We start from the raw sequence: 72089 nt of genomic DNA, 5'->3' as shown, positions 1-72089 counted from the left end.
AGATGAGTGAACTAATATTTCGCTCGCTCACTCGTTTCACCCACTCGTAGTATCGACATAAACAAGTGTATATTGTGTAATGGACGTACGTGGAGCGACGGGAAAATAAGATTATCCAAATAAGCTGCTCGAAGAGCTAAAGACCGGGGGGGGGTAGACATAATCATACATTATTTACTATTTAGCATTATTTTACAAACAAGATAAAGTATTTCATTTAGTCTTAATAAATTAAACGAATGCGAAGCGCTCAGTGATACTGAAAATAGGGCATTTTAATTACCGCTGGAAGTCATTAACAAAATTACGTAGCCTATATTTCACTAAACAACTAATCTGCTGATGAGAGTGTGAAGCACAAACTGATTTTCTATCATAAAACGTTAAACTGACCGGAAAAGAGGTAAGTTTTAGCATTTATTTTTATGGTAACCATGGGTGCGCTACGAAACTTACTAAACAACAATGAAAGCGCGAAGCGCGAGCAGAAATTTCAGACTAATCATAATCATAGTGTTTTGAAAATGAAATATTCTAAGGACTAATCGTAGGAATGCACAAACACGATTGCGTATCTCACTTAAAAAGTGAAAGAGCGAAGCGTGAGCCATTAGGATATAGACTTGGAAATGGTGATTTTAATTATTTTGTACTGTTGGCATGAGTACGATACAAATTTAATAATACAATGCAGTAATGAAGGCGCGAATCGCGGGCTGAAATTGAAGTTGATATACGGACTTCAAAACGGAGTATCTAAGGCACCTTTTTGAAATCGTGAATATACCACCGACCTGACAAAAGGGGGATATTCCCGTAGAAATTTATGAACGCCAATAATTGGGGCAACCCCCCCCCCCCCAATCCGGCTTTCAAGTTGTTGTAAGGCATGTTTTCGTAACATTTTCTTAATTGAATAACAGGCATAGAGAGTTATAAAACCAAACCATTAAGAACTCTTTTCTTCCTCTTAATTTCGTTTTCTACCCTACTATTTGCAGAATCATAGGCTGGAAGGGATTGGGGCTGCCCCTTGGACCCCCCCCCCCCCCACTTGTAATGGTTCAGGCCTACCATGGGCCTAAGCAGCTGTTCCGGATGAATACAGTTAGAAAATGTTATGAGACTTAGGGGGTGTTGCAAGAAAATATTTGCAATCAATTGCAAATATTCTGTTGCAATTTTACAATTGATTGATCACATTTAACTATATCAGATAACACTCCTTGTTTCATGGAGCAGATTAGCAATCAATCGTAAATTTGCAATTAATTGCACGGCATATGCTTGATTTCGGGAACGAAAATTGACTTGCAATTGATTGCAAGTTTCTTGCAACGCCCCAATTTTCTTTTCTCCTTACGTTTTCGTCTTTATCGGGGAGTGATGAAATAATTATGATTATATTCTAAACGAATACATTGCAATCAAGCACCCTTTCATGGATGCTGTTCGTTCCATTACATTTTGAATAATATCAATAAATAACTAAATTCCCAGTTAGTATTCTGCTAATCAATGATATACATTGTAGTTTAATTACACGAGCGGCATTGGGTTAACGGCAATTTCTTTTCGGCAATTTAAAAGGCTGTGAAATTGAAAAGACTCTGAAAAATAGCAATTTATCTAATTGAATATTTAACTTGTAAATCTTCTGGATATAAAAAGTTATAAAAATGATAATTTTAGATCTACTGCGACCCCCCCCCCAAAAAAAAAAATAGTTCAGCGGATCGCTTGGATACGGAAGCTACCGACGATGGAATGTCGAAACAATATTACCAGATGATACTAGGTATGCTAAGTGTGTAAACGTTGAATCACATCTAGGGTAACATATTTACTTGTAAAATTATGGAGCTTTGACCAGGGGAACGGAGGACTTGATTGAAAGTCACACTATACTAAACGCACCATACATTTGAATTGAATTGAATTTATTTTCATACTTCACAAGATTGCAAAATAATCACATAATACAAAAAATACATTTGATTGCATACAAAATACAAAAGATAATGGCAGTAAATAAAGTGAAATATGAAGGAACCTGCATAAAAAGCAGAGCTTGTAATGTCTGCAGGCTCCTTAAAATAATTATGAAATTAGTAATCAAGGAGATCGGACACTAACAAAAATATCAGACTACAACGGAAAAGCCAAAGATTAACGTATAATCGCGGGGTAAAGAATGAGAGGGAAAGTGGACAAATGTGAAATAGAGGGGGGGGGGGATGAGCGAAGAATGAAAAATTCAAAACTATACCGCAATATACCTTAAAAAAGGAAAAAAGCAAATACATTATATATATTCATTTCACGAACTATTAAAAAAGAATGCCAACACAGACAACAAAAATTTTGCGGTACATCGAGAAGTTTTGACGGAGTAAGTATGATTTGCTTTTCAACATGCCAATTGAACCATACGGTGTTATTACCTGACACCTTTTTAGAATTTCCATTGTTCGCCTTTGACCATGATTACGGTCAGTGGGTTAAATTTGGACCTCTTCGAACTAAAATTGTTCTTAAAAGGTGCTTTTCCCCCCAATGTAACCATTATTTTAATACAAATGTAATATATTGAATATACCATAATTGCAAAATAATGGTCCAAAGCATCGTTACAGATCTGAAACATGAAAATGATCGAATCCGGATATTACCGAGGGCTTACTTCAAATAATAAAGCAAATAAACTAGATTTAAAGAAAGTACGTGGATAAGTAATTATTTAGGTAAGTTAGTCCGTAGGTTTCAACAATAATTTATGTAAGAAAAGTCATAATTAAGCATTAGTACTGAGGCCTTAGTATAAGTATCATATCTTCGTCGACCGGTAAATCAAAATCATCTTCATCAACACCTCAGTCACTGAAATCTCCGTCAGCATTGAAATCATTGACATCATGTTTTCATCAACAGAATATCATTGACGATCGTTGATCAATAGAAAAGTAAAAAATACATTTGTAAATGAAATAAGTTAGCATCACTGGCGTACAGATCGGGGGGGGGGGGGGGCGTGGGGACATGGACCCCCCCCCCCCCCAATTTTCATGATCAAGAGAAAAAAAATGGAAGAAAAAATGGGGAAACATTATTATTTTCTGAAAATGATGTCAAAATCTATCAGAAAATTAGATTTCCGTATAAAAAATGTAGCTCGTTTCGCTTGCATAAAAAAAGTTCTACCTGGCCCCTCAATTTCTTCGGGATAATTACGCCACTAGTTACCGTCTCATGCCAACATACATCCACGTTTAAACTAGTACACATTACACAGTCGCTTGGAACAGCACCACCACAATGCACAAACTACCATCACATGCAGGGTCTCTTGACCTTTATCTTTACCCAGGGTGCAACATTTAGATATATAATTGATATATAGCATTATTTACAAGTATATGTACCCCCAAAATATCATTTTCCGGTACTATGTGCAACGCCCATTTCACAGGTTTGCCAAACAGACAAATTATTATCAGCATGATTCGAAGCCTGCCTTATCGAAAGGGTATCATGAATTTGAAACAAATATTCACGATATATTTCTGACTATTTGGGGACATGATATATGTTTTAACTATATATCCTTTATGTATATCTGCATTTCGTTTACACACTTCATCAATATGTAAATCACCGTAAATATTAAACCTTTGGTAATAAAGGGTTAGTAATGTTAATTATTTTTGACATTCGAAACTAACAAAAGCGTTCTGTTTTTGAGCAGTTGATTCGAAAATGCATATTTTATTGTTCGAAACAGAAATCCTCCGAAAATTTGTTTTGTGCAGCGCCAGATCGACGACAGCGGCGTAACAGGGGTCGGTGGCCAGGGGGGGCAAGAGCCAAAAATTTCCCGGTCATACCATGGTATGAACAGGCGTAATGGTGTAATGAGGCGACTATTTTAAGAAGGCCAGATATTGCGTATCGGGCAGAATTTATCTTTAAAAAAGTTGCGAGCGAGCGAAGCGAGCGAGCAAAAATTTTGACCTTTTTAATACAAAAATCCAATTTTGTGATAGATTTTGACATGATATCCAGAATGATATATTTCACTCTAATATAGATTCCTTTATTTTGTGGTCTGTACGCCACTGTGAACAGGATTCTTTGCGGCAGTAGCGTGAAGAGTAAAAAAAAATATAAAAAAACCGATGGCGGAGTATAGCACATGTGCTAAAAAGCTGCTTTATAAGTTCCGAGCGAGCGAAGCGAGCGAGAAAAAATCACCTTTTCATGAGAATCTAACCTTGAGCTATTTTTTTACATTATATTCAGTAAATAAAATCATATCCTACACTTTTCCTTTGCTTTTCTTTCCTCCTTTTTTTTGTTCTTGTTTGTAAAACTTTTGGGGCCAAGGCCCATCCCTTCCATACGCAGTGCTATACGGTTGGGGTCCGGGATGGAGCCCCCGGAACTTCTTGATATCAAAGCCATTTAAACCTCGCAGATTGCCGCTATTTTAATCAAATCGCGGGCATATACAGAATATAGCTTTTACACAACACATTTATTCAACCCAGTTGCGTAATGAAACAAATATTTTGAGGGGGCAAAACATAGCAATGTGGGAAAAATTTGTAAATAGTCGCCAGCGTGCAAAGCGAGCTGGAAAAAAATTGCCTATTGAAATTAAATTCTAATTATGTGATAGATTTTCCCATTATATTCAGCAAATAACACATTTCATTGTTTCCATTCATTTCATTATACGTTGTCTCCTATAATTTCTTTTATTTCCTCTAGGGTGTGAAACCAAGATCCCACCCCCCCCCCCGCGCCTGTATGCCAGTGATTGAACGTGATTTAACGGGGGGGTGGCGTTATAGAGCCATTTGAAGGTTATAAATGAAGAGCCCCTACTGCGTGGGGTCTGCATGGGGCAAAGGTAGCTTATTTGCATAAAATTTTGCAAGCTTATAGCAGAATGTTGTATGCAGTCCATCTTTCTTCCCGCTCTTTAATTTCAATTATCGGCAGCCCGGTTGTGTTCCAGGGGCCGCGGAAGCGCGGGGGGGGGGGGGCTTCAGCCCCCCACTTTTTTCCAAAACCATGTACAAACACCTAAAAATTACCATACGATTGTGATTTTCTGCATGGTCAGCCCCCCCCCCCCCACTTTGATAACCGTTACGCAGCCCCTGTGTTTGACTAATTCCTTTCTACCTTCGTTTCCCGCTATTGTTTGTCAATTTGTCATCTTTTGATTTATTTCCCATCATGCTATTGCATACATAAGCCTATTTCAAAATGATTTGCTCTTTCTCAAATGTTCTTTTTTCTTACATTTTCCCGCTTTCCTTCCTTTTCCATTTAAAAAAAGTTTTCTTCGTTTTCTTTTCGCTTTTTAACTTTCCTTTTCCTCCTTTCCTTTTCCCCTTTTCTTCCCCTTTCCCTTCCTTTCTCCCTCCTTTTTTTTCTTTTTCCCGTTTTTCTTTTATTTTCCCGGTGAAATCCGCCAGGGGGGGCAGCTTGCCCCCCCTGCCCCCCCCCCCCGCCTGTTACGCCACTGGCTCTATCCCTATAACATGTTTAATCGTTGAACGCCAAACAGGGTAGCAGCAACTCCCATCTTTTTACGTCTTTTGGTCTGACGCGGCCGGGGTTTGAACCCCGACCTCCCGGGTGTGAGATGGACGCTCTACCAACTGAGCCATCTCATTCTTTGTCATTATCTAAATGTAACATTTGTAATCTGATCAATTATTTTGTAAGTTTGCTTTGATTGTCAAATTTGTATTTAGATTTCAAAAGAGATGCAGAAACTCCTAAAAAAAACATTATCCTCATCATTGCAGTTAAGGGAATACGCGTTCATAAATGCGAGAATGAATGGGAATAGTGGCAGTGATTTTAACATGTTTACGGGATTTACCAAGATTTATACCCTAAATTCCTCATCAGCATCTAGTCTAATAGTTGTTGAAATGATGGTCAAAATTTGAATTGAAGGCAGATAGTCGATTTGACACACATCTCGGTCATTTTAGTGCATTCGTCAAATCCACCAACACACCAACGCATCTCTTAGACAGTGTCAGAAAGGAATATTCGCAATCACTACGTAGATGTTGTCTGTAACGCAGGTAATGTTTTGTCAAAAGCCCTTCCATGACAAAACAGCATTTGTCGAAAATCAGTGAATCAAAACATCAGTGTCGTCGACAATTTTTCGTCCGGTTCGAATCTTCGGACGATCCTGCTGCCCCGGTCCACCAACTTTCGACAAAAACCTATCAGCTCTCCATTGTGATTTGACTTGTATAATTTTCAAAGGAATTGGTGCGTTGTAGAAAGCGCCGGCGTAGTGACTGCGAAAATGCGCTAGTAATATACCTTGGTCACATTTGCTCCACGGTGGCCGTACGGCGAGTCGAAAACAGCCGTTTTAAATTTTTTGTACCAACTATTATATAGGTGGTTTGAATTTAAATTGATAAAACGGCTGTTTTCGACTCGCCGTACGGCCGCCGTAGAGCAAATGTGACCAAGGTATAACTATTCACCAACACCTAAATCATCAAAATATTCGCCAGCATATCGGTTTTTAAGCATAAAACATAATGATGTTAACCAGCAACCCCGGCCAGCAACGTATTCGTTAAAAAAAAATTAGCACACCGTCAACATTTATATCATGAGCACGTTCATTAACACCTTATTCAGTTATTTGTGAACTTTTAGGTGACTTCGTTAAAAAAAAGTCGTTACATGCATCTAAATAATAATCACAGGAGCGGAACCTGGGTGCTGATAGAGAGAGATTGAGAGGGGGGGGCTAAATATGCGTGACGTTATATTTTTGATAAATTTGGTAATATTGAGAAACACGACCCGTAAAAGTAATTTTTATTCTTTTCCTCCATCTTTCTTTTCTTCTTTCCCCCTACTTTTTATTCTTGTCTTTCCCCAGCTCTTTCACTATTTGAAAAATCATAGTGGCTCCGCCACTGAATAATCACCATATTTCGTCATAATTCAGTTGGTTGACTTCTAGAAAATAAATGCTTCCGATCTTTTTTTTAAGCATAACTCCACAGACAGCTAAATTATCTTTACACCCAACATCCACATTTCCTTTAAAATATATATTCAAACTGTCATCATCATAAACAAAATATTTCCAAATATTTCTATACAAAATTATCATATCAAAGTCTTAAATATGCCTACATCTTCTTCATCAATCATTATTTTTTTCGGTATAATCCTCAGCAATTAAAAAAAATATTTGATTTCAAACATAGTATCAAGTCATATATAAAAGAGAGACAGCAGTTGTAACAACATGATCAACTAAAGTAATAGTATCAGTAGTAGAACATTTATTATCATAGTATAGTATTTGTATTAAAGGGAAAGTTCACCCTGACAATAAGTTGGTTGTAATAAAAGCAGAAAAAATGAAAAAGAAATTGGCGAGAGTTTGATTTAAAAACATCTGTCAAAAAATAACGGCGTTACGAATTTACAAATTGTTAGTTTTTGACGTCACAGACGGGCAGTTCATCCATGATAGTTATGTCATGTGATATAAATACCCCAAAATATCTTTTTTTTTAAAGCTGAAGTGAATTTATTTGTGAAGTAAATTTATCATCAGATAGTAACATACATTGTTTCATATCCTTTTCATTAAACCTTCACCCATACTCATTTCTCTATAAGTTTTCTATTTTCATGAAAGCCCATTTGAACTATACTCAGGGGCGGATCCAGGATTTTCCAAGCGGGCATTCTTGTACAGAAAAAAATAACAAGTCCTCCCCCCCCCCCCCATAAACGTCTTCACTCCCAATTAATGGTGATTTATGCTAGGAAAAATTTGAAAGCCCCCCCCCAAAAAAAAAAAAAAAATTATTCCCCTAACAAATATTTGTAATGGCTCTCAAAGGTCAAGGGGGAGGGGGCACAGGCCGGATGTGCCCCTGCCTCGATCCGCCACTAACTATTCTCATGATACTCGAGTATCATCGAACATTAAAATAATTTGATAGTCATCATCATAACCACCACCACAGTCATCGTCATCATCGCGCTCATCCCCATCATCATCATCGCCACATCAGCTCCATCACCACTGTCACCTTTACCATGTTGATGATGATTTCATCATCATATCTAATTTCATGCAAAAACGACTATATTGACCATGCATCATCATCCTTATTATCTTCATTAGGGTCCATCCCCTCTCCCACTTTAATTTCTAAATCGTCCTTCGGCCTCTGATTATAGCTGCACTATCGCACCCCGCTAGCGTCACCGTTTTCATGGTTATTGTTTGTTACTTATCATTTGTGTTACCGCCATAACATTATTTGTAGTACAGTCCTATATCATTTTCATGGGAACAGTACATGGCAAGCAAACCTCATCGTGGACTATTTCCTGTCGTGCTTATGCGTTGTCAACCCCATCCACCAATTTCAAGGGGCAGTGACAGAGCTCTCTCGTTGAGGGGGCCTAGATAAACTGAAAAAGATTTTTAAAACTTTGATTTATTCCAGGTGATTGTCTATTCTTAAACTATAACCTCTTTCCCCTTTCTTACCCTCTTATCCCCTTTTCATAACTGACAAAACTGGGGAGGGGGGCTGTCGCCCCATACGGTACCTTTTATTCTTCTACTACCAGCCAGTCTACAAATTAATGCCCTCCCCTAAATGTTCAATTTGTCCTGATTTTCAGACGAAGTCAAGGGAAATGTCAGTCATACCGATGAAACTCACTCCAGTCCGATCAAAATTACTGCATTATATTTGTTGACACACCCCGGTTGAATTGAGTTACTGCAAACATTATATCACTTCATCGGTGGAAAACACTCACCCGTTAGTGTTCTCATATTTGGTATTGGCTTTTTTCGTAAGCTCGGTGTGTCCCTCTTATCAATAACAAATTATAATCAAAATAAAATGTAGAACAGAAAAAAAAACAGCCAAAAACTGTCAGGTAATAATCAAATTCATTCAAATTCTAGGACTTTATAGTTTTATAAAGGTTTTTAATTACTTATGTTATTTGGTTATATTTCATTTAATGGTATTTGAGTGGATTTTCCCGAAACATACATCAGCATTAGACCATTATAATTGTCTGCTAAATTTCGTTACTCCAGAATCATACGTTGAAATAATATCCATTAAATCTTCAAGACAACAGAAGGATTGAGAAGAAGATGAAGATGACAAAAAAGAAGAAGGAGAAGAAAAAGGAAGGAGAGGAGGAGAAGATATATCCATTTCAAACAATCACGGAGGATATTGATAAAACTATCCTTAAACATATTAAAAGCTTAACCGATGACAAATGTTTTATTGACGACATGACGCCTGCCTTAAACCTCATCGTAGTCAGGAGCATTTTCAGGGGTCCCATTTCATAAGATTTGTTATAATAACAAATGTTCAGTGACAGTTTAAAGCTACGGAAATCCTTCGATTTGATTGGCTGGATATCATTGTGTATTTGTTGTTATAACAAATCTATACACTGCTATATGAAACGAGATCCAGTTATGTTTGTAAGCCCTGCACATTGTCGTCATCATCATCGTCAACATCAAGAACATCGTTTCCATTGGCATCTTCTTTTTCATCGTTTTTATCATCATCACCATTGCCATTCTTATACCACCACCACCACGCTCATCTCCTGGTTCATCACCATCCTATAGGTTTAAGGAAGTCCCACACCCCCATCCCGGAATTGTGAGAAAACAAAAATCTTTAGAACTTTTACAAAATGCGCCTAGAATGTGCATCAAATTCTGTATTTTCAATCCTATCTGCAAACAAAAGATAACACGATAAAAGCGAACAACCACTTTAAAATAAGCTCGGCTGCTTTGCTCACTCGCTTAGAGTGTTTTTTTTAATGGGGTTGGGGTCTTTTAATATCATTTTACGTATTGCCACCGGAAAGATATTTTGCTTATTGCCTTGTCACAATCAACATTGCCATCGTCATCATCATCACCATCATCATCATCACCATCATCACCATCATCATTACCATCATCACCACCACCATCATCATCATCAACATCATCATCATCAACATCATCATCATCAACATCATCATTATCATCATCATCATCACCATCATCATCATCATCACCACCCTCAACCATCATCATTGTGCGCTATAAACACCTAGCTTAGCCGGGTAATATAGGAGCGCCTTGAGCACCTAACAAGGTGGATATGTGCGCAATATAAATACCCTATATTATTATTATTATCATTCGTACTTTGCATCCTCGCCATCACCTTGTTAATCATCTCCACCATCATTGTCGTCCTCGCTATCATCATCGTCCTGTCATAATTATCTCCATGATCATATACCCATGGCCATCTTTCTAAACAGACATTCTCATAATCGTATACTTAATGTTATAAACACATTACCGAACCGAGTCTCAACAATAAAAATTTAAAAACTTGAATGAAAAAAGGGAAGACGTTAGGAAGATCTTTATGGAAAAAAAAAACATCTCCCATCAAGCCATTTTGTCGTGTTCGTAATTTTGATACGAATAAATAAACAAAATCATTCATTATTGAAATATTAAATAAAATGTTGGAGAACTAAAAAAAAAGAAAAATAAGACATACAGTATATAGGATGTGATAAGATGATTCCACCTTTTATTTTATTGAGTGATACTGTCTCATGTGCACTGACAGCACATCAACATGTTACGGTATATATGTGCACTGCACAAGATCATGTCAAATATTCACTTGAAAGAAAAGAACAAGATATCATTTTCCGTAGTACAAAAAAATAACTCGTGTTTAAAACATTGGCACTTTTAAAGTCAATCAAATATATACAAATCAAGCCTTTAAATTCAATGAAACTTTGGCAAATATAAAAATATGTTTACCTTGAAAACAAATCAAGAAAAATCATTTTCCTCAACTATAGTTCTAAAATTGCACAATTTTAAAAGTAAGAGATCAAAATCGTTGACATATCCAATGTGGTAACTTCATTGACCAGCGCCATTTTGACTATCAAAATGTACTCGTCTGACTAATGTAAATTGTATTAACGAACAAAAAATATTTGATAGAATTCATAGAAATACAAAAAAATTTGAGTTTTCGTCCTTAAACGGTAAATAAATTGTTGGCAATATCACATTCAAGTACTGAGCCAGGGGTTCAATCGATGGATGAATATTATACTTTGTTTACAGTAATCATAAAGAACGCTTCACCGAATGTGAGGTCACATGCACAAAAGGAGATGAGACGGTAATTTAGCCCTAAAATGCCATTGTCAATTTGGAGAGGTAAACGTGTTTTTGATTTTCCCCCCTCGTTAGGCTCCTGGCCAATAGGTTGCTCTAACAGTGGCAATACCTCACCATTGTAGATTGTAAAACAACCCTTCCCATTCCTTGGTTTCTTTTATATTTCGAATAATTTAGTTGATTTATATTTTCAATGAAAACAAATACAGCAAATACAAATGTCTGAGGGCCCAGCTCATACGCATATTATATAAGGCCTATTTTCCGAAGAAGATTGGGATTATCCAACTGTTTAGAGACAACTTACGATTACAACATCGCCAGTATATTATGAAAGCAAATATCTACTGTAAGCAATTTTAAGGGAATGTAACAAAACATTACCAGTACAGGTACTGGCGGTAGAAGTGACTTTTGCCAACATACATATGCAGTGAGATTAATAACAAAATGTTAAACTTTTGCTCACAACCAGACAAAGAAAACTCGAAGAGTTAGCTGCAGCCTTCCTCGGAATTTTGTTATTTTCAACCAACAGAGATGAACTTTCATGATTATAGTATACAGTGAGATTATTGAATGCCACTTTCATAATAGGTGTAATTGTATTTCATTAAAAGTATATTTTCAAATTCTCAACAATTTCATCTTGTATTAAGGAAAAAAAACACAGGTCGATTCACACATGAACAGATACACTATTAAAAATATTGGGTAAAAATGCTCCATGGTGGTAATTATTTTTCCAACCAACATTGGGCATTTCTTTCAAGTCTTTTGAGCATTTTCATTTATCCAGTGTAATGAAAATTTTGCCCATTCTAAAGTAATTGCTGCTTATGTTTTTTAACCTTACTGGATAATATGCTTCTCGCATTTGGTTAAAATACTGCCCCAAATTGGTTGGACACATAATTACCCTCGTGGTGGTAAACATTGTGCCCATATATATTTTTACAGTGTATTTTACAGCTGATTGGTGTGAAATGAAGATGATTAAACTGAGCCAACATATGGAAAAGAAATGAACATTGTCGCCGCATGGAGCTTACTGATATACATGTAACAAAATTGAAGTAAATGATATTGCATGCGTCGATCCTCTCACCAGAAATATGCGATGACGAAATTTGAACGTTTGCTGGCGTGATACAATGTAACAAAATACATTTACGACTGTAATTTGGCAAATTTTTATGGATGGCATCATACATATCAAGAAATTTGAGTTGTATAATCTCGAACTATGACAAATATGAATATTTTATCAACTTGGTGGTCATGACCGACATCAGAATATGAATGAATGTTACCATTTCGTTCGCAAGTGAGGTGACACGTGTGATACACTGGGAGAATCATATACAAATGAAAATCTCCGGAATGTCCTCTATTATATCAAACAAGTTATCTGAATTATTACATAGAGTTATGTGATGATATACACGCCCAATGCATGATCAATCAACTAACAATATACATTGTGTGGGAACAAAATATTATTATCTATACGTGCCATTCACTGTGACGGTGTGTGTATTCAACGATAAAAGCACGTTGTAATTGGATAGGTGTAGACAATTGTGTAAATCCGAGCCGCCTTTCAACATCTGAATAACGCCACAATGAGCAGACAATGAATTCAAATCTCATGATAAATGACTGCAAAGAACGATCCCAGTGTATATATCGATATTCTAACATACCAAAATGTTTTTGCCAAAATAATTAACGACCTCATGTCCTGATATCGTGTTACCCTGTTTGCATACACGTGCTAAATCATGTTTAATAATACTTCACAGAAACAACTTTTACCTTTTTTACAAAATCAGATATCAAACATTATTTCAACACTTATTTTCAGCTGGTAATCAATAATCATCGAAGTGCATTCAGAATGCAATCAATAACGAAATGTGATCTTATCCATGTAATTCTTCGTTGTCAACAAAGATTAAATCTAAAACTGAATGTTTTCTTGGCGGTGGTTGGCAGTCATCATGAAAAAAAGTTAAATACATTGATCATGTAGATTGTTCCCATAACATAAGCTTAGTTTAATCAAATATGAGGCATATCAGTTTAAACTATATTGTGCTTTTTTTCTTGAGTGATTAAATTTGAACTGGAATATGGTAAATGGGTAAAATGACCATGGTAAAAAGGGAATAATCTTCATTCATGTTAAAGCTTAGTTTTAACTTAACTTTTTTTTTAATTATGGCATTATTGTAAGGTGCATTCAATTTGTAAAAAGCTGGCATTTTTAATTATATATATATATATATATATATAATGTGCCGGTCTCAAGTAGAATATAATAAGTTATTCTGAAGTAACATCAACAATTTCATCTTCACTGTCACTCTCGGTGTCGTTTTCGTGTTGGTCTTCTTGGTTTATCGTTGTTTCTTTTCGAGCAGCATGGGTTTTCGAATGCTTGCTAAGGTGGTCGCTTCTCATAAATCGCTTGCCGCATTCGGGACATACGAATCTCTTCTCGCCCGTGTGTGTGCGAAGATGCCGCTGGAGCTCGTCTGATCTCGTGAACGATTTCCCGCAGAAGAGCCAATTACACACGAATGGGCGTTCGCCTGTGTGCCAACGAAGATGAGCTTTGAGATGCGAGGTCTTCCCGTACACTTTACCACAACCTGGAATATGACAAATATGTTGTCGCTTTTTGGCGGGCTCGTTCGAACTGGACGGGTTGAGACAGTTCGGGCATCGGCATCGTCTGCAACGGCGTGCGGCGAGCTTGGTGATGGAGCTAACGGGCCGGGCATCGAGATGGTGAGGATAGAGCCCAAGGGTTTGGGCGGGATGCGTGCCGAGTGATGGTGTGTAATGTTGTTGGTTTGAGCGTGGTGTCAGGCTCCACCACTGGGTGTCTTCACCGGGAGGGGTTAAACGAACGGGACTCGGGACGCTGAAGGAAGGACTTGGGATGGTGATAGTTGGTGGAGAGACGGGGGATAGTCCATGATGATGATGGTGATGAAATGACGGCGTGGTCGGTGGGCTTGGTGCTGCGTTGCACGGTGAGTATGGATGCGGGACGGGGTGGTGAATGCCTGGTATCGTGTGACACGAGTGGTGGTGGACATGATGATGAAAAGCTGGATGGTGGTGGTGTCCGGGATAAAACGGCGACGATATCGCTGCAATGTCTGACGTTTGAGGAACGGCGGCTGGCCAGAGATGTTTCAAGCACGGTGGATGAGTTGGAAGAGGCAAGTGGTGCATGACACCACCGCTACAATCACAGCGGACAGGCACTGTAGCTTCGGCGGGAGGTGTCGGGGGAAGCTCGTATCTTCTTCCCGCGTGCGAGGTCGGGTGCACCGCTGCGGTTGCTGGCATTGGCGATTTGAGCAATTTATGATCTTGCTTCGTGGGATGTGGTGTAAGTATCGTTGGTTGTCTGGTTGGTTCGTGTACTGCCAAAGGTCCACCTATTTTTCGACAAGTTGCAGCTAACATCGCAAGGGGGCTTGGTTGACCAGCCTTGCCAGCTTTGATTTCTGAGTGCTGTCGAATCAAACAAATGAAACAAAAAGAAATATTTAATATATTTCCAATCAGTAATTCATGAAATCATTTCGAGTTGGATTTGTAGAACATTTGCTTGTTAAAACATAATTCATCCTCGAAAGTATTTGATGGGAAATGGCTTAATCAATATAGGATGTGAAAGTGTGTTTGGGACAGGCCAATTAACGAAGGACGTGCGAATCAAGTTAATTCTACGCACTATAAATGCATATTCAAAATTTTCCTACCAAAAAGATCAAACATAAATTAAATTCATTACTTGTATGGAGCTAATAAATCGAATCCTTTGAATGTGATCCGAGTAAAATTCCTCTACGTATTTCCATACATTCCAAATTGGTAAGAGGGGAACATACAGGTCCCCATAAACGTATATATATAAAAAATCAAATGCATGTTTCGTGGGAAAAGTCTTTAAAAGTATTACGGCCTACACTGCATTGGTGTTTTTTTTTTTTACAAACAGTGAGTGCATAATGTGTAGTAGGCCCAATGTCATACATGAAATACATTTTTTTACCCCACTCAATATAATTCTAAGCCTAATTGTACATAGAAAATAGGCCTGTGTATATGTTAGATATTCGTGTTTTGCAATAACCAAAAGATCAGAATTGTTATATAACTTTAGATTTGATAAAAAAAAATGAAACTGTAATCCAAGGAATGGTTAAAGTTGGCAATCAGAATATCCATCAGGCATGCAAGAGCAACTGGTAAAGATTTTTATTGAAATCTTGAAGAGTTAAATCATGTATTTCTACTACCATGCACGGTGTTAACTTGCCCCTCCTACTTAAAATACAATTTGTATTGCATTCTCCATATAAACTGAAACATCAACTCAATTGAATACTAAACTCATATTCAATTGCAATATACATGTAGCATTTGAAGCCACTACACTCTAAAAAAAAAGGTTTACCCAATATTGGGTAAAATGGCGAACATGCATGTTGGTTGAGTAAAAAGATGATTTGGTTTAACAAGCAGGCGTATTTTAGAGCAACATGAAAATAATTGATTTTGTTTTATCGTCTTCGAGATATCGAGATAAAGTGATTCATGCACCGATCTGATTTCATGTTTTGTGATAAAAACACAACCCAAACTAATGTGTTTTTTTTACAAATCAATTTTACAACCATTATACTTTTATGATGCGATATACCTACATGTAACCAAATGTGTTTAGTGTTGTCAAGATTGAATACAGACCGTTTTACGATCAATGTTTGACACAAAATTTCATACACATACCGTTGTCATGGTTATACTGAAAAGGCACAAAATTTTTAAGCCTATTTCCTTACAGTAGCATATCATTTGAAACTTTTTCAAAATACAAATTTGAATAGAACAATATACAGGTATGAGGCCAATATTTCAATACCTTTATAATGGAAGGAGTGTCCATTATTTACAACTTTGCAATCATATAGTTTTACTAAGCCTGTACTTTTATAATAGGCCTAACTATACTTCAGTAAGTTCTGTAGCATGTTGTGAGCTATTTCATTTTTTGGTCCGTTTGTTGATGGACCATTTGATTTCGAAGTCGCGGGAAATAGTTTGTTATACCAAAGGGCCGTTTCATAACGATGTTCTTAAGTTAAGAGCGACTTTATGAACGACAGGTGATCCTTTCTTACGTACTAAATAATCACCAATGAACATTTCATGGTGAATATCATTTACCAGAAGAAAGGATTACCAGTCGATCTTAAAGTCGCTCTTAACTTACGAGCAGCTTTATGAAACACCCACCAGTCAGAAGATGCATGCAATGGCAAATTATATCACACCAAACCTAAAGGCGTGCAACGTGTCTATGTTCTCCAATATCGTAAGTAAACATTCAATAAAAACAATATCTTTGCAAGAATGTCACGAGTCAAACAAATATTGATAATAACACTTGAGCCTAATATAGGGGGCCTCGAGGGTCATACTACTTGGGAAGTTCGGATAGGGGCGAGACAAGACGAGTGCAGAGTTCTCATTGCAAAATACACAAAAGAAACATGCTTTTCATTCATGATCGTATCAATCCCGATATATTGAATTTGAAATATACATGGATTTGGAACGATGACATTTGACAAGTTTAAACGTGCGTTCTATATATGTAGCCGTCGAACAAAAAATTGTAAAAAAATGTAATCTCGGCAATTTTTTTTAACAAATTTGATTATTGGTCCTATTTTAATGATAAGCAAAAGAAAAGAAAAAGCAGCATACCTGTAAGAATCTTGTTGGTAGTTCACCTTTCGGCATGCTTTATCGTCCACTCGCCTACACGGAGTTGGTTTAGGAGTATCAATGTACTAATGTCCAGATACACGTGTGGTATGGTTTATATTCCACGTTTTCTTCAACAGTCATGTGAAGTGCAAAAAACCGACAAAATGTTGGACGCGAGGATTTTCAAAACTTGAACGTCTGGTGGAGTAAGTGCGGAATGACGATGGTGTTGCTCTCGAATCAGACAATGTGGTGAGTCGAAAAAAGAAATAGGAGTGAGAGAAAGAAAATAACTCCATGTGTGGGAGGAACTGGTATAGATGAATTGAGAAATATACTTGCCCATGTTATTTGTACGATGTTTGTGTGTGTGTGAATAGTCAGTGAGGGAAAGCCGCATTACGTCTCGCCTTTTATCTCGCCGCCATCCAATGATCAGACGGTCTAAGTCCTTTGAGAGATGCCGCCCACCAATGAGAATGCGGTGCGGTGGATTTGAAAGGGGCCCCCGTCCATTAGTTCACCACAAAAGACCCGCAAGAGGGTTTGTTGACTTGCAAAATAGCGTTCATTATAAGAGGGGCCGGGATAGGCGGTACAATGGGGCGGGCAACTTAATGAAGTAATAGCCCACTGCCACTTTTGTATAAACAAATAATTGGATTTCAGTTATCAAAGGTGCCGACGGACCGCCAAGTGTGCGAGCTGATTGGCTAAGAGGGTTGGCAATGGGTGCGTATTCTCTCCTTTAATGATATGCATCGAGGAAGAAGGGGGTGGGCGTCTTTTTCGGGAAGTTTTATCTTTTAGGGGGCGGGAGGAATTGTTTGAAGCGAGCAGACTTAATTTAAGAATGGCTTCTTTCTCTCTCGTGAGCGAAGTGGAAGATGAAAGGGAGGCCGACAATGTAGATATCGTGACGTGAGCTCGAGCTCTCTCTGTTGGGAGGCGTGAAAGCCGAAACGGGATTTTGCCCAACTCGCTTTGCCTTGAACCCCCGGACCAGTCGGCCTCGTCCAGCAGCACCAAAAAAAGCACTGCTTATGTCTGCATCGTTTCAGGAGCAGAAAAATAGAATGGAGGACCAAATAAAGAAAAACAAATATTCGTGAAATAAACAGGACAGCCTCTTTAAACACACGTTGGATCCGTCGGCTGATAATGAAGAAAAAAGGAGAAAATGATTGTGGGTTGAAAGTCAAACAGAGAAGGCGCGTTTATAAGTTTTAGAACTGGAAACATGCCGCCTTTAATCTGAAGGGGGAGGGGTAGGTAGCCTTACTGCGGCTTTATCTAAAGATGAAAAGATACACCGGTAGTACATTGAAGAATTATTTATTTGTCGCGGAAATATTCTTTGATCTTGGATTATGGAAGCCCGGGCTCTTCTCTTCAGCCGATTTTTCTTTTTTTGTTTCATTCTAATTTGTATTTTCTCTTCGTACATATACATTATTGTATTTTTTCCTTGAAAGCAGAATGCGGGAGTTTACATATTCACAAATATTTCGAAAAAAATATCTTTGCGGTTGAGGAAAAATAATGGTTAGGTCGAAAGGAAAGTATGTCGACACTTTTTTGTTAAAGTTAGTGTGTTATTGATTTCATGATCAACATAAGAACAAACAATTTTAATGATTGTTTTATGTTTTTATTTTTGGAGTTGATACTCTTTCTTTCTTAATTCTCAACCCTTGATACTGATCATGATGCTCAAAATATTAATATGACATTCTGTAATTTCTGAAGCTAGGGTAACACTTTTATTATTTTGATATCTTTATTTCATTTTCTCCCAGAAAATGTACAAAAAAAACCATGTCTTCCCACGCCACATGTTCGTCTCCCTTATACACGCCGTTGCAATCTCACTCTGCCAGTTTTTGAATAAAAAATGACGATGCGTGCATTGTTCCGTCCAAACCAACGAGATAAAATTTCAATGGTGGCACTGAAAATTCACCAAAATCTTTAAAAAAGGAAGCAAAAAATGGTGTTTTATTCACATCTCAGGCAGCATGCGAATTCGGGAGCAGATGTCACAGTTACATTTATTTTTTTAAAGTTCATTTCATTATAATATTGTAATGAAATAGAGAAGGATAGTTGGGCATAGATGTAATCAAAGTTCTCAAGAGCTATCCTCTTTTTTATAGTTATGGTGAGGGCGAAATGTCTCTGCCGGCACTCGAACCCGGGCCCCCAACATAAACCAAAGCTGTTTTTTGTTATACATTCATTTACATGTTGATTTGAGCTATACCTATTACCTATATATATACCAGCGTAAATAATTTCCCCGCCAAAGGAAAATCTGACAAAAAAAAATATTATTTCACCACATGATGAAAAATATAAAACTCTACGTGATCTCGGGGGGGGGGGGGGGGCACCCAAATTAATTATTCTCGACTGAAACCCTTTTCCATTTAGTTTCATTTGCAGTGAAGTTTAAATATTGTATGTATTATCAAGTAATCATCCGACACCGAATAGATAAAACCATTTGATATGAAACGTTTTAATCGTACGTTCATATTTGCCCTAACAAAAAGAAATAAAGAAGGAGAGCCGTATTGTATTTACACGGTCGTCAGGGATCAAAGATAATGTTGGCAGACTCGTTATTCAAGAGTAAACTTGAGATTATGATCCATTTCTTTATATGTCCTTGCATGGATCAACGTTCGCAGGCCATTATCACCCGAAAATTCATTACATGGTCCCAAACGTTTGTCATTTTAAAGGTTAAATTGAAAATTTCGCAAGTTTATATTTCCATTTTCATGATTTTTCTGGAAGTGGATCTATTTCTAAAATAACTGCCAAGAATATGAAAATTCTGTGAGGAGTACGAAAATTCAATAATAAATTCGCAGGACGTCCGCCCCCACTATTCTTCGTTTTTATTTAATTTTACGAACTGTTCAGGCCGTGATAATTTATGAGCATTACAAGCTTTTATGATATTTTTAACTATAACACAAAGACAATAATATAAAGGTACATACTTTGTGGAATATGACTTAGTGTGTTTCATACAACAGGAAGAATAATATATACACTGTTATAAAATTTATCCTTAAAGGTCAAGTCCACCTAAAAACAAATGTTGATTTGAATTGATAGAGAAAAATCAGACAAGCATCATGCTGAAAATTTCATCAAAATCGGATGTAAAATAAGAAAGTCATGACATTTTAAAGTTTCGCTTATTTTCACAAAATAGTTACATGCACAATTTAGTCACATGCAAATGAGAAAATCGATGATGTCACTCACTATTTCTTTTTTTTAATTGTTTGAATTATACAATATTTCAATTTTTACAGATTTGACAATAAGGACCAACTTGACTGAACCATAAAATGTTAAACAATGGTAATTCCACATGTCCAGGGAGGAATAAAACTTTGTTCCACAGGACAATGCGGAGAAAATTAGAATATTTCGTATTTCATATAATAAAATCCCAAAGAAATAGTGTGTGAGTGATGCCATCAGTTCCCTCATTTGCATACCAACCGTTATGTGCATATAACTGTTTTGTGAAATTAAGCAAAAATTTTAAATATCATAACTTTCTTATTTTACATCCGATTTTGATGAAATTTTCAGCATTACGCTGGTTTGATTTTTCTCTTTTTATTCAAATCAATTTTTTTGGGGGTGGACTTGTCCTTTAAAATAAAAGAAGTTCCTGCAGCAGAGTCTCGAGAACACCTGTTATCTTACCAGATTGCGCAATCTTACAGGAAATTGGTATTTGGTGTATGGAATCTTACAAATTTCCTTAAATAAATCACCCTTTTCCCCTTTTTAAACAGACCTGTTCTGTTATATTGCAGAAAAATTCCTGTTTTATGAATTTACAGAATGATTCTGTTATTGCTTTCTGCAAAATCTTCTTTTTCCCCTGTAAAATCAGGGTTTTTTTAAACAGTGTATATACACACCAATCTAGGATTCTGTATAGCCTGATTTCCATTGCGAATCAGTATTACGGTGTCAAGGTCAAGTTTATCTGATTGTGCCGTATATGGATAAAAATAATGTCCATTCTTCACCGTCATATCAACAGAAACAATCTGAGACCTATCAAAGCTATTACGCTATTTCAATTGCCAAATACCAATGTTCGGTTTGGAGTAAGTTTCATTGGTGTGACTGCAACCATGCATGGAGGTAGAAAGAAAAACTATCTACCTCCATGCTGTAACATAGAAGCGTATACGGGAAGCTTTATCACTTTGAGAAGGCGTGGCACCCTAATAACGCATCACTTCATTTCCTGTCATCTATAATAAATTGTATCTTCCCTCGATCTCTTTCAACATGGCTGGTTATTTCCACTTAAGTTAGTTGGATAATGCAAAATTCATGAGCTTCGTGTCCAAGCATAATAGGTCCATGGTACAAGTGACTGGAAAATATTTAAGTACGTTAGCATATACCATGTATACTGTTTGGGTTATTACGCAGCATAACCATCAAGGGAATCATTGTGGAGACAATAATTATCATTAAAGGGATGGTCTGGGTTGAAAATATTTATATCTAAATAAATACAGTAAATTCATAGAGCACAGTGCTGAAAATTTCAGCAAAATCGGATAACATATAACGAAGTTTATCAATATTTTGTGAAAACAGTCATAATGTATGCACATTGTCATGAATATTTATTAGGTGGGCTGATGATGTCACATCCCCACTTTCCCTTTTCTTATGTTATTACACGAAATCATAATTCTTTCATTTTTTATACATGTCTCCAATATGATGAAATAAGTTGCGGCAATAAATAACTAATGCACTTAATCAGTTGTCAATCCAATTGTTTTAGTTCTTGGTAGAAAAAAATTGAATAAACCTAATTTCATATAATAAAATACAAAAGAACAAGTGGGGATATGGCATCATCAATCCACCTAATGAATATTCATAAAGACATGCCTCGAACTGTTTCACCGGAATAATGCAAATCCTTAAAATTCAATAACTTCGTTATTTGTTATCCGATTTTGATCAAATTTTCAGCATTTTGCTTTTGTGGATTTTACTCTATTTATTGAGATATAAATATCTTCAGCCTGGACCTTCCCTTTAAGCGCACAGCTTTTATAATAAGGTGGATCCAGAATTTTCCTTTATAAAACATGGGGCAAAGCAATCTGAATAAAAAAATGTATATATCTGACAAGGAAAGCAAGTAAAAAACAAATATAAAAAATTGATTCCCAATGTGGAAAGGAATCAAATTTCGTACCACAAAGTAATGAATGAATAAAAGGGTTTCGATGTGAAAGCCAGAGGCAGTTGTGCATAAATAAGTGCAGTGAAAATGCTATTCTTGCGAATTTATTTTTAGGGGGTTGCACCGTGCCCCCTCCCCCCCCCCCCCCTCCCTGGATCGAAACGTTTTATATTTTACAAATCCGTTACACGTTCGTAAATCTGTTATAAAACGGCAATGTCAAGATCAAATGTCCTTTCATGATAACAAACAACATATTTAGCACTTAATAATGTAAATGGTTTTAATCGCTGCATGTAATTTACCTCAGTTATGCATGCGATACATAACTGAGGTAAATTACATGCAGCAATTGAAAACATTTGAATTATTATTAAATTGATTTAATATTTGGTAATGCCCATTTACACCTACTGTTTGCTTTGCTTGCATTTATTTGTAGGGGGTGGTAAGAGCACGCAATGACCTTACTACACTGTAAAACATATTGGGTAAAATTTGACCAGCACGAGGGTAATTATGTGTCCAACCAATTTTGGGCAGTATTTTACCAAACGTGGGAAGCATATTGTCCAGTAAGGTTAAAAAATAAGCAACAGCTACTTCAGAATTTGCAAAATTTTCATCACACTAGATAAATAAAAATGCCCAATGTTGGTTGGACACATAATTACCCTCATGGAACATTATTTGTTTACCCAATATTTGATAGAGTGTAAGGTAAATGGATATAAATTAACGTCTTGCTTAAAGACGCTAAAGTGCTGCAGCGGGATTCGCATCCCGCACCTGATAATCCTGAGTAATGTCTGCAGCAGTAACCATATGAACATGTAAACCATACAGTAAAATGCTATTATCAAGAGTAAAAAGTCTGATGCCCTCTTCAGAAATCCTAATGTCGGTATGCGGATTTATAAAAGGGTTATCTAAATTCCTCCACTTTAACAGTGGTGGAAGTTAAAAGTTAATTTTAACTGTGTGCTTGAAGGTGTTTTTTAACCCTGATCTGAACAGTCTATTCTTCGAGTCAACAGTAGCATCTGGAATATTTAACGCCTTAACAGACTTCTTTCTTTCCTCCGATATAGAAGGTAGCATTGTGAATAAATTGGACGTAAAGAAAATAGATCGAATGAATCGAGATTTCCAAGTTGAAAATGATGAGCGGCATCTGGAATTGGATAACACAAAGGAGAGAAAATCGTCAGTGCTAAAGGGAACAATCGGTTTCAGCTCTTTGCTGTCTTGACTCCTTTGAAAAATACCAACTAATAAATCGATTCCAGCCCGCCATTGATTAATCGCAAGTCATGTGATCATGTGTTAAATCGGTGGTAAAACGGCTGTGTTATTGGTAGGAAACGATGGTTGTGTTTTGAAGCGTTGATACGTCATTTTGAGAAAACAACAGGTGCATTTCTGGTGAAAAACTCTGGAGTGCAAGTGACCACTTCATATTAGTCTGCAGGCACAGACCCTGATTGAAACTTTGATCAACAATTGTGTCTCCACGCAAAGACTAGCACATACGAAACTTGCTGTTTCAATTCCTGAGCGATAGGGCATTCAGTACACAAGGCATGAGTAGGCTGCACATTCAGACCCTGAACTCGAGTGAAGGGTTTGCACAACAGACTAATTTCATACCAACATCATTCACACTTCATTAAAATCGCTTCTCTCTTTTTTTTAAAAAGAAATTTGTTTTTATTTTTTTTATAGAAGTTGGATGAAGAGGAGGAATATACAGAAATAGCAATCAGATGCCCTGCGAAAGAAGAAGAAGAGGAGGAAGAAGAAGAAAAAAAAATGATATACATGTATTTGAAATTTCGTTTGATTTTAGGACTTTTTTTTCGAAATTTGACTTTTGCGAAATAGCAATGTTAAATGCGAATCGGGACCTCTCTCTGATTCATTAATCAAAATCATAAAACATTGTAATAATTACATTTCAGTCTTTTGGTAGGCCGAGGTACATAGCCTATTGAATATGCACAGATGTAGAATGGCACACGTAAAGAACCTATACAATTTTTGAACGATTATGATTGTTCCTGAATCATGAGTTGTTTTAATTTCTGAAGTATTGATGTTGTAAAAGTAATGTTGCAGCTTATTGGTGGCGCATTATCGATGTTATCTAATATTTCTCTATTATAATCTGGCTAATTCGATTCCTATAACATCATATGCAATAAGTTAGCTTTAAAATGTCGACGAAATGTTGTCGCTCCGCGTCCGAATCGCCGACAAGCTCCTATGACGACGGCGGGGAAGTCGCGTCGGTGACAAACCCATCGATCTATCGCCTTTTCTCTTTTCCTCGCACTTTCCGCCGTTTTCTCCCTATCAAAACCCCCTTTTTTATTCGCTTTCCTGTCCTGCAGTTGATCTTTGTCGAAAGAACAGGAAGTCGGCAGACCTGACCGATGTGGCCGTATGAAGTCATCTATCACCTAATCTCCGCGCCTCCGTTGCATCGGGGTAAAGAGAACATGGAACGATCATTTAAATTGATGAGATTATGGCAAGTTCGCCGCCTTTTTTGTAATAAATTCCCTTCAAGTTTTGATACACTGAGGTATACCTTCAGGATCGACCCTCCCCCTGCTTCGCCCTGTTCACATTTGAAAGATCGTCGACTGGATATTCCAGTGATGTGTCTCGTAGAGATATCCATTTTAAATATAGGCCTACATAATAGAATTTCACATACAATGATCGTACCAACACAAACACTCCACCCAACACACACACATAATGGATTATATGCAAGTTTATGAATATACTCCTCGATAAAACAATAAAAATGACTTCAGACTTCGATGTCGATATCATGTAAGGCAATTTGGTAAAAACAATATATAGGCCTACAAAGACCATTATACCTGGCCCTATTTATTGTATCAGGTGAGTGAGTGTGTGTTTGGTGATGAGGTTTATTTGAATAAAAAGAGAAAAATCCAACAAGCATAACACTGGAATTTTCATTAAAATCGGATGTAAAATGAGAAAGTTATGACTTTTTAAAGTTTCGTTTAATTTCACAAAACAGTTATAATTATGCACATCCTGGTCGGTATGCAAATGAGGAGACTGATGACGTCATCCACTCACTATTTATTTTGTATTTTATTATATGAAATGTGAAATATTCTTATTTTCTCTTCATTGTCAACGATTAATTCCTGGACAGGTGGAATTAGCATTGTGTGATACTATATAGTATATGGCTCACACAAGTTGGTCATTATTGTCAAATCTGTAAAAAATGAAATATTGTATAATTCAAACAATAAAAAAAAAAGTGAGTGAGTGAGGGACATCATCGAATGTCTCATTTGCATGTCACTGAGTTGTACATATCACTGTTTTGTGAAAAATAGCGAAACTTTAAAATACCATAACTTTCTTATTTTACATCCGACTGTGATGAAATTTTCAGCGTTATGCTTGTTTGATTTTTCTCTATTTATTGAAATCAACATTTTCTGGGGTGGACTTAACCTTTAATTAACTTACATTATTTGCATCTAACTATGAATAACAAACTGCGAATTTATTGAATACTGTATATAAAATCATATTCACATTCACAAAACATCGAACATACACGTTAAAAAACGATGTAAATAGGGCACTGTGAAATGATGTATGAATCACACCTACTTGTTCATTACTAAATTTCTCCACCCTCCCGAAATGTGTCGGCTACAGACCTCCATTCATTTCGCCCATTTACCTTTCCGCGTTTCGGACGAGAAAATCTACCCTCCCTGACAGGTTTAACCGACTCTCCTATTTCATCAAGTGCATTTCAGTCATCATCACGATCACATATCTACTCTTTGCCACTAGCATGACTGTGATCTTGGGCGCGAATTGATCGCTAAAATGATATAATATATGGGGGGAAAATACAACAAAACATAAAAATACAAAAACCAAGACTGTTATAACCATGATAACCAGAAAATATTAGCGTTTCCCTCGAGTTTCTTCTGTGTTGTGGTGTGCGTGTTTGTTTGTATTAAAGGTATACATTTTGCCCAAAAGGGCGGCTTTAAGACTCTCATTCTTTTTTTATATTTAATACGAAGAAGCGTTTGACGATAATTAAACACAACGGCATTTCCAAATTTTGTTAATCAATGAAACATACAATTTTGTAAATTCCTCTATTATCATTCCTCTCTCCGAGACGCTCGCATTCCTTCACGTAAATATGTAATTTCTTTAAAATTCTACCCGTGCCCGACGTTCATGATGCAATTATCGCCGGGCACCACTTTTCTTCCCTATACACGTTTTGAACACTCCCCCCCCCCCCCCCCCTCTGAAATAAGAGCTTTATGGCCTCAATGAGGCACATCGAAAAGAAAGCCGATTTAAATCCTGTCAACATAAACTAGCCAGCTAATATAAATGCTAAAATGGGCGTAGATATTCCCCTTTGAACTGATCAGGCACTCCGCCTATCACCATTTTTGTCTAATTCTGCTTCTTTTGATCCGCGGTGTAAAACCTATTAAAATCCTGCATGCTATCACTTTCAAAATGCTATCTTTTCTCCAACACGATCCTATTCATAGAGTCTTAAGATCACCGCCTTACGCTCTATTGATGTTGCTCTTGCAATCAATGCAAGAGAAAAGCTCTTTTCTTGCCTCGTGATTACGACATGACCCAGGCCTCTTAAGAAATCTAATTAGCCGACTAATCTGCAAGTCAGCTCATCTCCTTTTGATCTTTGCCGCCAACCAAAGGCGAGATATAGAAGCACATGCTTTTCCTTCTTATAATGGCTTCTCATAAGAGAAACGGCAAGCCCTATATCTCTTTGCATTCTTTGTGCGGCCTTAATAACTAGTTTGGATTTACGTAGTCCACTAATAGACTATTGTTAGGGGGCATACTTGTCGTGTTGATAATCATTAATCACGGCACCACGGATGACGAACCTTTTATAATTTTCATTATTTGTGTTTGAAAAATACAGAGGCCTATACCGCATACGATTTAGGCCTGTTTCGGTGTAACCTTTTCACGGTTTTTTTTTTTTTTTTTTTTTTTTACTTGACAGTCCATTTATTTTAGTTGACCCACATCTGTTTAAATGCACGGCTATTCAAAGTTAATATTGTTTTTACACCTCGCTTTAAAATAAGGACGAAAGAATAAACCCCACACGAATCTTTACTGCGGCATCAGTGATATGACCTGTCTATAATTCGTTTGAACTAAATGAGACGTTCACCCCGACGAAAAGTTTTGTTGTAAAATATCAGGAAAAAAAATGATTAAAGATATTATTGGGGAAGGTTTGATGAAAATCCATCAAAGATTAGAAAGTTATTCGTTTTATATTTTAATTTGTGACGTCATATACGAGCAGCTGCCCCATGTGAAATGATTTGTATATTGATTATCATAGACCTTTTAGGTCCATGTTGATATACTGAAGGTACAATAAAAACATTTTCATATTTTTATTGATTTTTTTTTACTTCACGGTTATAAGGAAGCTTCTCACATATGACGTAATGAATACAAAAAATAAAATTCTAATAGATTTTTAAATCCTTGATAAATTTTCATCAAACCTTTAACCTATATTATGATGATTTATCTGATATCATTACAACGAACATTTCATCAGGGTGAACTCCTCCTTAGGCCAAAAGTCACGTGATCAAATTTCAAGAGTCGGCATTCTGAGAAGAATATGAAAACATATACATAGTGTGTGGATATCAATGATAGTGTGTTATATATTTATTTATTTATTCACACATATTTTAAACAGGTTCACAAGACCAGGACCCCGTCTTACAAAGAGTTACGATTGATCCAATCAATCGTAACTATGGAAATCCATCAGTGTCATAATTTTTTCTACAGGAAATTTGCACAATGTTCTTCGTAATCAAAGAGAAGCACAGCGAATTTTCAAGAAAACAATGAATGCATGAATATACAGCAAAGCTAGAAAATATTTTGAACAAACATGCATAATAGATGTTGACGTTGCTGGCCGTCCATAGTTACGATTGATCGGATCGATCGCAACTCTTTATAAGACAAGGCCCAAAGATACAATTAGTGTTTTGCATCTTGATCCTGGTGTATAAAAACATAGTAAAATAGTCATCACAATCATAAGTATGTTATGAGAAAGTTTTTAAAATCCAGATTGATTGTCACCGTATCATGTAAAGGAACCTTGCCCCGTAAAATCATTAAAATCATCCCATTAAAATCAAATAATTAATTTCATGTTATTTATTATTCTCATAGTGTCAGTCTATCCATCGAAAAAACACTCACTAGCACAATTTGATAAGCATAATTATACGGGGCAGTCTATTGTTATTGTTTGGGAAAAGACCCGACATCTCACTGAAATACCATGTTCATTTTGGCAAATATTTATATTTTATTCATACATACAAACACTTCGGTGGTCATGTTATAGGATTCTGCATGTTTGCATTCATTTTCAGATCGTTTCCAAAACTGGCTTTTGTTTTTAAATGAATCGGTCAATACAACCAATGTTGTTTTGTTATAATAATGATAGTAATAATAATGTTTTATTTACCCAGGGTAGCCCTTCTGCACTTCCAGCGGGCCCTATACATAACATAATATTATTACCCTTCCCCAATCTAAATGCTGAGCGCCTAGCAAGAAGGCAGAAGGTCCCATTTTTTAAAATAAGTATTTGGTATGATTCTGCCAGGGATCGAACCCACGACCTTCCGTTCATGAGGCGGACGCTCTACCACTGAGCCTCCATGCGCTCAACCATTAAAAATGGACAAAGCAAACCAGATTATCGTTTGAATATACCAAGATATTGTTTTATTATTTTTGTTTTGCCATAGTTGGACCATGGACTTAGTTGTACAGGTCCACAGTTGGATAGTAATTTGCCATGACTGGTGTTAAAGGACGTTTGATCTGTGATGTCGTCGTACACAGTGTAGGACGAGGCCAGGGTATTTTGATGGGGGGGGGGGGGCGACCTACAGTTCCTCTTTCTTCCATTTTATTTTCTGTTATTCATTGTCATCCTTTCCACCCTTTACACTACTTTAACATCAAAGGGGCAGACGCCCTTGCTTAATCAATGTCCTGAGTTTCGGTACACATAATTATCCCAGAATTTCCTATATTTTAATTGAAAGAGAAGACGATGTATTCGAAGGAGACAGAGGTCTTGCTCGGCAAACCTATCGAATTCATTAGGAAAAACTAAGGCACAAAGTATTCCGGAAAATAATATTAGAAAATCTGGTAGATACGGCCCCTTGATACGACCATAGGGTCTCTTTCGTGCATGCCGACACACACAGATTGGAGAATATCCCATCAGTCCAGTAATAAATTTTCTTTTCATTTTGCCGACATGAACTGTGGAGGAATTACGAAATTACTTATCTGGCACTCCTCTGAGTAAGTCAAGCCCTGGTTTTTTGAAATTTTGCCGAAACTAGGCTAAGATGTTTTATTACTTCTTGAAGAACAGGAAAAGTGGTTTAGAGCGCATGCGCGTCAATTAAGGCGCGAGTAAGAAAACATATGCAAGGGGAAGCGCGGCTTAAAAGCAAGGGGTAAGTCGGATTTAGCAAATAACTGCCGAGCAAGGAGAAAAGTATTACAGCACCCATCCCTTCACCGAAAGAGGTTGCGACACAATCCATATATTGTTTATTATTTACATTAAGGGCTTGGCCAATGGATTTCAAAGGCCGTGCCGCAGTACAGAAACGAATGGATTTCTACCTCTGTGCCCCGGGCCCCCGTTTCTTAGCCTGCCGCGCCCGGCTTTCCCACCCGCCTCGTCTTATTATATAGAGATCAACGTGATATTGCAAATAACCATGCAGAAGGTCCATTATAACTATGCCTCTAAGGGGGGGGGGGGACATAATTATGCAAGGGGTAAAAACGGTAAGAGAGAGGGAGAGAGAGAGTGTGTATGTGTGGGTGAGAGAGAGAGAGTGAGAAACTATTGTATTTGTTGTTGTTGTTGTTGTTGTTATTATCATTATTACTATTATATTCTATATTTTTTTTACTGTTGCTATTATTATAACATCATCTTCATCATCATGATTTTTATCATTGTTATTAATATCATTTTCGGAAATTCCTTGACATTACACAAATGCTAGTTATTATTATGATAATTATTATTAGTAGTAGTAGTAGCAGTTTGGAGGTGACGGCTTTTACCGTGATGTCATTATATGACGTCACTCTTTCAGATATGATATATTGATTTGCGTTCATTGACGATTTGACTTAATATTGCTTGGTGTTTGTGGCAGTTGCTATATACTTGCTACTTGGTTTGTTCTACATTATTTGAAATAGAGAATAAATTGATTTCCTCTGGAATAAATGTTATATGTATATGATATTTCATTTCTTTTTATCCAATCGTCATATTTGCTGCGCCCATCACTCATTAACATCAATGCTGTGCACCATTTCATATAAAATACTTACAGTTTATTAAAACTCTAGTATCATCAGTGTGGTCGCATGTATAATCGTGGGTATGACTTTCATCGATGACAGTGGAATGCTTTTGGGTGTAAGATTGAAGCAATATTACAAACCCTGGCAATCACTCGCACACCCAGCCCATATTCCCTCAACAAAAAGAAGAGTCTTAAACCGTATTGTAACCAAAGGGGAAGTTCACCCTGGCAAGAAGTTGATTTTGATAACAGCAGAAATAGAAAAATATTTTATTGACGGAGGTTTGATGAAAACCCGTCTTAGAATGAAATGATTGATTGATTGATTGATTTTATTTGGCAAGTCACCATAACATATATACAGTAGCATTAAAACAACAGGCTTGCACAGGATGACCCACGAAAGCTCGAAAGCTTATTTCCAGTGGGGTCCTCGACATACAGAATTAAGATAATAAAATGGTAAAATTATAATGGGTTATGAATCTTTAAATTTTTTTCTTTTGTGACGTCATAGACGAGCAACTCCAGTGAAATTAATTCCCCAAAATGTAATTTTGTAAAAAAAAATATTGAAAGTGATTGTGGCATATCGGATATGTCATTTTACATATCCCTCTACAGGATTTTTTTTTCATTTACCAAGTTCCATTAAAAAAGAATGGTTATGGTATCGATGGAATTTATGTTGCAGGATATTATGGGGGAGATGCTTGCTTGATTATAACGTAACACAAGATAATGACTGAAAATTTGTAATTTTCATAATCTCTGATGGATTATTTTCAAACCTTAATCGCTCTCTAATTTTTTCGACTTTTGTGATAACAAACTTATTGTCAGGTGAAATTCTCCTTTAACTGGTTCTTATTCAACGCTTGTCCACCCAGTGGAGGAAAAAACAATTCACCCCCAGGCATGCCCCCCCCCCCACCACCACCACCCTTCTCATCTAAAGATGAATGTCGGCAAATATCAGGGTTATTTTGTTAATCCACTGATAATGATTAGTTATTAGATTCACCACGCCTTGATAATAGCCCATTATCTTACACGAGAAAAAATAATCAGTTCTATTAGAACTGCTCTTATAGAAATCCATTTAAAAAAACCCACACGATGAGCTTAAAACGATGACAATTACCCTGGTTTTTAGTAATCGTTGTTTGCCACAAAAAAATGCGATAGACCCGAAAGAGATTACTCCTTTGGTGTAAGATAATGTAGATCACGGTGTCTTTATGCGAAAAGGGGAGTTGAATTCGTCAAAAGGGCCAAAGCCGGGTCTTTGTAAGAGCAGTCTGGCACCTTTTCGGCAGCGGATCACAGAGGGCTATTCGGTAAATAAACAGACGCAGACAACCCCGCCCCTGCCATTGAATGGACGGTGTCAGGCAAAGTGTCACGCGTATTGACATGCACCTGTGACAGCTAATCGTGTGGGAGTCTTGCCCGATGGACCAATCAACGCCCGCCTTGTGATACGTCACGGTTCATTTGACCAATGAGTGATGGTGACTGCCGCACGGTGACAGAAGTCGGCATGTTCCTTAGTGATAGAATCGTGTAAACCTACACTGATTGACATTTAGTGCGTTCGTAAAGGCTCGCCGACCCTTCTCTCCGTTTAACAGCTCGTATGCTTAGGCGATACAAACCATTCTGTACATAAAAGGAAGAAGGGTTGGTGGAGTATTGCTAACTCGGCTCTCTCTTTCTACTTTTTTTTCCCCCAACAGTAATCAAAGATTTTGATAAAATCGCTTCTTTTCAGAATTGCAATTACCCATCATCATTGTTGGGCGGGTTCTGGAGAAGAGTAAAGGAATTGTTGCTTTTAAATTCCACACCGGGTGCAGGTCCATTAAACAACCTTGTAAATTACCCGATGATGGGGGTTGCATTGAGAGTCTAACACCCCAAGGGATCAAGCGTTGACTCTTCTCCACTTCACTCCAAATTACCTACAATGTTCCGCTTTTCTATACTTTCGTGATTCTTGGACTGGCCACATTTTCAGCGGACTGAGAACTTAAAGAATTCTAGTCATACAAGTCATGTTTCAAGTCCTGAGATGGAAAATGGCTACCCATATTATTATTGAACTACAAATTCACCGGGCAAATTCACACCGCTAAATTGAATTCAAACTTGATTTTATTTCCAGTAAAAAATCAAACAAGAATTAAGAATACAATAATGTACGCCATCATTTCTATCGGTTTTGGGTATCACAATAAGCATTTTTAAATCAATGAATGTTTCCCATTACCTTAATCCTAAGTTCATTCGAAACCTTACTGTTTTATCATTGTTCTTATTTCCTCTCCAGACATGTCCTTGGGAAGCGGGCGTACTGGGGGTGCTGTGTGTGTGTTACTCTCCATAGGCAGCACCCCCTGGAATTCTGGTATATAGGTGGCAAAATGGGGCAAAATGGATCAATAAAACCGGAATGACCTACATTTTTTTTACTGAAACCCTTTTTTCACTTTTCAAATTCACATCAGCACCCCTTGTAACATAAATCGTTCCCAGGGCACTGACTCCAGAAAGGATGGATTTCAATTCCTTATCTTTAAAAATTGATAAGAATTATTATTTCTTTATCTTTTATTTATTTATTTGTTCTTGAGGGTGTCCTGATCAGCATAAAGTAGTACAATATATGAAAAATTGATTCACCAAGACAAATGGTGATTTGTTGTCAATATGATAAAAGAAAAAATAATATATTTTTAAAGGAACAAAATAAAAATGATTTTTAGATTTCCCGAAATGAAATACGGACTTTAAAAACATAGTGTGTGAAGCCCATAGAGATAGTATACATCTCTATGGTGAAGCCTTATTAGATGAAATGGACAACAGTTCGTGAGAAGATATTTTCCAAAAGATTACCGAAATTCAACTCAAGATGGCGATGTTCGAATATTCTATAAATTTCCCGATTGACTCTGTTTCAAACCTTCAGAAGCCAAGTCTCCGATAGAGGTCAGAAACCCCAGAAAGCACTATAAAACCATTCTACTTGACATTAAAATACTTTTAATCATATAAATTGTAAGGTTTTCGGTGCTCATCATGTGCAAAGTTCTGTGTTAGAATTTGGCGCGCAAAGTGCACCGATTTTTTTTTTTTTTTAAATATATATTTTATTCACTCCCCCACCTTCCGAAACATGGATGGTCACTGACTCTAAACTGCTAAATGTTTTGAAAACTTTAGCCTCCGAAAAAACAACAACATATATAGGCTATCCTAAAGGAGAACAAAATTTCAGAGCGCTTTTGACAAAAATAGACAAAGAATTTTGCGTATTGGTATTCGTGTTTGATGAAATAGTAAGTAATAAAAAAAATGATAGGCACTCTTTTATATGCAGGGGATCATTGGCTTGTTATACTCGCACATTATAGTCTGCATTTATAGATGTTATTTTGTTTTGCGAGGGAGTGCGTGGCGACCGAGCGGAAAAAAAACGATTTTGAAATATAAAAGCTTAAATTTTAGAGAACTTGAATACAGTATACTAATGGAATGCCGCCTTATTTTTTTTCTTTGTGGTCGAAAATTTTGGGGAGGCTTGAGCGATTTTAGAGAAATCCCAAAACTCCCCCTAGAGCCACCACTGTTTTCCCTACCCCACAAAAAATAGGCCTTATCTGATGATATTTCAATATGCCAAAATCTGTCATACAACCTAAGATTTCCATTTTGAAAAGAGGCCCCATTTGCCATGACGTCCACAGACGCTCCACACAAATCTCATTTTGTAGGCCTATAAACGTGTCAACAAAAATCTTATATTAAAATAAGCCTACCGTAGTTGCCCTCTTCATGGCCGTACACAGCGGGGGGGGGGGGACTTTTTTCATACTGAATATTTTCACCAAACCAAGAGTGTGCATGAAATCCTACAATTTCACTTTAAAAAATGTTCCCCATAACAAGCTCGGTCGCTTGGTTCCTTCGTTTCTCGAGTTCAGTCAATTTTTTTGTACCCCCCGCTCCCCGGAGGAAAAAAAATATCCTGCGTGCGGCCATTGGCCTCTTGAATGAACTTTATATATAGCCTATATCTTCTCGCTCGGTCGCTACGCTCCATCACATTTTGCTGGTCATGTTAATATTTTATGCGTGTGTGCGCGCGCGGTCAGGATATAGGCCTCCCGGCACGGCTGTTTCACAGTGAAAATAAGCTTAGCGCCCCCTTGCGGCCCAAGTGCGCATATGCATTTAACGTTGTTGTGCTGCGATGTCTATAAGGGCGATTAAAAAATCCTTGGCGATTGTTGTGGCATCTGGCGCTGACACGACCAACTCTCTCTGTCTATCCCCAACAGTTTATTTATTTCGCAAGAATTCCGTGGAGGAAACATTTTTTTCCATGTTTAAAGTCGTAAGTATGGCAATGTGATTATACGTTTTCTGTTTTTCTCCATTTTGTCATGATGTTTGCGTTTGCATAATCCCATGTAAACTCGCGAATCTGGCCCTAATTATGGAACTTTTTAAAGTCCAAAATGTAAAAAGTCCGGTTTGTCAGCATTTCGTATTTATTGTAGTTTTGTTTTCAAAGCACTTAAGATTCATCTGGCGCAATTTTTCGTTGAACCCATCAGTAGAATTTATTTTAGGTTGATTTTTCGATACAGCACTTTCTGTTTGTATAGGATGTGCGCGCCGCTACCCCGGGTGAAGCCGGGCAGGGCCGGGTCGCGGGCCGCCTGGCTGTGTGGTCAGACACCGCTCATGTACACAGCAGCTCAACTGCGCTTCTAACCCAGAGAGCTCCAGCTACGCGGGCTGGAGCTCTCTGGGTTACTGCGCTTCGTGAGCTAAGCTGAGCGAGACTGAGAGTGCATTCGCTGTATGTACAACTACATGTAATGATTTTGCTGCGCCTGCTGCATGCTGCTGAGCTGAGTGCTAACTTTGACTCGTGAAAAAGGGTATTTCACGGTCTGTAGAGCTAGGTCTAGACTCTCATTTTCACAATCATGACAACACTTTCAGTGTTTTTTTGCATACAAATTTACAATGTTACTTGGATCTGTGAATCTGATAGGGCTACATTGTCATTGACTACACCGCACTAGTGACTAGATTCAAGGCCAGCACTCAGCAGTGCTAATAGTACATGTATTAGTACTAGGCCCTATAGATTCTAGATTTTTTAATTAATTTTTTAGGGTGGGGTAGATTCTGTTTGAGGTTTTTTCAGATACATTGGGGGGGGGGGGGGGTTGCATTAAAAATATGCTGCACTGCATATACTGCATAGAGACTATATGGTGGGGCCAGGGGATTTGGTCTGAAAGTGAAATGAAGGATTTTGTGCGTGGAAGTTTTTTTTAAATTTCTTTATGTTTTTCTCAATCTTTTAGTTTCAATGAATCAATGATCAATACCATGCATTGCTACACTTATTCAAAACAATTTACTGTATCGTACTATGCACAGTAGCACACATAGGTCAGGTAAATTCTAATTTTCTATTATATCAGACCAAAATATACATTTATTATTATAGTTCATACATAATTATATGATAGGTAATCTCTGCACTTGCTTCTTTGGTGGCATTTCTTGTTTACTAAATTTCATCATAAGATGACTTTCATCTTTCAAAGATCCTTTCGTCTTTATTATAACATGTCTTCTGTGTGCACGTTTTGTACAGGGAAGATTAGCATAAATTCTGTTCGTCTTTTTTATCATCATGATAGTTCTCTGGTGAAACAGGTAGTCAAAGAATTGTGACTGGTACTGTAGCTTTTTCTTCTTTTGTTGATTTGAGTGGTGATAAGTCATATTTGACTAATGTCACCAACATAATCTAAAAAATCTCACTTCTCACATAATGACATTATTAGGTTTTTTATTTTATGTATCCTTTCAACTAGTTCCACTAGTCTCAAAGATTGAAGAGAAAAAATATGTATGTTACATCAGATGTTAAACCTAAATCATGCCTATATTACATCAGATAAAAGAAACATCTAAAACAACTGCCAGCTATTTTACTTTTTATATATAAAATTATAAAAAAGAATTATATCACACAATTTTCAGTAATAATCTACACATCTGTGACGTTACAAAATAGAATAATTTGAAATTTACATCTCCAATATCCTAACTTCTACATTTAATCTTCTTCATTTGTCAGTTGCTTGGCGATGGGATGAGTCATTTTCTGAAGCAATGAGATGAAAGGAACCTTCATAGCATCCAACAAACAAGGATTTCTGTGAGGCATTGTGTTTTCCACATTGCAGACCTCTGTATCACCAACTTAAATGAGCCTCCACCTGTCCACCATGATCTCCCCCAAACTTAATCCACACCTCTTCTTCAGGAATTGCCCCATCGTGAGTTGTGAGAAATCCATTCCTGTGGAAAGATGATGGAACATGAACATATGGGTAGGTTTTGATGATTTCTGCCAACTAATAGCTTTAGCTATTAAAAAAAGGCTGGCCTCAACATTTTTAAAGATATTTCTATTTTTTCTATTTCTACTGGTAATGCAAAATTTAAGGCCACATTTGTGACAATTGGCACAGTTTTAAAAAAATAATACAATTATGCAAGTGCATATCACATCAAAATTTGCTCAAAAACTTGTTTTAGTACAAATCCAATGCTTTATTCTGTCTCCAGCAAAGATTTATGATTGTATATATTATTATCACTTTTGCTGAATTGAATCATGAATCTGGTGGCAGATTATAGTATCTATTGTCATTTAAAGGTGCGAATGATCATGAATAATCCTTGGTGGCCATGTCCCTGAGATGAATTTATTGATTTCATGTTCTTTATGATCATTAAAACTATTCAAAATAAAGCAATTTTTTTGGTGCTAACTTTTCTTTCTATCTCTGTTGTCTAACCACCTCCAGTCTGTGACTCTGCTATGGACCTAGCGAATCACTGTCGACTGTCCATGGTTCAAGTGGGGCTACAGCAGTGATGGAGACACTACCTTTGACTGTGTGAAGATCAGACGATGCAATTCCCATTGGTCAGCCCCCCCCCCCCCCATCCCAAGGAGCCATGCACTGCCAGAGATCTTGAGCCAGGTCTTCAGTGGTTATCCATGGATGGATAAGAAGAACGGAGACAATAAAGATAGTGAGGTCAGTACGACATTAATTCTCAGTGAAATTTACCTATTCATCTGTCTGTACTGTGACCAATTAAGGTGCCCATCATTCATCATGGCCAACGTCTTTGCTGCATCTCGTTATGTAAATCTCTTTGAATGACTAACAAGAAGAAGCTGTAAAACATATATACATAACAATTTTAATTTCATATTTTGATCGCCATTCACTAGAAGATTTTTTCCCCCGCAATTCAATTTTGGTGCTTTTAAATTCATCTGCCACTATACAGGTTGAAATAAAATACCCCCACTCACTTGCATGTAGACATTGGGGTCATGGCTCCCCAAAATTTTCACCACAAAGAAAAGGGGATAAAAAAAGGAAAGGAAAGTAAAAGGGGTGAAACATATTACTTTCTGAATATTGTGTCAATTGCTATCACAGTTACTATTATTTAAAATGTAAAAAATAGTCATTATGGAAGAAAATGTTTGAAAATGAGAAATCAAAGTGATTTGGATATCATAAGGAAGGGGATATATTTTTTTTTCCAACTATAAGTAGATCAACATCTATACTTGTAAACCATTCTTAAAAATAAAATTCACTTTTTATCTATATTTCAAAGAAATAAACGAGTAGTAAATTGCATTTGTACAAGTGATGAGCTTTGAATTAAGATAATTCTCTCATTTAATTCGCAGTGCTAAGAATTTGCGTTACTTACTGTTCCAGGTATCTTGTTGATTTCGGCGTGGCCATCTTCCTGACGCTTCTTCCAAACAATGAAACTGGAGGTTCTTTCCACGAATCTTGGAATATGTGCAATTGAATGTATAGCTGCTTCAAGTGTGATTCCAGCTTTTTCAAGAGCTTCTTGACGTTCTACTTCTACTGGCCTTTATTTAATTTAACATGTCTTGTGAATGTTTTTAGGAGGCCAGTTTTGCCACAAACACAGTAAACCTCAAGTTCACATATAGTTAAAAACAGGGACTACTTGTAACATCATCTAGGAAAAAGTTCTTGCTACAAATTGGACATGGCGAAACTTTTCATTCATTATGTCTTCAGTATTTACTGAGGGACTCACTACAAAAGGAAGTTGGGGTCAAAAGGTCAAGTTTTTGTTCAACTTGGTCACATTCCTTTATTTCTGCATCAATTATGTTCACACTTACTACATCTGATCCCTGGGTAATACTACATGTACTTTCATTAGGATAATGGGTCAAAGGCATAATGTTAATAATCAACTGAAAATTACTTAGTCAGGAAAAGTGGTTTATTGGATTCCCTATCTTTTGCTTATAATTATTTTTTTTTCAAATTTAATATTTCTCCATCAAATCTGACAAATTCATTATTTTTTATCAATAATTATTAAACGATGTCAGTAATAAGAGTTTTGAGAAACATGTGCAAGTATATGTACCAACATCCATGGGCAGAATATTTGCTCGAAGGGTACATGCTACAGGGAAATTTTAAAGTGTGCAACCATAGGATACAGGAAAAAAAGTTCTTGCAGACTTTGATGTGAGTAGCCGAAAATATCCTACATTAGTTCAGCACTATTCATCTGGAAGAAGAGATGTGTCAAAGCATTTTAAACAATTTTAAAAGTTGCCTGCGCTATATTTGTTTAATTGATATGCAGTTAGAATTGATCAAATTCTGAATGCAAGCTGACAAATTTATTTAGAAGGAGGGTATTAACATGAATGTATTTCAATACAAGTAAGACGTCTCTGGCAGTCTTGCCTGCATTATTATGCAATTCAATATGGTCGCATTTCAGACGTTCGGTATGGAAATGGGTGGATAATGGAAAAAGTATAATATTAAATTCAATTATCAATCAAAAACAGACTTCTGGAATGTCTCTCTACAGTTATTATTCATGACATGTCTAATTATACTAGACGAGTAGGAAAATGTCAGCCAATATAATATTCAAATTAAAAAAAAAATTTAGTTCCAATAATTTAGATATATTTCACTTCAAACTTTAATTCAAAGACTACAGGCATAACTTTTTATACGCCCGTCTTGACGGGACGTATTATGGTATCACGCTCGGTGTCCGTTCGTCCGTTAACTTTTCCTTGTAAACGCGAGAACTTAAGTTTAACTTAATCTAGGCTCATATAATTTGGTGCACGATACTAGCATGGATCCCAGGAAGCCTATTGATTTTGTGGTCAGAAGGTCAAAGGTGAAGTCACCATCTTCCACTTATCTTGCTTGACCAATAGCTCCATTTTCCATGTTACAGACGGGCATATTATGTGCCCGCCTTAGCAACACTCTTGTTCGATTTGAAGTGTATTGATTAAGAAGTTATAGCATGTATGTTAAATAGTAGGTTAAAAACAACTAAAATATATATTATAATGGCAATGTATTATATTGTGTCATAATATGAATTATGACTGTATGGTTTACATTTCTAGTCAGTTAAAATGCAAAGAACGAGATTAAGATTATTTTTACAAATTCAACCATTTTGAAAATATAAAGGAATGAGCTACATGTGCATGTCATATCCAATCTAATCAATTACCAGTAGTCACTTATCTGATTTGTAATTTATATTTATAGTATTTTTAAGTCTTGTATCATTTCATTAAAAAAAATTTCCACGGGGTACTGAATTTGCCGGGCATGTGAAGGTGAAAATCATTTTTCAGTTTTTTTTTAACATTGTTAAAATTAAATGTACACTGTAATTGATATGCATACAATGATAAATAACCAATTTTTGTGGCTGTGTGAGTGGTACCGGTAGATCACATGAAATTTGCAAATATGTTTTAAAATGACTGATTATTTCATATTTATATTCATTCTTTTTTTTTTGAGGGGGTATATAATGCATACCTGACAAGTGACCATGGTTTTCATTTAGGAGTTCAATCCCTTCTCCTTTCATCCATATTTTATAGCTTTTATAAAGTTACGAGGGTTTCATTGACCCTACAGACATGTTGAGATTGAATTTTACCTCCTGGAATCTAATCCAAACACATAAAATGAGGAGTATCCATATCAGGTAATGGTAAATGATTATGTCTTAAACACAATTTTTTCCAAACACATATAAATTATTCTAATCATGGGCTATCATGAATTAAGTTTTAGGCTATTTATCCCATATTTCTCACGTTAGTCCATAATTAATTTCCATATCGGTTGTTATACATGCTTATTAAAATATTTTATTGGAAGGTTTCATTCAAGTAAAATTATTGTCTTGATGTTTATTTATATATATATATCTTTGTGCATGTAATGTCACTTGAGGGCAAATTTTCAAATGTGGTTCAATAAATAGATGAATGTGAATGAATCTCTATCTGTATCTAAACTTCCTAAAATATGTAGTAATTCACTGCAATTTTATTGTAAATTTTGAATAAAATTCGTTTATATAATCTTACTCTTTTTTATAAGCAAGGGATGACCTGCAATGACTACTCGAGACATCTAACATTCTGTTGTATAATCAAGGATAAAGGCACAAGGGTGAGGCACATGTACTTGTATGCTGCCCTTCCACGCTATATTTTGAGAATGACTCCTTGATTAGGCATCTTTATCCAAATGAAAGACCATTGTCATTAGTACGCCACCCCCTTCCTCAATTTTGCCTTCTCCAGTGCCCCATTGCATAAAAGTTAGGAATTATGGTAACCTTGTTATCAAATGGTAACTACCATGTTAACACTAATCAAAGCTAATCAAGATCAAGGACTCCATACAAGTTGTATTTGCATGGTAAATCATAATGGTAACTCTTTATGCAATGGGGCCCAGGTATATTAAATCCTTGATCACTGACAACAAGCAATTAATGAAACGGGACAAAGGCAGTATTGATGAAACTGAAAAACCAGAGTCAAAGGCAGGGTTGGAAGGGACACATCCCTCCCCCCCCCCCTCATTTTGAAAAAAATCTCAATTGAACATGCTACTAATATAACTATAGGCCTGTTTTAAAAATACTGGACCTGCCTCTTTTAGGAAATTGCATAGAAAATTGTCATCTGCACCCACTCAATTTTCAGTTTTGCTCTTTGCACCCTCTTGATTTTAAAAATACTGGACCTGCCTCTGAGATATTGTGGGGTTGGATCGGCTTGGGTATTTATGACGGTGGGGGGGGGGGGAGATAATATTTCACCTCCACAATTAGAAAAAACATAGTTTCCATTAAAAAATTTAACAAGTAAAGTTATTTTAAATAATCAGTGACATTAATACTAAAGGGGGGGGGAGCTGTGGGGGCTTTCTAAAACCATGTACAAAAACATAAAAATTACCATGTAAATATGATTATTGCATGGTCAGCCCCTACTTTCATAACTATTCCGCGGCACCTAACACCACTTTCCAGAAGGGGGGGGGGGACTCCTCAAAAGTAAGATGGCCCACCCCCCCCCCCCCCCCACAATAAAAAAACACTAATTTTTTTTACATTTAAGTTATTGAAGTAAATCATAACAATCACAATATTTACAAATGATTAGCATGATGGAAAAGCATAAAATCATGAAATATTACAAATAAAAGAGGCAGATATAAGATTATAATCATCTATACGTTTTCAAGAGGGAAGCGCCGAGATAGAAAAAAAAAGACCGCTCTAACTAAATTTTTTTGAAAGACCCTTTTTTATTTTTTTTTTTCAATTTTTTTTTTGGGGGGGGTTCATCAACATTTCATTCAGCTTGAACCCCCCCCCCCCCTTAAATATTCCTACGTAAGCTTCTGTAACAAGTTGTGTATTTTTTTAATTTTTTAATGAGAAAGAGTTTGCCTATTTTTTTAGAGGACCGCCAACTTAAGCAACTTATGCAAATGAAAAAAATAGGCCAATATACTCTCGCACCTTATATGATATGACAGCTAGCTAGCTAGGGGCAACAATTATTTTCCATGATCGATCATGATCCGTGGTACTTGGTATCGTCGACTCGATCTCCCATTCTAAAATAGGCTCTCCCGGCCCCATGATCAAGTCTGAAAATGATCACAAAATGCTGTCTGACGAACGTGAATGTTTTAGTTGCAACATTTCTCTCAAATCTTAATTATGAGAAGAGAAATGGAATAATTCATGTAGAAATTTTCCTCTAAAACAAATACATTTGTCTACGTGGTCTCGCTGTGTTTGGTCCGGTCTTGGACCTAACGCTAGATCTAGACCCATTTCCCCATTCAAAGTGTGATCGATGACGTCCAGATAGTTTTGTTTACAAATAAATCATAAATCGTATTTAGCGGTGAAAGATCGATTGCCAATTTGTATTTATAAATTTCAAGGATTCAAAACTATATAAACTAAATTCAACATATCATAATAATTTTTCCAACAAAACTTAACAAAAAATATCTAAAACTTCTAACAAACTTATTTTTATTTGAATTTGTTACTTTTTTAATGAAATATACACCTTACAAATCTTATAATGAAACAATGATCGTGTTATAAGTTTCCATAAGAAATTTGGCAACGTCAAAGACCGAATCTGGTATTTGACGTGCATTAGAAGTACTGGGTAGCAAAAGTCGAATTAAAAGAAAACTAGTGATGGGTTTGTGATGCCAATCGGATATGTTATTAAACAAGACATTATATCTTTTGAGACGTTGAGAACACCAAAATCGGACGAGTGGTTTTCAAGATATTGAGCCTGAAATGGACGCTCTCTGCAAGTCCCAGGGGCCAGGCTCATTCGCGATTGCACAGAAAATGTCTCTGATAAGAGTGGAACTCTCAGGATTTTTGTAAATATCTTCAAAATGATAAGGATTTTCGAAATTTGGAATGTGATTTCTCGTGATATTTTGGAGATACCATATAACGATGGAAAGGAATAACCTTAAAAGGTAAGGCAAACCTCAAAAAATGTAGCTTTCTAACACATGTCGAATGAAAGTCTTACAGTTGATCGTCGAGTGGTGTAAAAGTTGAAATTGCATATCAGCTGGCTGGGCAGCGCGCGCGGATTTCGTGCGCGCGTACTTGAAAGGGCTTATTTTGTACCAACGAACGTAGAGGGCAGCAACACACGACAGTCAAGGCCCTATATAAACATAGGGCCTTGACGACAGTGTTGCTTTTAGGAAGGTCCACTCGATACGCGCTTACAAATGAAGTGCGCGCACAATTTGGTAGGCATGCCAACGAAACCATGAACCGACGCGATACATTCAGAGATTAATAACAAAATAGAGGTAAAATAACAGATTATGACAAGACTAAATCCCAATAATAGAAATAAAAAAATATAAAAACAATTGACAAAAAATGTACCACATTTCAAAATTAAAAATATTACCAGATTATTGTCTTTTGTTTTTTTAATTCTTCAGTAAACAGGATTGATTATGCCATCAAATAAACCAATCTGCTAATTTCACCCCGATTTAGTCAAGCTCATTTTGTGACCGCTATTAAGCTCCGCCCCTCACTCAGCGCACTTTTTTAGTAAATTGTAGAGTTGATTTTTTTTTATTTCCTCATTTTCAACATTTTTACTTGATAGACTTTTACAGCAAATATCACGCATAAAAATATTCAATATTTATTTCTGTATTTTTCCTAAAATATTACGTGGTGGTGAAAACAATTTCATGACTTTCGCATATCAACATGATAACAAATATACGTGAGGTTGAACATTCTTCATCTATGTTTCGCTGCACCACATTAATGCGCCTACACAATCCAGCAACAGTGCCATCGCTTGAGTGCAAGCGCCATGGCTGACCGCGCCAGCGCCCCGGCCGGCCGGTCGATGCGGAGGTAGGATACGGTTGGCTGGTATTTGTGCATACTAATTGCACAAATTAGGATGAAATTATGGAATGAAAAAAATTAGCTGTGACATATACCTTCGTCTCTTGATAGTTCACAAGTCAAGGCCCGTCAAAACATATATGGCTCGATACTGGACCAGATAATTTTGGTCTGTTAATTAGGTCTAACTTTAGACTAGGACTTACCTGGGCTTGAGCTTGACTGGTGGCCGTATTCAAGCTCTGCCTGATGTCTTGCAAAAAAGTTGGGTCGGATTTATGGATAATGATTAATTCTTTTATACTTTCAGACTCCGATCTACACTGTAGGGGAAAATTCGGATCCTAACCTTGATCATTTATCGTTGCAACTGGCAGTTAGTGCCACATCAATGACAGATTAAGTCCATATCGTTCAAGTCCATATCTGGCTAAGTCGAGTAGCGTCTAGATATCCTGCCAGTCCTGCTAGTGCGGCCAGCATTGCATTTGCGCAGTACGCGCACCGATGTGTCCCGGAAGTTTCGGCGCGGCTATGCCAGAAGATCAAGGTATTGGCTCTCGTGTTGGCTGGTGTAGCTTTGTAGGGGCAGCGAAATTAAGCAGAAAAGAGGTAATTCAATGTCATCAGACTATGTATGTTTATTGATGTGCAAACTACAAGAATCATGATTACGTTTTGTCTTACTTTTTTCAAAAAATAAATGAACAGTTATTAAAGAATATTTACATTATTTCGTGGAGTTTTCAGTATCCATAAAAAATAGTAAAATTGAACAAACGAAAAAAAATAAACTCTACAATCTACCAAAAAAGTGCGCTGAGTGAGGGGTGGGGCTTAAGTGGTCACAAAATCTGAGCGGAGTGGACCTTCCTAAAAGCAACACTGTCGTATGTTGCTGCCCTCTACGTTCGTTGTTTTGTACATAGCCTAGGGAGTGAAACAGCCGTGCCGGGGGGGGGGGGGGGCACTCAGTATATAATGCATAGTGGGTATGTGCCGCGGAGGGGACCCCCATTTTTACACTCAAATTTCCGTTCCAAGGCATAGCATTTTTGTCTTATTGAGAAAAAGAACAAAGAAAGCCGCTCCAACGCATAGCATTTCCTTCTTATCGAGAAAAAAGAAGAAAGAAATCCGCTCCAAAGCTTCGCATATTTTTCGTTACGCCGTTCCGGTCGCGTTGATTTGCTACAATTTTGGTGAAAAGCGGCCGTATAGCGCTTTTCGACCATCGCCTAAGCGCGAGCGCACCCGGCGGAGGCCGCGCTATAGTTGCGTCATGCACGATTGCCCGTTCCATAGGGATGCATACGCACTCACAGAGATACGGAGATCCGTTCCGAGGACCCCCGTTTCACAAACATTTGTAGTTCCGAAGCCCGTTCCGAGGACCCTCCTTTTTACAATAAGCCCGCTCCAAGGCCCCCGTTTTTTGCCTCGCCCGCGGCACACCCCTACCACTTTTTTGGTCGAGTGCCCCCCCCCCCGGGATAGGCCTACTTTTATCAAATCGAGAAGTGATAGCGTATTAAAACATTAAAACCACTGTTAATTTCCAAATCAGTGATTAAAAAGAAAAAAAATCAATAAAGGAATCCAAGATAGAGCTCCCACGCCGAGTAGGCCCTATTCCGTTTTTTTTTTAAATACAGAGTTGGCAACTATTTCGAACGTTGAAATGTAAAACTGTAGAGTTCAGTTATGCCAAGCTCCCTTAAACTTTAAGGGATGGGCCGGGCTGAAAATATTTATATTTAGATAAATAGGGTAAAATTCACAAAGCAAAATGCTGAAAATTTCATCAAAATCGGAAAATAAAATAACGAAGTTATTGAATTTTAAAGTTTATCATTTTTTGTGAAAACAATTATGCACATCGTCATGAATATTCATTAGGTGGGCTGATGATGTCACATCCCCACTTTATTATTTTTTTAATATACATAAAATCATAATTTTATCAATATCTGAATAGATAGGGTAAAATTTACAGAGCAAATACACTGTACAGTGCTTGTATATATAGTGACTGCACTACGAGTGCTGATTTTCTAGTTCAAATTTAAACTAGAAAATCAGCACTCGTATTGCAGTCACTATACAAGCACTGTAAGTGCTAAATTAGCACATCATTTTTTACAGTGTAGCTGAAAATTTCATCAAAATCGGATAACAAATAACAACAATTTTGAATAAATCTAATTTCATATAATAAAATACAAAAGAACAATTAGGGATATGACATAATCAATCCACCCAATGAAAAATCATGAAGACATGCCTAGAACTGTTTCACCGGAATAATACAAACCCTTAAAATACAATTACTTCGTTATTTTGTTATCCGATTTTGATCAAATTTTCAACATTTTGCTTTGTGAATTTTACTCTATTTATTGAGATATAAATATCTTCAGCCTGGACCATCCCTTTAAATTTGTACAGATAGTGTCAATTTATAGCTTCAAGAAAAAAATCATAATAAAACTACAGGCAAAGGGGAGAAGGGGCGCATCCGGGATTTTCCAAAATGGGAGGGGGCACATTTTTCCGAGGAAAATTTTACAAGCAAAAAAAAAAGAAAGAAAAAGAAAAAGGTTCTTACCAAGAATCAATGTTTCGTCCTCGACAAAATTTGACAAGCAAAAAAAGAGAGAGAGAGAGAGAAAATGAAGGCTTCACTTTCAAGGGGGGGGGGGGGCACACTTCGGTTTTAACGTTATTTTTACATTACAAATTTTAATTTAGCTTCTCAAGTCTCAAGGAAGGGGGGCACGGGTCGGTTGTGCCCCCCTCGATCCGCCAGTGGAGGGGAGTAACTTTATGCCTAACCTTGAAACAGATCAAGGCCAAAACAGATTCATGAACATACCAAAGATACTGTGTGGACGACCTTTGACGTCATATCCTTTACTGGTCACGTGATTTGATCAGCATTATATATTGCAGCCAGACGTAGACGTAAACACTGAATCTACTGACACAAACGTTGTACAAAATCTACTTAAATCCTTTGCATTGTAATTTATTTTCTCAGATTTGTGTCTTAAAACAAACTTTATGTCCATCAGTGAGAACATTCCGCTGAATATTTCAGCACCAGGATCAGGTATGTTGCGTAGTTGGTTAATTTTCGCTTAGAATCCGACGGTAATCGACTACATAGCTTTATTTACATACAATTGCAATGTAACTCCCCTAGCTTACTCTGTTGTGATTGTGCTCATTGCTCAATGATTGTGCGTGATGCGAATGGTATTTCCGATTCTGTCGTGCAACGACTGCAGGCTTGCGCAACATTAAAACAAACCTTTTTTTACGTTAGACTATATCACACTAATTTATAACGTTTTTGCTTGATATAGATTTCGATTTCCCACACCCAGCTCCAAAATCCCCGCCCGTGCAACTGCAGGACAATCTAGGAGTAGGAGTAGGACTAGGAAATTAATTCAATCAAGATCATGAAGATCATAAAGATTGTCATTGGGCACTAACTTTTAATGTTATTGTTAGTCTTTTTTTCTTTCAATCTTTAGTTATCTAACTTATAATACAAACAAATCAAGCTACTTAACTTACATGATATACAGAGCAGTCTTTAAAGGGGAATCCAGCCTTGGCCATAAAATGTTGTGTTGGGAAGGCGAAAAATAAATTAAAAGGAATGGTGAAAGTTTGAAAGAAATCGGACAAGCAATAAGAAAGTTATAGCTGTTTTAAAATTGAGATCACTAAGGCTGCGTTTATGCGACCTCAAGCCAGAATCATGATTCAAAACACAAACATGAATCACGATATCACAGAATCAGCGTTTAGACGACCTTCATTCCAAAGCTGTTTCTCCTCAGATTCGGGCCAATCCAGTGCGCATCACTAGTGCGCAGTTTGACAGAGGAAGTTTTTCGCACGTGTTTCGGTTCTCGAAAAATATTTTGCTTCCAGAATTCAACCTAAGTTTACTTCTATCATATATGCTTCTATTCATCTTGTTAGTTAATCCAAAATGGTGTTCGGAAGTGAATTTCAGCGTAGATCCAATTTAATATTGACACTCTATACTCAACAACAACTGAGATCATTGTCTGTCCAGTTAATTCATTTACTAGAACTTGAAGTTGAAGACATGACCAAAAAATGAAAAGTAGTGGACGATGCGAAGACCAACACAGAATTTGAACATGACAAGAAATGCATGCAGAGTAATCATGTACATACAATGAGCACATAGAGAGCCTTGAGCTTGGCAAGAGTCAAACCGAAAGCCGTAGCCCGACACAGTGAGGTCATATAATCATGATTCAAATCACGATATCGTTTATTCGAACATTTTCGTACGTGATTCTGCAGAAACGTCTTTCCAAACGCCCCTTTTTTTCGTGTTTCATGTTTGTGATTCTAATCATGATTATATTCAATTTCGACTAAACGCAATCGTGATTCTGCAGAATCATGATTTGAATCATGATTATAGGGTAAAAAAGTGGCGGATAAACGCACCCTAATACTATGTAGATTTCAAATTGGCAACTGGGGAAGTAAATTATGACAAGAGGCAAGGACAACTTTCCCATAGGCCATGTACTTTATTATCAGGGATTTGTGGTTTTCTCCTAAGTACCCATTCCCCTGGGGCAGTAATCTAAATATAACCCAGGTAGTATATTGTTTTATGTCGTTATGAAAGAAAAATATAATTTGAAATAAAACTTTCAAGAAAAATGACATTTTAGCCATAATATGTATTGGAGTACATGAAAGAGTAGTCCTTGCCTTACATCACTATGACATCCCAAATGCGGCCAATTTGAAGTCTCCATGGGTATAGTGATTACCAATATTTGCAACTTTTAAAAATTCATAACTTTCTTGTTTGTCCAATATTGTTCAAACTTTCACCTATCAACTTGTCCGATTTTTCTTTTCCTTATAAAAACAAGTTTTCATTTGGGTTGGATTCCCCTTTAAGTATGTGTAAGTTTGTACATCTGTACATACGACAAATTGAATATCAAATCTCAATTTTTTTAAATCGTCATGTTACGAGGTGAGGTAATCCTGGTAAGACTAAGAGTTCCAACTTCCATATGCACCCCCCACTAAAATTGAAAATAAAAACATGGAGAAGGTTCAGAATAATATATCTAGCCCTAATATCGAACATATATGATGGGGAAGTGGAAATACATACCAAAATATGGCTTTATTCCGTCAAATTTCGAGCGAGATCTTGTGCGTGTAATTGTCCATAGACATCGGTAATCGGTTTATTTAGTCAGTAAAGGGTCTGCGAGTCAAGACTAGTCGAACTATCGGCTAATAATCGTAAAAATACCCTTTCCGGTATCAGCGCTTCTCGCTAGTATAGCGGGAAAGGTCTTGACTGCAGATCAAACGAGGTGAGTTCGAGTCCCAACTAAGGTAAGCAACAGTAAAAAAATGATAGAAAAATCTGAAGTGAACGAACCGGAAGTCTAACAATCTTTTGTTTTGTTATTTTTGGTGGGGGGTGCATATGGAACTCTTTCCGTAATCCTGTTGACCTCGATCTCTTCATCTGAAATTGCAGTCCATCTCCATACGATGTGTTATTACATAAGAACAAAAACTTGCACACGTGGAGGGTAGAGACGGTTTTGATCATTGAAGATTGAAACGCTCAGACCACCAAAAGTTATCGAGTCTTAATTTGAATACATCGATGGAGCTTGAGTCAATAACTTCTTGGGGGAGGCTATTCCATTTCCAGTCATTCACTGACACTACCCTGTTACTAAAAACGCATTTGCGTATGTCGAGTCTAGATCGTTCTTTGAATATCTTTAACGTATGACCTCGAAGATGTGAACTTGTCGATGGCAAGAAGAAGTGACTTCTGTATGGTGGTTGGAACTAGCTGGCAGCCGTCTGTTTCGAGGAGTTTTTAAACGTTTTTATTTATTTTTTTATTTCTCGTGCACAGACGGCTAGCTATCGTGCAGCCACCATTAGGGGGTTAACAATGCAAAATCCTCGCGACGGGGCTCATCGATTTCTGTCTTTATTTCATACAAATAAAAAGAACTAGACTCTACCAAAATAAAGATTATTAGGCCTAGATCTAGGCCTATTCCGTTTTGGCCTGAAATGCACCAAAACAGGGAAAAATAAACTTAAAAGGGAGAAAAACAGTGACTTACTTCAGCTGTCACGCAACTTCACTTGCCTGTTTTATCCGAACTTATATGGCCATTGACATGATTGAGTCCCTTTACTTATTTGGTGAGTCACTGAGTGGAGCCAACAGCGTTCAGCGGAACAACCAACATAACAGAGACCGAAGCTATTGGTCTAGGTTGGAACTACCCCTTATCGACCACCTTATTTTCTAAGCATCGTATCTGCGAAAATATTTATCAGTTTTACCTTGTTTTCGTCTCATATGTGCAGAAAATTGAGCAGATCAGATTCTAATGTTTCGATTGGCGATTCTGATTCAATTCGCGTATATTAATTATATAGGCGAACAACGAATACGGCGATTTTACATTTGCTCATTTGAACCCTTTTGAAACCGACCACCCGCGATACACTAAGTTTACGGCAGGTTCTTGTCGCGGTGGCGAAATATTTCGACTCTTCCAAATCAGTTCTATGTCAACATGCTAAATGATTGTCTCACTACTTCCACTGTGAGCTCCGGCACATGTAACCCTGGGAGCTCTGGCCCGCTTCGCGGGCCGGAGCCCAGGATTTGTCCGTGTAATACTAGGTAGACATACTCTCCAAAATGGGGTCGCAATTGCACTCAAAATAAAAGGGGAAAAAATAAATTATGCACTTACCTCGATTATATGGATGAAGGTCTATCGTGACAAAGAATCCTGATATCGAGGCACAAACTGGACCCTCAAAAAAGGAAAAGTTCTGTCTCGTTCGTTCTGTCAAAATTGAAAAACGATACCGAGAACGAATGTGACATAGAGGTCTAACTTCCTTTTTTTGAGGGTCCAGTTTGTGCCTCGATGTCAGGATTCTGTGTCACGATAGACCTTCATCCATATAATCGAGGTAAGTGCATAAATAAACAATAAAATTTGAATTTTGATTTTAAATACCGGTAATCAACGTGTATAGCGCAAAATGTGCAAACCAAGATGCACAGAAACATAACTAGGGAACGATCGGGCAAGTGGTTGTTTTGGAATTAAAATATCAGTACACCCTCTACATTTCAATATCTTTTGGATAATCACAACTATCTCTCAGATAATGTCAAACCAGTAAAAAAAAACAGTGGAAACTGATGTAAAATCAGCGCCAATTACCAATAATTTATTGCCAGGTACCTTGTTCGAATAACCGTGCCATCGCATCTTATGTTCTATGTGTGCAATGACTGCGTAAGCGCTACTTGAGCAATTTGCTGATGCACACCAAAAAAACCCCACCAAAAGTGGCTAAAATTTCACATTTTGCAAAAATCCATGAAATGGCCATCTATTTTCCATATTACCTTGAAATTGTTTTGATAGTTGGAAACTACTGAAAAAATGAAGAATATTCAGCTCTTTCTTGACTCTCTTTCTTTACTCTGATTTATGATGATGTAACTGTTACACTTGGTAAATGCTTTTTATTATTGTGGTCCCACATGTAGACTTTCATGTTGACCAAGTATAAAACGATACGATCAATGCTGCAACACCATGAAAAAAAACCCATGAAGGTCTACATGCGGGGCTACAATAAAAAAAAATATTGACCGAGTGTAACATCATAAAATGATGAAATGAAAAAGAAAAGACAAGAGAGAGGTGAATATTCTTAATTTTCTTGATAGTTTCCAACTAATTTAAAAAAATTCAAGGAAATGTGGAAAATAAATGACCATTTCATGGATTTAAAGATGCAAAATGTGAAATTTTTGCCACTCCACTTTTGATTAAAAAAAAAAAACATAAAACAATCTTTTTCAGAGTCAATAAAGAGCTGAATATTTTTTAGTGGCTTTCTTTATAGTTTCCAACTAAATCAAAACAATTCTAAGGAAATATGGCAAACAGATAATCATTTCGTGGATTTAAAGATGCAAAATATGAAATTTTAGCAACTTTTGGTGAAGGTTTTTTTTTAACCTTAAATTAAGCCCCATTTATGAATAGCAAAAACAAATAAAAAAAACGTAAGGACTCGGGCCTACGTTGCTGTGAAAATAAACTTTTAAATGTGTGTTCTTTTATACTGTACATGATTCTCAATTGTTATTTTGTATGACCTTTAAAAATAATAGTAGTGCCGTCAATAAAAAAAATTATAAAACAAATAGGGCAAGCAGTTTTTTCTATCGGGCAAGCAAATTTTTTCATCATTTGCCCGACAGGGCAAGTGACGAAAATTTTTTTTGTAGAGGCCTGATTTAGATATAAATATATTCAGCCCGGACAATCCATTTAAATGCAGGTTTTATAATTTATTTTCACTGTATTCAAAATTTCAAATACCTTGTTTTAAAACTTTTTTTTTCATAGTTGTGAACTGCTGCTCATACATGTATACTCTACTTTGTCAGTTGCAATTTGGTGTAATTTAATTTTCTATCATTTAATTTTCAGATATCTTTGTGAATGAGCCTTCCAATGCTCCTGATAAAAAGGTGCACATTCGGTAAGTTGAAGTCAAATAAACACAAGGAGCCCGGTTACATCTATAATTTTTGCCTTCCCAGAGGTAGGACTGGAACCTGAAAAAACTCGAAATTTGAAACTTACTCGGAGGCTATCCATGGAGAGAAACAATTTGTTTCCTTCCTTGGTTACGCGATTTTCTAGATATAACGGGGGGGGGGGGGGGGTTGTCGAGTGAGCCTATAGGTTCAGTGAAGGTCAAATAGGTATGAGTCTTGGGGTGTGCAAAAAATAGATGTAACGTGGCTCTTTGTTCATATGGGTGTAGTTTTTTTGAAAATTGTCAGTAATGACTCGATTAAAGCTCTGACAATTTTGGTAAAATCCTTGGTTTTGTTTTGACTGAAAATGTCTGTTATGGGATGTTGCAAGAAACATGGAAATCAGTCATGTCTTGCAATTACTTGCAAATTTGTGATTGGGAGCTGATCTGCTTCACGTTCCAAGGAGTGTAATCTGATTTGCTACAGCAAAAATGAATCTGTCAGTTTGTAAAATTGCAACAGAATATTTTAGAAAGTCAAAAGGGGCCTAAGCTTTCGATCCTAGCAGAATCTTCGTCGGAGGCAAAATGACTTTCTAATTTACTCCATTGGCTCTCTTTTATTAGATAAGCAGTTTTCAGCAGCTTCTTTTTGCAACAGAATATTTGCCATCTATTGCAAATATTTTCTTGCAACATTATCTTAGTATGGTAACTGAGAAAATGACAACTTATCAGGCTTCACAAACTGGTGCTTGCTCGGAACTGATATCTTTGACCACAAATGAATAGAGCTTAGTAATTTTATTGGGGGGGGGGGGTGACCGGTGACTGCTGAGATTTTCCTTGCTTGATCAGCCTGTAACGCTATATTCCACTGCAGAATTGCTGCAGTGAGTAAAAAAGCACAAATAAAACAAATGGTTGCACCCAGGCACAGGGAATGGAATTATAATATTATATGCCAATGTATTCATTCACAGACCTTCCAACCAGTACGTTTTTGGCGTATTTAGTACGTTTTTGCAAAAAACAAAATATGGCAGTACGTTTTTTCTTTAAAAATATGTTTGTTTAAAAAAAATAATAATAATGAGTTATTTTACAAAATCATAATTTATTGAGAAAAATCATCTCTATATCAGTATATGTCTCTATTTCATAAAACTTACACAAATATGGTTATTAGATCAATGTAATTTCAGGTAACTTTTTTTTTTTTTTTTCAATCATTTTGTTAAAACCAGGGTGAGATATACACATATTTAAATGTTTTTTTTTCATCTGCAAGAGCTATGCGCATTTTAGCTGGCATGCAATTTGAGCGCCGCGATGAGAGAGTGCGCCACGCATTTATTATGAAATACACTTTTTTTGGGGAAAAATACACTTTTAAAAAAATCATATAATATAATTTTTCATTCCCAGAGGTTGGCAGGTCTGTATTCAAGCAAGATAATTGAGAAACCCTGCTCTATGACTATTATTTTCAATGCTCTTCTTGGTTTAACTTGTGAAAGTTTATATACAGATGAGGAAATATAGGTCTTAAAGTGATTGTTGCAGTTCTGATATGAAAGATTCTCTTGGAAATTGGCTAAGCGCAAAGCTTACAGATTTTTCACAATGGTACGATTGTGTGGGCATCGTACGATCAGCCTAGGGGCATGGTTTATTTTACAAACATCCAACAATCGGCGCAGGGCTATCGTTTGATCAGCAAACCAGGGTCATCGTACCATCTGTGTATGGCCTCTATATATTGCTTTGTGTTTTAATGCTCAATGCATGAAATCGTACGATGGCAATAAGTAATCTTATTTTTCCTTTTTGGTCCAGCATCCAACAGCGAAACGGCAGGAAAACTCTTACTACCATTCAAGGGATAGATGATGATGCTTATGATCTTAAAAAAATCCTGAAAGTATGTAAAAAGGTAAGTGAATTAATTAGCGATCACTGACTAAGGAATCCGGTGAGACAGAGTTGTTTTGTTAACCTTGAACCTTGATTAACATTGATATCTTTAAACCAAAGTTAAGTTTGAGGGGGGGATGTAATCATAACCTAAAAAGTTTATGGGCCTAGTTCATGAGAGAGACTTGGACATAAGATTAATGAAGTTTCAGGTCACATGACTAAGGTAAAAGGTTATTTAGGGTCAATGAACTTTGACCATGTTAAATGAACATGAAATCTTAACCAAGGTTAAGTATCTGAGATGTCATAATAACGTATAAAGTTTATGGACCTAGTTCATGAAACTTGGACATGAGAGTAATCAAGCATCACTGATTGTCTGGCCTGAGTTTTAGCCCAAATGATTAAGATCAAAGGTCACTCAAGGTCAATGAACTTGACCATGTTGGGGTATTTTTGTAATGTCATCAGAATTTTAAAAGTTTATGGATCTGGTTCATGAAACTTGGACATAACACATAAGGGTAATCAAGTATCACTTATCGTCTTGCATGAGCTTCTGGTCACATGATTAAGATCATAGGTCATTTAGGGTCAATGAAATTTCACCATGTTGAGGGTAAATTTGTAATGTCACTAATAATTGAAAGTTTATTGATCTATTTAATGAAACTGACTGAAACTGGAATTCGGCATGCACATTCTCTACAACATAAACTACAAGCCAGTATTTAAACAATTCTGAAAATTATTTTTTAGTTATTATGAATAAAGTATGCAAATTTATTTGTGAAAAACATTTGCATATTAAACACCCAATTTCACTTCAAATTTTCTCTCTTTTTTCTCTCCAGATGTCATCTTTGTAATCTAATTTTAAGGTTTCCACAAAGAAAAATTGCGAAAGCCAAATTTTTCCTTATGTATTTCTTTGTTTTTAGAATATCTTATATATTTCTTTGTTTTTTATCTTTCGTTTTTTATTGTTTTTTTCCAATTGAAGTTATAGACCATGTAACAAATAAATTAAACCCTAAACTAATCGAGCAGACAATTAGAACGAAAAATAATCACCCTTTTATGAATTTCATCTCCCATAGACTTTGTACACAAAGTATAAAAATGAACCATTTTCGGCATGACATTGTCTCATAAAAAGTCATGTGGCGCCGTGATGCTATACCCGTATGTTGCGAATTTGGTCTCAAAAGTTGCGCGAGACTTCAAAGAAAAAAGTCAAAAAATTTGTGGCGCTATCTTTTTGCATTTCGGAAATATCGCGCGAAGTGTTGAGGGGGCATACATGTACTCAATTTTCACGTGAAAACAAGGAATTTGCTTTTCTGCCTATTACATGTAGTGTCTAACGACTATGTAGGTCTTCTGTGTCATGGAAAAATTCAATTTAGAAGAGGCAAATAACATCTAACGAGATGTATCATCTCGTTAGATTGCTTGGGCCTATATGTATGCAATTATTTGTCTCATGGGGGGTTGACCAATACAGGATAAACATGTATCTGCGTTTTCTCTCATCTATCTACTCTACAGGAATTTGCATGCAATGGTACTGTGGTGGATCACCTAGAGTACGGCCAGGTGATTCAGTTACAGGGCGACAAGCGTACCAGCATAAACGATTTCTTAACACAAGTCGGCATATGCAAGAAGAGCCAAGTCCAGGTCCACGGTTTTTAAACCTCCACGCATGCACACTCGGCACTCGGTCTACACGTACGTCATACATTCTAATTCGGGGAGGTGTCAACGATCTCTCTCATTCATGCACCAAACACGAGTTCTATTATTTCATGAGAGGCATATTCAAACGTATATGCCATCCAATGCCCTCTGATCAAAATTGCAGATTTTACACAAATGTGATCTCCTCCTGCTCACGATTTTAGAAGCGAATCAACGGAGGCAAACGTATGTCAGCACAGCGCAAAAGTCTTAGACAAAATTTCAAGAAATCATGTTGCATTGATGCTCTTCATTAGCAATGTGGCAGTATTCCTAGCCACATTGGTGCACTATATCGTATTTGATCTATGGGTCATTGTTGATACATGACTGAAGAGTCATATATCTCTATACATATATATATACATGTATATCAGTACAGATAATTTGCGGAAGGTTTTATGCACCAGAAATAAAACAAATAATGATCAAATTCTTGCTGGTCCTGTTTTAATTGAAGTATTACATGTACTTTACATAGCATTATAGGAGAGCAGCAAATAGCATATATTATATGATGAGAGGATGATATGACAGGTAACTTTACTTTTCATTGCAAGGATTAGTAATGTTCAGGTATAAATAAGTATATAAGAAGATTTTATTAATTCACATATGCATGCTATTTCAGAAGCTTCTTGAGAGATTAAACTCAAATTTCATCTTCCTCTTAAGTTAACTGAAGTAGAATTTTAACCGTATACATTTTTCAACTATGATGTAACTTTCAAGAGACGGGCTAATTATATGATCGGATTGTTATTTAGATGTTCGTCGCATTCAAGTCATTTATTAACTGTTCCAGTGTTATAGTTATTTTTTCTCAGTTGTTTGACTAGTCTCAATCTAGAATGCTTTGTTGGCAGCCAGATAAAGTAGCCTTTTTCACATTCACTTCCACAGCTCAGCATAGAACATGTCACAAACTTAATTCAAATTTCAAAATGTAGAAGGAAATTATTGTTCCGAAGCCTTTCCTAATCTAACTTTTTTATTTTTATTTTGTATACATGTGTGTGTGTGTGTATTTCTGGCTGTTTGATTTTATGATAGCCGAAATCTTGCTTGTTTCATTTCACAATGCAGTGTACGTTGATTGTAAAACTTCTTATAATCACTTGTCATGAACTAACATATTATGAAATAGGGGTTGAATTGTGGTGAGCTGAACTTCGTTTATCTTGCATTTCAATGAAGAAAATGAGAGTGGATGGTGTTTCACAAAGATCTAAGTGTGACATCAAAGTTATGCTTAAGTGCCAATGAGCAAATTATTTAATACATATTGGGGGGTGTTTCACAAAGATTCATGTATGACTTAAGAGTCGCACTTAAATACCAAGTTGCTTACAGTATAAAAGGCTTGACCGCATTGGTCAGATCGTGTCATGAGGACGCGCACTACTGCGTGTCTATCAATAAGATCGCGCGTTGCATATTATGTACGCGTCAGCATATAAGTGCGTCTTAAGTCATACTTAAATCTTTGTGAAACACCCCCCCCCCCTGGTATTCTAATTGATTAATTCAAGACCGTGTGCCATATTTGAGCATGATCATGTTGTGCCAACTTGTGTACTCAACAAAACTTGGAATTTATAATGTGATTTGAAGTTAACCCTTAGCCCCCCCCCCCCCCCCTCTGATCGATACATCATAAGATTCCAACTTTTGTAACAATTAACTCTGTCAGAGCTCATTCACATTGCAAACAAGTTTCAGTTGGTCTACTCGCACCACAACCAGGCAGGCTTTCAATGATGTGCTATGATAAACTGCAGCAACAATGGAAGGGGACACATGGCCTTGGGCATGTCCCAACAGGGGTACTTTTGTAGAAGAAGAAGAAAATGTATGCATGCACCGAGTTCTTATAGACTAGCATTTGTTGGTGCCATGGATGAATATGCCTTGATGATTAGAAACAAGTGTACTGTGTATACTATGTTGAAATGGACATCGGGCGCTGGTGCCATTAGGTACACAATTAGTCATTGTAGCTTTCGTTCATATTTGTTTACTCACTGTCACTCCAGCTTTAACCCCCCCCCCCCCCTATTCCTGAGATCAGTTTTAGGTTAAAGTTCTGTTAAAGGTCACTGAAAATAAACAGGGTTTGCTTTGAAAGTATATGTATCTTAAAGGAATGTGATTTCTGAGACGATCTATTTGTAACTCCACATTACATGTATGTATAAGATCGTTTACAACAGTTATGCTCACTGCATGGCCTTTTCCGTTATAGAATTTCATTTGTTTGTGTATTTAGTCAAAATTACTTTTAGGTATCTGTTTGTGAGTCACTGAAATTTTCTCATCAATTTTTTGTGTTTTTCAATTTGGTAATGGTCCACATATTTCTGATTAAAGCTTCCATTTTGGATTATCTTTCTGTTGTTATTTTACCCATCGTCAGCCCATGAAACTATCCCAGTTGAAGTTAACATTAATTTCAAGAAACAAATTCAATTTTTGTAACATTCCTCCCAAGTAATTTGAAGATACCAGTTTAACCAGTCTTCATTAATGGTTTTGTTTTTTGTTAGTCAAATCATGCATGTTACAATGAAAGTAGAAATAAATATTGTTATGACTTGTATAACCATTGTCTTAAAACCTTTTCTTGTGTTTTTTTTTAATTAAACATGTTATGTAGCTGCAGTAACATGAATGTTGTAGCTCTGGCTACTCGTCTCAAACCCCACAATTGGTCATCCAAAATGAAATTTAGTTTTTCATATAGTTTGAAATCGTCAATGATTCATTACAGAATTCTGATCATTTTCTTTCTTTTCTGTGCAGGTAAAAGCATAGACATTCTAAGAGTATTATACATCGCATTGCATTCTAATATCCAATTTTGAAAATAGACATACACTGTAAAAAATATTTGGTAAAATTTTAACCAGCACGATGGTAATTATTGTCCAACCAATTTTGGGCAGTATTTTACCCAGTGCGGGAAGCGTATTGTCCAATAAGGTTTAAAAAAAAAGCAGCAATTGCTTTAGAATGGGCAAAAATTTAATCACACTGGATGAATAATAATGCCCAAAAGAAATGCCCAATGTTGGTTGGACACAAAATTACCCTCATGGAGCATTTTTACCCAATGTTTTTTTTTCTTAGGAGTAGCAACATTTTCAGAATTCTGTTATATAGGAAGCGAGCAAGTATATTGAAGACATATAACGCTTACATTACAGAATACAGAGGAATTATTTAATGCCTAATTCCCACTGGCACTATTCGGGCCACGATTAAACGGTGGTTTTAATTGAGGAGTAATCGTATGGAGAGTCTGTGAGACTGATATCACAAATTTTCACAAAATCATTAAGCGTTCGTAACTGTTTATCTTCTTAGGTGGATTTTCATCAACCTTTTTCCGATATATATCTCTATTTTTCTGCTATTGGTATTATTACAAGCAACTTTTCATTGCGGTGAATATACAGTAGAAAGTAAAGACTGAAGGTGCGTAAATGATGTGAGTAGAAGGAGGATAAATTTGAACTTAAAGGGGGGGGCAAGAGAGGTGTTGGAGGAAGAGAGAGATAAGGGGGAGTGGGTATCGGGTGCAAAAGGTTTCATTTTCAACCAGTCTTATGCCAATTCGTCTACTGTCATTTGGCCTACATTCAGTTCGCCCACTATCAGCAGCCCTGGTCTCTTTGTCACTTTGTCCACTCACCATTTCGTCTAATAACCAGTTGGTCTTATAGCCATTTAGTCCATACACCATTTGGTCTAGTCTAGTGTTAATTGGGCGAAATGAATGAAAAAAATGAAATGGATATTAGACCAACTGGTTATGACGTGGTCATAGACATCGATGACTGGACCAAATGGTTGTAAGACAAAATGTTGATGGACGGAATGGCAGTAGACCATGTGATGAGTGGACGAGTTGGCAAGATACGAATCACCGGTGAATAAGAAATCTGCTTTACATGATACAATAAATTGCAGATCCACAATATACCGCTTCTTAGCGCTTCCTATTTTGTATAGCGCCATCTCCCGGTCTTTTGCGAGAATTTGGTTAGTTGTCCTTTTTGCGGCCGACAGCCAGACAGATCCTTGACAATACAACGGAACATTTTGAATATTAGAAGTCCAACTTGAATTCAAGTCAATGTCAATGAATAAAGTTTACAAGAGATCAAGAAGTAAAACAGACCATTATATCAAAATCAGAAGAAAACATAACAAAGTTTATTTTGTGAAGAGAGAAAAACCTGGAGCTTATTTATTGCCTATTTCCATGGAAACATTGATTATGATTGGATGTTGAGCCCTGTTACCATGGTAGTTGTCATAATGACAAAGTTACAGTAGTTGTATCTCTTTATGAAACGGACCCCTAAGGGCACTATAAGACCATGGTAAAATGTACATCATTGTTGAGTACTGTATACAATTTACGCTGCAAAAACTCCGAATCTATGTCCACACCAGAGAAGTATTGAAACAACACGAGTTTGGAATCAAACCGATTGTGTTTCAATAATAATTGGTGTAAAGCCCCAGTCACATATAGACCCCGGACCACCCCGGACCATCCCGGATCTGATCCGGGGTGGTCCGGGGAGAGATCCGTGTTGGCGCCTTGGGCATCCTTGGAGGTCCGGGGTGGTCCGTGTTGGTCCTTGAACGTCCGGGAGGCCAACACGGCAGTTTTTGACTGTCAAAAACATCCGGCGTCATCCGTGGACTGCCGGGTTGGCAAAGCCATCCGGGATGGTCCGTGTAGCTGCCGTGTAGGTCCGTGTGGCTGCCGTGTAGGTCCGTGTAGCTGCCGTGTAAGTCCGTGTGGCTGCCTGGAGTATCCTTGGCAGTCCGTGTTCTTTTTTCCCATCAAATATTTACAACGCTATTTACTTTATGAACTTCAGTAGTTGTTAAACAGTTGACACAAACATGCTCAATTTATTTATGATTAAATGGATGATTAAATGATTCAGGATATTTTCTTACGCTTTGGATATTGGCCCCAACCTAATATTTGTAAACTTAGTGCATGTATGAATATTTTTTTTCTCTCTTTTTTTTCTAATATTTACCCCAACTTTGTCTGTTATTATTATTTCACATTTCATTTTTTTAAAATATGTTATATGTATATAATTTATGTAATGTACCTGTTACATCGAAATTGTACATTAAGTGTTATACTACTGCCCTGCATCGACAGTTATGCGTCATGACCTGGGCCTATCTTAATTTTTATTATGTTTTCTATTGACTTTGTAAATTTCTTTCCTTTATTGTGATTTCAATAAAGTGATATCAAATCAAATCGAAATTAAATTTGTCGTTCAAGATTTAAAGTACTTAACAACTACTTTTAAAACAGTAAACTGTGTTGTATAAAAAAAACAGCGTTTTTACTGGTTACGGAAGTTTTGAGTTTTGATATATTTTAAAAAAACAACATAATATAATGTTGCGACAAGGATGAGAAAAAAATAAATAAATAGATAAATAAATAAATAAAAAATTAGATAAATAAATATCAGCTCATTATTATGAACAGATTTTCATTTGCCGTGCTGGTCAATATAGCTGCCGTGTTTGTCCTTGAGCTGACGTGTTGGTCCGTGTAGCTGACGTGTTGGTCCGTGTAGCTGACGTGATGGTCCGTGTTGCTGACGCGTTGGTCCGTGTTGGTCCTTGTAGCTGACGTGTTGGTCCGTGTTGCTGACGTGTTGGTCCGTGTAGCTGACGTAATGGTCCGTGTTGCTGACGTGTTGGTCCGTGTTGCTGACGTGTTGGTCCGTGTAGCTGACGTGTAGGTCCGTGTTGCTGACGTGTCGGTCCGTGTTGACGACGTGCTCTGCCGGCATGGTCCGTGTAGATCCGTGTGAAGCTGCCGTGTTGATGCCGTGTTTAGAGTCATCCGGGGCAAAGCTATCCCGGACCTCCCCGGATCATGCCGGCATTGCCGTGTTGATCCGTGAGGATCCGTGTCTATATGTGACTGGGGCTTTAGTCCAGGATAGGCCCCATAGACAAGGGGTCGAACCTTGTTTTTTTAGATATACAATGTTTTTTTATGGTTTCTTGTCAATTCGAGGGTGCTGATTCCGAATCTGAATGATGCCACTCTTGTAACCTTGAGCATTTTCCGCAAATTGGCGAAATCCAATATGGCCGCCAAAATATGCAAATTACCCATGAAAATCATAAAATTGCCAACACATTAGCTATAAAATGCATGTAGTTGTTGTGCAGAAGTGAAATACCAATTGGAAAAGCGATATTTGACAAAATATTTATTTTATTGATATTCAAAATGGCCGCCATAACCCCTGTATACTTTATTATGTAGAATATGAATGGGGAAAATATTTTTTCAAACAAGAGCACTATTATTGCATGTGATTGTGACCTGCGAGTGGACTACTGTCTGAAAACATGACTATTAACAAAACTATATCATTTGTATACTATCTAAAGTGATAAATGCTGTATTATGATATTCAAAATGGCTGTCATAGACCCCTTATACTGTGTACAATATATAAAAGGGGACAAATAATTTTCACAACCTTTGAATTTTTTCGACTTTAAAATGCCAATAACTGCGAAATATTGGTGTAACACTGTCTGACAACAAGGATTTCTAACGAAACATATCATTTCCTTTGCAATTTCGGTAATTATGCTGCATGTTGACATTCAAAATGGCTGCCATAGGCCCTATCTGTATTATGAACAAAGCGAATGAAGAAACTAATTTTCACAAGAGTAAAAACAATAAAATGAATGTAATTGTAATCTATACGAGTGAAATATTGTCTAAACACATGATTTCTGGCGAAACATATCATTTCATTTTTCATGCATGAGATAAATGCTGTATTGTAAAATTCAAAATGGCCCCTATGGGCCCTTACAGTATTATCTACAATGTAAATGGGGACAAATACTTTTGAAAGAATTAGGATTTGCCTGACTATGAAATCCATATAATTCTGTTGTATAAGGAAAATATTGTTTGAAAACGTGATTTTTTTAATGAAATATAATATTTCCTCTCCCATAGCTATGTGGTAAATATTGTATTTTGACTTTCAAAACGGCCGCACAAGCCCCTACAAATTCTGTATCATGCGTATAGGGAAACTAATCATCACCAGAATGAGAACCAAAAACGCACGTAACTATGTGATGTATAGGTAAAATTTGGTCTTGAACATGATTTCTGACTAAATACATCACATAATGGTTGAGAAGGTAATAAAGGCCTTACTTTGAAATTCAAAATTGCTGCCATAGCCCAAAGTAGTATGTACATTGTAACTGGGGACAGATAATTTTGACAAAATTTTTACTATGAAAATGGCTTAATTTTGATGTAAGTGTTAAGTATTGTCTAAGCCCAATGATTTCTAACGAAATATATCATAGCTTGTGTCATAAAGGTGATGAATGCAGCCTTTTAAAAATGAAAAATGGCCGCCATAGTCCCTTATCTTAATATGTAAAATTTGAATGGGGAAAGATAATTTCCACAAAGAAACATATTGCAGCCATTTTGAAATTTAAATATAGCATTTATCACCTAAATAACATAAGAAATGATCTATTTGGTTACAAAATCACATTTTCAGACGATATTTCACTCATACATGCAACACCATTTAGTCAAGCAAAGCCAAATTCTGTTAAAATTATATGTTCCCATTCACAAAGTACATAATAGGCCTACCGTTAGGGCCTGTAGCGGCCATTTTGACTTTCAAAATACATTATTTATCACCTACCTGGCAGAATGAATGATGTATCTTGTTAGGAATTATGTTTTCAGACAATATTTTACTCTTAAATCACAATTATATGCATGTTATGGTGCTGACTCATGTGAAAATTGGTTTCCCAGATCGATTGTACATAATACAGTCAATGTCTTTTGGCGGCCATTTTGAAAGTCAAAATACAATATTTAACACAAATATGAAACCCGAATAATATATTTCGTTGCAAATTATATTTGAAGACAGTATTCCACTAATTTACCACAAAAAATACGTTTTAGTGCTCACCTTGTGATTGTTTTTGTCCTCTCTCACATCGTAGATCATAATTTTAGGGCCTTTGGCGGTCATATTAAATATCAAAATACAGGGTTTATCACATACATGGCATGTTGAATAATAAATTTCGTTAACAATAATGTTTTTAGTCAGTATTCCACTCGTTTATCTCAACAAAATGCATTTTAGTGCTCACTCTTGTGATTTTTTGTGTCACCATTCACATTGTACATAATAGTGTTGGGGCTTTTGAAGGCCATTTTGAATATCAAAATACAGGATTTATCACATAACTGACATAACAAATGATATATATCGTTAGCAATCATGTTTACAGACATTGATTCACTCATAGATCATAATTACTTGCATTTCAGTGCTCAATTTTGTAAAAATTAATTTTCCCCATTCATATTGTACAGGGGTCTATGATGGCGGCCATTTTGATATCAAGAAAATAAATATTTTGACAAAAATCATTTTTTCAGATATTATTTCACTCCGGCAGCACAATTGCATGTACTTTAAAGCCAATGTGTGGACAATTTTATGATTTTCATGGGTAATTTGAATATTTTGGCGGCCATATTGGATTTTGCCAATTTGCAGAAAATGCTCAAGGTTACACGAGTGGCATCATTCAGATTCGGAATCAGCACCCTCGAATTGACAAGAAACCATAAAAAAACATTGTATATATAAAAAAACAAGGTTCGACCCCTTCTATCCTGGACTATGTTGCATAAACACCTATCTGGTGTTAGACCAAAGCCAAACAGGTGTTGTTTAACACTTCTCTGGTCACATAGATTCGGGGCTGGTGTCAAAGCAACACCGGTGTTTTGCAGTGAATGTTTTTTTTTTAAACCATATTTGTGCTCTTTTCTTTTTTAGACGCCAATTAAAGAAATTAAAGAGAAGCTTTAAAACAAAGAAAATGATATTTCATTCATTCATATAAATTTACTGTATATAGATTAAAGGCAGTTAATTATTGGAAAGCTGCCATACTTTGTTACAAATTCCCCCAAATTTGTCCTTGGATAAATAGTTGCTCATTCTCCATTTTGCAGAGACCTCGGAAAGATGTAGAAAGTTGGGCTAGGTTAGGGGACAAACATAATTATACACAGAACTACAGTTTGATGGTCATTTGCACATAATTACTGAAAAGGGGGCGGAGGGGTGGGGAAGGGGATAACCCCCCCCCCCCCTCCGGTTCCGCGGTTCCTTTTTTTTCAGCTTTTCCGTTTCCCTTTTAATTTCTTTATAATGATAATAATATGCTCACCTACAATGGGGGAGTTCCGTTGACAATTAATAGTGACCGAATTATAATTAATGCACAAGAATTTACATCGCTTTTGAAAGAACTAAAATGCATAATAACCATTATTAATGAGTCGGCCTACCTCTCTTTCTGCGAACCTTGTTGTTTATCCCTTCTTCTCATTTATTTTCAGTGTTAATCATTTGCCTACCTACAGTGGGGGAGTTTGGTTGACGGTTAAGTGAACGAATTCTTTGAATTTACATCGCTTTTGATAGAAGCATAGAGCTATTACAGAAGCTACCTCTCCTTCTGCAAACCTTGTTTGTTTATTTGTGATTACGCCCGAGAAATCATGTTCTCGAGTTCAATCCATTATCCCACAAGCTTGATGACTATAAAGTGATCAAAACTTCAATGTAAAATCTAACCTGATATCTGCGCCGACGTATTGTTATATTTCGCTGGAATTGCTCCCCCGGACACCTACCCACACCCACTCTAGAGAACATCTTAAAAAGAAGAAGAAAAAAAAACATATTTAATCCATCAGATGTAAATTGAGTTAATCAGGATTTTTATGTGACGTCACTTGTGAGCAGCTCTTTCGTGTGTCATGTAAGTTAAAAAAATAAATAAATAAAATTATATGTTCTTAAATAAGTAGAGAATATTTTACCTCTGCATTTAATACATCATCATACACGCCATTGCAAGCCAGCTCCCATGAGAAAAATATTGTAATTTGTAATATCACATGCCATATGGGGCAGCTGCTTGCATATGACGTCACAATTCAAAGTCAAATTAAAAAAAAAAATCAGAACTTTCTTATTCAATAATGAATTCCCGTTAATCCTTCAATATTTTTGTCTAATATCACTCCTTTTATCAAACTATCTTTGTCGTTAAATGGAAGTTCCCCTGATGATCCATCGCCTTACCAACCTCGTACATTACTCTTTTACTTCCAGTATTAAATCCTGGTTCAACCGCCTCTTGCTTTTTCATCTCTCTATCCCTCTTTCATCCCCTCTCTCCCCTTCTCTCTCCATCCCATCTTATCTCATTCTCCATTCACTTCTAACTGTCCACATATATTTCACTATATATTTATTTATTTATTTATTATCCCCTCTTTTATTTCGTACCACATTCTATTCTTAGACTTGACCTTCTTGTGTTTTTCAGTGTTTGCTCTTCCTTTCTTTTATATAACATACATACATATACCTTGATAGAGAATACAACATTCACGATTGATAGTATTTTGCAGGAATATCTAAGAATCACCACCATCATGGACCGGGCATAGTGGCTCAGTGGTAGAGCGCCCCGCCTCATGAACGGGAGGTCGTGAGTTCGATCACACCAAATACTTCTTTATTAAATTGGGACCTTCAGTCTGTTTCTAACATTGTAATGTATATAGGGACAGCTGCAGATTCCTTACTGAAGTGGCTACCCTGAGTAAATAAAACGTTATTATTTTTATTATCATTTTATCGTCAAAATCATCATCACCATCATCACCATCATCATCACCATCATCATCGTCATCACCTACACCACCACCATCATCATCATCATCATTATCATCATCATCATTATCATCATTATCATCATCATCATTATCATCATCATCATCATCATCACCACCACTATCATCATCATCATCATCTCCATCATCATCATCATCTCTACCACCACCACCATCATCATCATCATCATCATCATCACCACCATCATCATCATCATCTCCATCATCATCATCTCCATCATCATCATCTCCTCCACCACCATCTTCATCATCATCATCACCATCATCATCACCGTCATCATCATCATCATCATTTCATCACCATCATCATCATCGTCATCATCATCATCACCATCATCATCACCACCATCATCATCATCACCACCACCACCATCATCATCATCATTCTCTCCACCACCATCCCAATCAATATCCCCACCATCCATTATTCTCTTTTGAGCTCTTCATCTTCCTGATTTCTATCATCTTCATCAGCATTTTCCTTTGTCAATATATACCCATCATCCCTCTTTTCCCGCCTCCCATCATCATTTCCATCTCTACCTAACGGCCCCTACCGTCTTCTCAAAGTCATTCTGCTCCCACTCCTCTCATATCCCCCATCCAAGATGCGAGTTCATGCGATTCTTATTGCGCCGCAGCGGAGTATAAGAGGGATGGACGACAAGGAGGTGCTCTGGATAAAATGATGATGAGGCAGGGAAAGAAGACGTTTCCATGGCAACTAAGAACGGCACGAGATGGCGTTGCCTGGCAACAGAAGTCCCGAAAGTGAGACTTCGCATAATACAGTCTGTTTAAAGGATGCTGTACGACGTCTGGGTGATTTTATTCCCTGTTATTTGATTTGAATAATATATTGGAGCCTTTGGAAATCATGGCTTTAGTCTTTGTTTCATCACATCACAGTCCTGGAGTGAACTAAAATTCCATGGGTTGAGAATACTTGCTACTCAAATCATTGTTTAACTTAATTGTATCTCAAAATTCTTCATTTGCCAAATAAAAGATCGATTAAACCTCAGGGTCATAATGAGTCGTGAAGAGGCAATTTCGCCGACACAGAAATGTGGCAAGGGGTGATGAGAAAGGAAACATGAAGATGATCGTTTACTCTTTCTCGACTTAAAACCAATCCCGAAGGATTCCTCCTTGGCGAATCCAACATAAGGCACGTTGTTAATTGAAATCATTTATATTTAGATTGTAAATCTAATTGTGGATTTATTCCAACTACAGTCAAAAGAATTAAGAATGCACTCGACCGGACCTAGGAATTAATGGGGAGTGAATGAGATGGGAAAGAGTCAAGAGACAACCCTCTCCGATGTAGGCTGATGTACAAAATCCGGAATTCGACGAGGAGGGAGAGGGAGAGGGGGGTGGGGGTAGGTGATACGTCCCCGTCCCCCGGGATTGCCATCCATGTACAGAACAGCCCTACGCTTTATGATTGTTTTATAAAGCAAATACAAGTTGCTCGAATTCCTCTCTTAAAAAATAAAAACTAGTAAGTAGACTACTTTTAATCACTTGAATTGAATATTCACGAAAGTAATTAAACCACTATTATCAAAGTTTACGAAATTGGATATAGAAGAATAAAACACCATTTTATTTGTCCAACTTAATTGGAATGCAAAATGGTGTTGCACTGGCGTAAATCCCGGGGGGGATGGGGGGGGGGATATATCCCCCCCCCCCACTTTTCGAGGAGGGGGGGGGTGGCCTGTACAAACATCCCCCCCCCCACTTTTTACGAAAGAACTGGGAAAAAAAATCACAAGAGATAATTGTTTTATTGGTGAAAATTCTTCCTAAAATACCGCTTAACAAATAAAACAATATTATTGAATCATAAAATGCAAATAAAGAGCCAGCTCACCATTTCCAAAAGAAATACTTATGTCCTTATATAACATTGAAGAGAAACCCCCGTTTCTTCCAATTCATCAATGTTGGGGTCTTTGGGAAGGGATTAAGATGGAATGTCAAAAATTTTGAATGTAATAACCATCATGGGGTAAAAAAAATAATAATATTGGAGGGGTATTTGCCATATGGACATACAGTGGCGTAACTACGGGGGGCATGGGGGGCACATCCCCCCCCCCCCATCGGCTGACCAAAAAAAAAAACGGGGAAAGGGGAAAAGGAGAAAAGAGGGAGAAAGGAAGAGAAACGTAGTGGGAAAGAAGAAAATATTATTCATTATAATGTTATATTATATTATAATTATGTTATGTTACATTACATAAGAAACATATTTATCATAACTTTATGAAACATAATTTGCCTAGGGCCTACGTCTTCATTGTTCCTGGTGCTCGCATTGTCTGTTTAACGTGATATATAATCCTGTTGTACTAAAACATCCCGCTTTCAAGTCAGTATAAACCAAATATATTTCCTAGCACTTGAGTTATCATTGTTTTATGTAGTGACATATGCTTCTTTTTAACGACTCAAATAGTGATTGCCCCATGTTAAGGTCTTCGTATATATGAAACATTTCCTCTCCGTGATTACGTTCGCATAAGTGGATTGGTGAGATATGTCTGCTTTTCATAAATTCCTAAAATCAGTCCTTAAAATGTCCCTTCTGATCTGAATATCAAAAATTTTCAGCTCGCGCTTCGCGCTCGCATCATTTGGTTAATGAAATACGTTTGGTCCTAGTTAATTCTTACAAAAAAAACCTTAGAATGCCCCACTTCAGGTCTGAATTATCTAAATTTTCAGCTCGCGCTTTGCGCTCGAATTGTTTAGCGAGACAGGTACCTATTTATTTGATCAATGAGATACATATCAGTTTAATGACATTGTCCTTCAAATGTCTCTATTAGGTCAGTATAACTGGCAACTGAGCGTGCTCACTAGCGCACTCACTCAGTGATTCAAAATTTTTGTTGGTGCCCCCCCCCCCCAATGCCGTGACCCACGGTACGCCACTGTGGACATATCAATGGCAATTCCTTGCATATCTAAAAACATGATTGCAAAAAAATGCCAAAATATTTCAGTCATCCCCCCACCCATCAACACGGATTTACGCCAGTGTGGTGTTGTATCAAGGGGGTTGGGGGTGATCTTATTGCCTTACATAAATTAAAAGATTTTTTCCTGGAGTACCACCGCGCAAGGTCATACACTAAATCTGCCTTTAAATTCCAAGTTCGATACATGGAAATACAATTAGCATATGGAAAGATGATTTTTTTTCTTCTCAAACCGTAGTTATTATCACCTAAAAAAAAACCTTGAGGAAATAAAAGACATTCGTGTAATAATTGGAGACTTGATTTCCAGAATATGATTAATTCTAGAACAAATGTAACAAAATCAATATTTCATTTCATTATAGTAGAGCAGATAAGCTCCAAAAATCACAACAATTGTGCTAATTTTGACTAAAGCATGAAACTTTCACAAGTATTAGTATATGCCGTCAGATTTATTTTAAAGATGGGAGGTAAATTCATAAATGCCATTTTCGGTCGTTGCCATGCCAACGGATTAATTTCTCCAAAATAACATACATTCCCATGTAAATGGTAAATAAACATGATATATAGATGACCAAAATGATAATTTTCAGGCTCCCAAATGAATACATATGAAATTTAGAAATATTCAAGATCACCAATATAGTTCCCATTGGTCCGTTGCTATGGCAACGGCTTGTTTTTCCCCAGAAAAATAAAAATTTTGTTTAAAAAAACGTTGTAGAATATGATTTATCTTTAATTTCCCCTAATTTTACAGTGCTAAACAAAGATATGTTGGTTGCCAAATGTGTAAATTACACCTCAAGCCATTACCATGGCAACCAAATAACATCTAATTTACAAAAATAACATGGTTGATAAGACAATGGACAGGTGGAAAATACAATTGGAGTTGACTTAATCTGTATGCTTAAGGTTTGACCCCCTCATTTAAACAAAAATACAGAAAGTGTTCTGCAGGAGTTCTTCATAAAGATAAAAAATTATGTTGCCTCGGTAATGCTTGAATTAAATTCAAAAAGAAATAATTTTGCAAAGGGCCCGTTGCCATGGCAACAGCTTATTTCCCTCTAGAAAGGTAAACATATTGATAAAAATGTAGAATACATGTATGATC

The 72089-nt window shown here is 36.7% G+C and overlaps 2 protein-coding genes and 1 long non-coding RNA gene across 3 annotated transcripts; 2 read left to right on the top strand and 1 right to left on the bottom strand.

Annotated features, from left to right (window-relative positions):
- Window positions 1-13522: 13522 nt before the first annotated feature.
- LOC129261958 (transcription factor Sp5-like) lies at window positions 13523-17480 on the bottom strand. Its single transcript, XM_054899982.2, has 2 exons — window positions 17093-17480; window positions 13523-14827 (listed from the first exon to the last, which is right to left on the bottom strand). Exons 1-2 carry the CDS (start codon window positions 17126-17128, stop codon window positions 13622-13624), a joined length of 1242 nt encoding a protein of 413 aa, XP_054755957.2. The 5' UTR covers window positions 17129-17480; the 3' UTR covers window positions 13523-13621.
- A 17601-nt stretch (window positions 17481-35081) lies between these two features.
- On the top strand, window positions 35082-41402 carry LOC129266273 (uncharacterized). The gene is made up of 4 exons (XR_010294042.1): window positions 35082-35252; window positions 37026-37281; window positions 37762-37998; window positions 38704-41402. It is a non-coding gene; the product is annotated as an uncharacterized LOC129266273 (long non-coding RNA).
- Window positions 41403-47691: 6289 nt separating this feature from the next.
- LOC129261948 (eukaryotic translation initiation factor eIF1-like) lies at window positions 47692-59693 on the top strand. The gene is made up of 4 exons (XM_054899972.2): window positions 47692-47888; window positions 53374-53425; window positions 55268-55364; window positions 56900-59693. Exons 1-4 carry the CDS (start codon window positions 47840-47842, stop codon window positions 57044-57046), a joined length of 345 nt encoding a protein of 114 aa, XP_054755947.1. The 5' UTR covers window positions 47692-47839; the 3' UTR covers window positions 57047-59693.
- Window positions 59694-72089: the final 12396 nt, after the last annotated feature.

Source organism: Lytechinus pictus, chromosome 1, assembly GCF_037042905.1.
Source record: "Lytechinus pictus isolate F3 Inbred chromosome 1, Lp3.0, whole genome shotgun sequence".
Lineage (NCBI taxonomy): Eukaryota > Metazoa > Echinodermata > Echinoidea > Temnopleuroida > Toxopneustidae > Lytechinus > Lytechinus pictus.
This window is presented reverse-complemented; position numbering and strand designations above follow the sequence as displayed.

Coding starts and splice junctions, on each gene's coding strand:
- LOC129261958 (XM_054899982.2), bottom strand. CDS start 17,128: ATGCCGAAAGGTGAACTACCAACAAGATTCTTACAG. Junction 14,828..17,092: donor TACCAACAAGATTCTTACAG/GTATGCTGCTTT, acceptor TTGATTCGACAG/CACTCAGAAATCAAAGCTGG.
- LOC129261948 (XM_054899972.2), top strand. CDS start 47,840: ATGTCCATCAGTGAGAACATTCCGCTGAATATTTCAGCACCAGGATCA. Junction 47,889..53,373: donor TATTTCAGCACCAGGATCAG/GTATGTTGCGTA, acceptor TTTAATTTTCAG/ATATCTTTGTGAATGAGCCT. Junction 53,426..55,267: donor GATAAAAAGGTGCACATTCG/GTAAGTTGAAGT, acceptor TTTTTGGTCCAG/CATCCAACAGCGAAACGGCA.